Genomic DNA, 60,948 nt, shown 5'->3' with positions numbered 1-60,948 from the left:
GGTTCAGGGTTCAGGTTCTGGAGAAGGGCGCACACAAATGAAAAGAGACTAGAAAAGCATTAATTTTGGAAATGCGGGGCCAGGTGGGAGCCCAAGAGAGGATTACACCCCGCTCTGGCTTTGCTATTCCTTTTATTAAGATTATGGGGTACACCCATATCCTTTAGGCAGGAAATTCCAATAATAGCCAATCAGTAAGAATTTACATAAGACTAACAGGTGGAAGTTGCTTCAACTACCAATGTCTCAAATAAACAATGAGTGATTAGCTCCGAACTTTCAGAGCATTTAAGGTTGACCAGCCTTCCGGATTTCCTGTTCACATCTCTCTATTAATGAGACAATGTTCGGTTTCCAGCATAGAACTTTGTTTTTCTAAGTATTTTTCTGCTTTAATTTATGTTTTATAAGTACTTGGAGTTTCATTAAAAATATATTAACTTTTTTTAAAAAATATATTTTATTGATTTTTACAGGGAGGAAGGGAGAGGGATAGAGAGCTAGAAACGTCGATGAGAGAGAAACATCGACCAGCTGCCTCTTGCACACCCCCCACTGGGGATGTGCCCGCAACCAAGGTATATGCCCTGGACCGGAACCGAACCCGGGACCTTCCAGTCCACAGGCCGACGCTCTATCCACTGAGCCAAACCGGTTTCGGCAAGATATATTAACTTTTTATATTTAGGTAGTAACTCACCTTTTTTTCTGATAAATATTCTTGCCTTTGAATATATCACCAATAGCTTATCTATTTTTATGAATATTTGGTTATTTCTAATGAAGTCAGTATAAGCATTTCTGTATAATTCTTTATGTGGATATAAGTTTTATTTACCTTTGTTAAAAACTGAGTAAATAATATGAGTCGTTGAGTATCGGAATGTTTAAATTTACAAAGATCAGCATATTGTGGTCTAAACAGAATATATCTTCATGGATATTGTGGTTCAGTTGGTTGGGTGTGATCAAGGGTTGCTGGTTGAATTGCTAGGGATGTGTCTGGGTTGTGGGCCAACTTCCTGGAATGGGGAGTGCAGGAAGTGGCTGGTCTATGTCGCACTCTTCCATTGTGTTTCTCTCCCTCACTCTCCTCTCTCCAAAAATTAATAAAATTGCCCGTCTGGCATGGCTCAGTCATTGAGCTTTGACCTATGAACCAGGTGGCCATGGGTCAATTCCAGGTCAGGATACATTCCCGAGTTGCAGGGTACATTCCCAAGTGTGTGCTGTGCAGGAGGCAGCTAGTCAGTGATTCTCTCTCATCATTGGTACTTCTGTCTCTTCCTTCCTGAAGTTAATAAATATATATTTTAAAAATCAAGAAACTATTCCTTCAAAATAAAAGTAAGCTGATGCTTTAGGGTTGGGAAGGGGCCGAGCCTGCAACCAGAGGGGAAAGGGGCCGAGCCTGTGATCGGTGGCGCCGGGGTCCCTCTTCCCAAGCCTAAAGCCTGAGGCGAAGGCTTTAGGCTTGGGAAGGGGCCGAGCCTGGGATCTGAGGGAAGGGGAAAAAATAAATGGAAACATATCCTCAGATGAGGATAAAAAGAAAAATAAAGGAAGAATTGTCATATCCTATGAAAGTCACATCTTGAAAATGCTTAAAGAAAGTTTTCATTTTTTTCATGGTGAAGGGACTAGAGGTCTGTATTGATGAAAATACCTTGGCAGCTGCAGTGACTGACAGTGGCGGCAGCAGCGGGGTGATGGGGCTGGCGCCTTCCCCTGGTCAGCCCGGTTGCCTCCCGCAAAGGGAAGCCAGACTGCAGCTTAGGTCCGCTCCCAACAGGGAGTGGGCCTAAGCCATCAGTAGAACATCCCCTGAGGGACCCCTCTCCAGTGCACGAATTTCATGCACCAGGCCCCTAGTGTGTGTGTGTGTGTGCATGTGTGTATACACACACATATGTATATATATACCAGAGGCCTGGTGCACGAATTCGTGCATGGGTGGGGTCTAGCTGTCTGAACTCGATCAGGGTGGGAGGGGCTGATAGGTGGAGGGGTTGCGGGCAGTTGGCCTGCCAGCCCTGCCATCAATTGGTGTGAGGGGGTCCTTCACGAGGGGTGCCGCACAGGGGCAGGCCAGCCAGGGGGAGTTATTAGTGTCAAAGATCTTCACAGGGTGTATACACGTTTGCTGTTTGCTTTTGGATGAGTTGAAGGTTCAGAGGTGCTTTAGTGTCAGGGACACTTACAGCTTCTGTTTCTAAGCCTCTCCCAAGACAGGTAATGTGGTTTAGTTCCGTGTGGACAAACACTCTAAAGAGAGGCCGTGGTTTGATGTGGCTGCCCTCCTTGGTAGTAAGCAGTGGAGAGAGAACACAGGAAGATGGTGGTTGTGCTGGGCACCTCTCCTGGACACCTGAATCTTACATATGTTACATGGAATAAACATTAATATCTCAAGAAAATTGAGCACTGGTCCTTTGTTGATATGTAGATGCAATTTCCTTTAACAAAAAGACAGTGGAGTGCTAGCTTTAGCAGCTCATACACTAAAATTAGAATGATACAGAGAAGATTAGCATGGCCCCTGTGCAAGGATGACACGCAAAGTCGTAAAGCATTTTATCCATATTTTTATTTTATATTTATTTATTTATTTATTTATTTATTTATTTATTTATTTATTTTAAATATATATTTTATTGATTTTTTACAGAGAGGAAGGGAGAGGGATAGAAAGTTAGAAACTTTGATGAGAGAGAAACAGATCAGCTGCCTCCTGCACACCCCCTGCTGGGGATGTGCCCGCAACCAAGGTACATGCCCTTGACCGGAATCGAACCTAGGACCCTTCAGTCAGCAGGCCGACGCTCTATCCACTGAGCCAAACTGGTTTTGGCTATATGAAAATATTTTGAAAAAGACATTGGAAAAACAAAGATGGATATTGGAATTTTACTCATTTTGTACCTTTTTTGCTTTAGGAAATAAAAGTTTTTTGTATTGAAATAATATGTTTTAATACTTTTTGCTTTTTAATAAATATTTTAGTTGATTTTTAAATCATTCTTATTGATTTCATAGAGCAAGGGAGAGGGAGTTAGAAACATAAATGATGATAGCCCAGCCAGAATCGATCAGTGACATGGACCTATGATCCAGGAGTTCACAGTTCCAATCCCAATCAGGGCACATACCTGCCTCCCAGGGTAGCTCCCCTAATATGGGGAATGCAGGAGGCAGCTGATCAATGATTCTTTCTCACTATTGATGTGTTTTTCTCTCTCTCCCTCTCCTGGTACCCCAGCCTCTGCCTGCAGAGACATTCCCAGGCCAGGCACTTCTCACTCCCCCAATGCCCACAATCACCTTTGTCTTTGGGAGCATTTTAGTGAGAAACGGGACCTATAAGAAGCCACTGACTCTGCTGCAGGAGGCAGGTGCTGTGGGCACTCAGCTCTCATTGTGGTGCCCCACCTGGGAATCTCCAGCGGACTCTAGAGCTCCCTGAGTCTCAGTTGGCTGAATGTGACATGCAGATGATTGATGGCGCTTACTTTGTTGCCAGGATTCCAGGGTTAGATTTTTGAGCATTTTCTAATTCTCACAACAACTGGGCAAGAAGGAGAAAATTACATGGAGGATTATCGGCATTTCCAGGGACACATCAGACCGAAGACAGATTTATAAACACAATTTAGAGCAGACCCAGAACACAGCAAGCTAGAGCTTTCCCATTGCTTTCCGGGAACAGAAGAAAATGCTCAAGGCTTAGGTAACTTGGTTTTTATTGTATGTGTGTGTGAGTGTGTGCTTAATCCTGTCCCCAGGATGTTTTTTCTTTTTATTTTATTGGCCTTCCTCTGACATTCCACACTCCATTCAATGATTCCAAGTCTCTAAATTCATCCCATTTATCAGGGTGTTGTTTTTTTGTTTTGTTAAGATTCCATGTATGAGTGAGATGAAGTGATACTGTCTTTCTCTGACTTATTTCACTTAGCATGATGCTCTCCAAGTCCCTCCACGCTGGGTGAAAGGTAAAATTTTTTTGCTTTTTTATTGCTGCATGGTATTCCATGGTATAAATTTACCATAGTTTTCTATCCACTCATTTATTGATGGGCACCTGGGCAGTTTCCAGATCTTTGCTCTTGTAAATTGTGCTTCTATGAACAAAGGGGTGCATACATTCAATGTGATTTTTTTCAAGTTTCTGCGGATATATTCCAAGAAGTAGAATCAAAGGGTCAATTGTCAGTTCCATATTAAATTTCTTTTATGAAAGTTCATACTGATTTGCACAATGGCTGCACCAGGTTGCATTCCCACCAGCAGTATACTGGGGTTCCCTTTTTCCCACATCCTCCCCAGCACTTGTCCTTTGTTGATTTGCTGATGGCAGCCATTCTGACAGTGGTGGGGTGATACCTAATTGTTGCTTTAATTTGCATCTCTCTGATGATCAGTCACTTTGAGCATTTTTCACATGTGTCTCTTGGCCATCTTGTCCACACTGCAGCCCAGGCAGAGCTGACACTTCCAGTGGCATCAGAAGCAGATACTCTTAAGTATGAGAGTCTGTTTAGTGACATTAACTTTGTACAATGGATTCAGTGGAAGCAGGTTAGATGGAGTTAGAGACTTGAGCAACCTCTGCAAGCTACAGTTGGCCTAAAGGCACCAAGTGCCCAAAGTCCTGAATGAAGAAACAATGCCTGCCATTCAGGAAGAGCAGGTCCTGTAGAAAGATATGCAAAACCAGCAGCTAAAGGAAGCCTGGCAGAGTCACCGGAAACAAACTTGCCCCAGACATCACCTCCCCTGAAGGCGCTAGAGGACCCTGAGTATACTTGGTTTGTTCTTGGGCTGTTTGACCCTGAATCCAGTCCTGGAGTCAACTGAGAAATACAGGACCCTGGCCTTGGAGCGCAGAAACTACATTACCCAGAAGGCGAAGCATGGAATGCCACCAATCTTAGCCAATAGGGGCTCAGAGAAGGCGTTTGCGTTCGGTTATTTCTGAGGGCGGGACCGGTAGCCTCCAGGCGGGATTTCCTGTTCTCAGATTTTTGTCTGAGGCGGTCAGATTGAGTGGTTGTTCCCCGCCTCACAGCCCATGACGGAGCCTCCCGTGGTGCTCACAGCTCACACTGGGGAGTGAAGCTCGGAGTCACCGCCCGGACCCACGCCAGGGCCGGGACAGGCACCGCCATTCCTGCAGCGGCTTCTACTCCCGCCGCTCCCGCCCCGCTCGGCCCACAGAGAGCAATGGCGGCGCCCGCGCTGAGGAGCTTCGCTGAGGTGAGTTCCAGTCCCCCGGGTCTCACTTCCTCCTTCACAGACTCCACAGCCTGAGGGGCATCTGTCCCGTCCTGCAGCTCAGTCCGCGTGGAGGACCGTGAGGAAGGCGGAGGGGAGAGGAGCGTTGTGGCTTCTGAGGCACAGCCAGTGCAGGGCGGAGAGGACAGGGCTGACTGGCATCTGAGGTTCCCTGAGGGTGTGGGCTGTGAGGATTGGCGGACAGATCAGAGGCTGCAGGGAGGACGTCACAGCCTCATCGGGGCTTTCCCGGCTGTGGGGTCCATCAGGGGCCGGGGGTGGTCCTGGACCCGGCTGGGAGACAAGCTTCTCTACATGCCATGTGCCAAGTTCATGGGTGAGTCCAGCGAGATCCAGTGGCATTGGAGCAGGAAGGGGGCAGAGCTGAGGGAGTGAACCTGGGACTGAAGATGGGAAGGGGTTAAAGGTTACGCAGTGGTGTGCACATCTGGAGGAAGTGTGAGCTGATGGTCCCCGGGACCTGGTGTGGGGACTTAAAGGCGAAGCATAAACCCAGGCTTGGCTGTGTCTTGGAGGCATGATCTAGGAGACTGAAGTGGAATTGCTTGGCAGGAAGGCTGGGGCCCTGCAGGCATTGCCCAGACCTTAAATGGCATTGCTCTCTCCCCTCCCCTCCCCCAATCCTTCCCACCCAACCCAGCTGCTCTGCTGAGGGCAATCCCAGTGAGTAATGGGACTGTGATGAGAGCAGCCTGCACTGGCATTAGGGCCTGGTGTCCACACTAACCGGGTGCCCTGGAGGAGGTTGAGGGGGGGAAGGTGTGTAAGGAGTAGGAGTGGGGGTTCTTAGAGAGACAGCTCTGGTTTCAATGGTCTCCATTCTGACAGGTTGGAGTGACCTTTGAGGACATTGCCCTGTACTTCTCCAGGGAGGAATGGAGCCTCCTTGATGAGGGTCAGAGACAGCTGTACCTGAATGTGATGCTGGAGAACTTTGAACTTGTATCCTCACTGGGTAAGACCCTCACTCTCACAGTGACCTGGGCTTGGCTTTGCGATTTCCCAGGCCCCATCCCCCAGGGTGTGCTGTGTCCTCCCATGTAGACTGTGGTTCTGCTTGATTTTCCAGTTTCCTGGGTAGTTGCTGTCCTGGGGAGGGTGGGTCTGTTTTCGCTGCTCCCTTCTATTCCTGAAGTCCCAGTTCTCCCCGCTGTACTACGTTCACAGGGAAGGACTTGTGGTTGGTAGTGTTGTAGGAAGCCTGAGGGATTCCACCTTGATCAGTGAGGAAAGTATTTTTTATATTCCTGTTGGTCATGTGTACATAGTTTTTGAAGAATTGATTCTATATCCTTATCCTGGTTAATAACTGTATTTTTTCTTTTCTTTTTTTTTCTTTTCTTTTTTTTAATATATCATACTAGAAGCCCAGTGCACGAAATTCATGCACTGCTGGGTCCCTAGTAGCTGCTGGCTCCCAGCTGGGTACTCCCTCTCTTCCCCAGCTGCCTGCCCCCCACTGCTGCCTCTGGTCACTGTCTGCAGGGCGCAATCACCCTGCCAATTACCTTACCCACGCCCTGCTCCCAGGTGCTGAGGGAGGAAGGTGGCGGCCTCACCCCCTCTGGTCACCAGTCACCCTGCTATCAGATCAGTGGGACATTAGACCCCTGCCTGGCGACCAGTGGCTCGTACCTGCCTTGGCCTGGCGCCGCCCACTCATTTGCTCCATCATCCCACCCTGGTCCCGCTCTTGTCAGGGCCCATTGGGGCCTGCAGTGCCTCCACTGCCACCCACTGGCTGCCAGCACCACACCGCCAACGCCAGCCATGTTCCATACCACCCCCTGGTGGTCATAGCAAGTGGTTGAACTCCCGGCTGAACTTCCAGTAGAGGGGACAATTTGCATATTAGGTTTTTATTATATAGGATTGATTTTTTACAGAGAGGAAGAGACAGGGGTAGAGAGCTAGAAACATCCATGAGAGAGAAACATTGATCAGCTGCCTCCTGCGCACTCCCTACTGGGGATATGAATAGCAAGAATCCACAACCAAGATTACATGCCCGCAACCAAGGTACATGCCCTTGACCAGAATTGAATCTGGGACCCTTCAGTCCGAAGGCCAACGCTCTATCCACTGAGCCAAACTGGTCAGGGCAATAATTGTATTTTTTGTTTAAACATTCTTTTGACTACCTTGTATATTTTAAATATTAAATGCTTATGACATACAGGAACACATATTGTTGTATGTGCTTAATAGTGCTTTGCAGATATTGCTCCCTCACCCCAGCTCTTCCACAAAGTCCATGTTTTTGACAACGCTGCCTTCAACAGGTCTAGTGCCACCGTGTTTCTAGGAAGCTCAGATGCTTGTTACTAGTGCTTAGAATAATGTATTTGTAATGAAGTTATATCGAGTTTGTTTTTGAGACAGAGTCATTGCATTGTAAATTCAGCCTCTGCCTGGAGCCACCTATCAGGATCTAAAGAGAGATCTGCAGATTCCCCTCTTTGTATCGGGTTTGGAAGTGCCCCGATGAGGCCCAGCTGTGATGCAAGGAAGGCTAGTCCTGGTGCCCGGTCTTGGGGCCTTTTTTTTTTAAAAATATATTTTATTGATTTTTTACAGAGAGGAAGAGAGAGGGATAGAGAGTTAGAAACATCGATGAGAGAGAAACATCGATCAGCTGCCTTTTACACACTGCCCACTGGGGATGTACCCGCAACCAAGGTACATGCCCTTGACCAGAATCGAACCTGGGACCTTTCAGTCCGCAGGCCCACGCTCTATCCACTGAGCCAAACCGGTTTTGGCGGTCTTGGGCCTTTTATTGATAGGTTTGGGGCTCCCTGACCCCACTACAACTTGCTTGACAGGTTTTAGCCTGAGCTAGGACAGGCCATTTGTATACAAAAGCTGCCTCACACAGCTTGGGTGGGGTTGTAGGTAAGGTCTCAGGAAATCACCAGGGCGGAGCAAATCGAAATGGTTGTCATTCAGCGGTGCAACCCAGTATGTCCCAGCATGGGTATTATGACCACTGTGAGCACCTCCATCTGGGAGAAAGCCGCCCCGAGTTCCTGCCCCAATGCCAGTCAGTCCAGTTTCTCCTCATGTATCTTCATCAGCTCTTCCCCTACAGCTTCTCCCCCACGGGCTCTCCAGGCCCAGGAGGTCAGAGGAAGCAGAAGCTTATAACTTCAGTTAGTGGTCCTGGCATTATAAGCGGAGCAGCTGGGTCTCCTGCAGCCTCTGTGTCCCTGAGCCCCAATCCGCACTGGTTTTTACACCTCATAGTTCTTAACCTTTTTTTTTTTTTTTTTTTTTTTACAGAGAGGAAAGGAGAGGGATAAAGAGTTAGAAACATCGATGAGAGAGAAACATGGATCAGCTGCCTCCTGCACCCTCCCTCCTGGGGGATGTGCCCGCAACCAAGGAACATGCCCTTGTCCGGAATTGAACCTGGGACCCTTCAGTCCCCAGCCCGACGCTCTATCCACTGAGTCAAACCAGTTAGAGTAAGCCCGTAGTACTTACTGCCAGTTCTTACTGATAGGCACTTTTCCCACCTCTGGGACTCTAGGCTGGGCGTCTGGTGTGGTACTGGGAACCTTTGCTCCTCTAGGTGACCTCTGTAAAGACGATCTCCCTCCCAATTAGAAAAGTGGCCCAAATGGGGACAGGACCAGCACCTTCTGAGCCTCCTTACCTCCTACCAGTCTCATTGTGCTGTCTTCTTTACTTCTATCGTGGTAAGACTTACATTCAGCCAGCTTTCTAATGTTTCTTGCTGATGGTTGTTGTGTATTTTAGTTGTAATTTTGATGTGGTTGTGGGAGGCAGCGAGTATAAGCCTTTGCCTACACTGCCATCTTGGATCTCCTCTCCCGTAACTTTTTTGAATTCAATTCTTTATTTTTCTTTTCTATTCACCTGAATAGTGAGAATATTTTTTCTATTGATTTTTTTCTTTCTTAGAGAAAGGGACAGGCAGGGAGAGCACAAGAAGAGAGAGAGAGAGAAACATCAATTGGTTGCCTCCCCCATGTGTCCCCACTAAGAGGGGGGATTGGACCTGTATCCCACGTGCCTACCCCTTATTGGGAATTAAAGCCATGACCTTCCAGTGTACAGGCGGGCACTTTCAGGAGTGAGATACGGGCCTGGCCTGTTTATTTATTCTTTAAATCATTTATTTACTTATTTTTAAAAGATATTTTATTGATTTCAGAGAGAGAAGGAGAGCAATTGAAACATGAATAATGAGAGAGAGTCATTGACCAGCTGCTTCCTGCACACACACACACACACACACACACACACACACACCACACACACACACACACACACACACACGCCCCAGAGATTGGGCTGGCAACCGGTGCATGTCTTCTGACAAGAAATAGAATTTTTATCTCCTAGGTAATAGGTCAATACACAGTCACTGAGCTGTACTGGATATCCTTTATTTGTTGATTTTAGAGACAGGTAGGGAGACAGAGAAAGAGAGGGAAACATTGATCTGCTGTTCTGCCCATCTAAGCATTTATTGGCTGTCCCGTACATGATGGAGGATCAAACCCACAACCGTGCTGCCTCGGGACCACCTACTAAATAGCTGACCTACCTGGCCAGGACTTTGAATTTGTTTATTAATTTCAGAAGCTCACATGGGATGTTGACAAATTTCTCTATGGAGGCTCATGTCGTCTCCTAATATCAATATCTGTTATGATGCTTTGTGCTTCATAGTGTCAAGTGGAATGTCTTACCTTTCATTTATTTCATTTATTGTTTTTGTTTTTTGCTTTAGTCTAGCTCAATGTGTGCCAATTTTTGTATGTTTTAGAAAAGTACCGCCCTAGCCGGTTTGGCTCGGTGGATACAGCATCAGCCTGCGGACCGAAGGGACCCAGGTTCGATTCCAGTCAAGGGCACATGCCTGGGTTGCGGACTTAGTCCAACCTGCAGGAGGCAGCCAATCAATGATTCCCTCTCATCATTGATGTTTCTATCTCTCTCCTCCTCTCCCTTCCTCTCTGAAATTAATAAAAATATTTAAAAAAAGAAAAAGAAAAGTACCTGTTAGATATTCTTTTTTTTTAAATTTAATAAATCTTTATTGTTCAGATTATTACAATTGTTCCTCTTTTTTCTCCCCATAGCTCCCCTCTACCCAGTTCCCATCCTACCCTCTGCTCTTACCTCCCCTCCACTGTCCTCATCCATAGTTGTACGCTTTTTCTCCAGCCTCTTCCCGCACCTCCCACCTCCTTTCCCCCCTGAGAATTGTGAATCCACTCCCTTTCTATGCCCCTGATTCTATTATATTCACCAGTTTATTCTGTTCATCAGATTTTTTATTCACTTGATTTTTAGATTCACTTGTTGATAGACATGTATTTGTTGTTCATAATTTTTATCTTTACCTTTTTCTTCTTCCTCTTTTTTTTTTAATAAATCTTTATTGTTCAGATTATTACAGTTGTTCCTCTTTTTTCTCCCCATAGCTCCCCTCCACCTGGTTCCCATCCCACCCTCTTCCCTTACCTCCCCCACACTGTCCTCATCCATGGGTGTACGATTTTTGTCCAGTCTCTTCCTGCAGCCCCCACACCCCTTTCCCCCTGAGAGTTGTCAGACCACTCCCTTTCTATGCCCCTGATTCTATTATATTCACCAGTTTATTCTGTATATCAGATTTTTAATTCACTTGATTTTTAGATTCACTTGTTGATAGATATGTATTTGTTGTTCATAATTTTTATCTTTACCTTTTTCTTCATCTTCCTCTTCTTAGAGAATACCTTTCAGCATTTCATATAATACTGGTTTGGTGTTGATGAACTCCTTTAGTTTTTTTTTATGTGTGAAGCTCTTTAGCTAGCTGGCTGTCAATTCTGAATGTCAGCTTGGCTGTGTAGAGTAATCTTGGTTGTAGGTTCTTGCTCTTCATCACTTTGACTATTTCTTGCTACTCCTGTCTGGCCTGCTTAGTTTCTGTTGAGAAATCAGCTGACAGTCGTATGGGTGCTCCCTTGTAGGTAACTAAGTGTTTTTCTCTTGCTGCTTTTAATATTTTCTCTTTGTCTTTTGCTCTTGGCATTTTAATTATGATGTGTCTTGGTGTGGTCCTCTTTGGATTCCTTTTGTTTGGGGTTCTGTGCGCTTCTGGACTTGTAAGTCTATTTCTTTCACCAGGTGGGGGAAGTTTTCAGTCATTATTTCTTCAAATAGGTTTTTAGTATCTTGCTCTCTCTCTTCTTCTGGCACCCCCATAATTCTCATGTTGGTACGCTGAAGTTGTCCCAGAGGCTTCTTACACTATCTCCTAATTTTTGGATTCTGTTTTCTTTTTGCTTTTCCAGTTGAGTATTTTTTGCTTATTTGTATTTCAAATCTTTGACTTGATTCTTGCATTCCTCTTGTCTGCTGTTGGGTCTCTGTATAATATTTTTTACTTCTGTCAGTGTATGTTTAATTTCTAGTTGGTCCTATTCTGATTTTTAAACACATAAATTTCCTGTATGTTTTGAAGAACAGGCTTCTATGGTCATTGATAGCAGAAGCACAGTGGCTGCAGGAGGTAACTCTGACCCTTCTTTTGACTGTAGGTATCTTTACGTATATTCATTCACCCAGTATTTCCAATCAGCCTTTCTGTGCAGTTCTCCTTTATTTGTGTTTGTAATACTGTTTGTCTTCATAGGACTCATATGCCCATTTCCTATAGAGTCTTTGTTCATGGATAGCTGTCTACTTACACTGGGATGGGGGAGTTGCTCATATCTCTGATCCTGCCATCTTGCTGATGTCACTCACATAGATCTTTTGTCTATGATCTGATTTGCCCTGTGTTGTTCTACCACAGTGTTGACCATCCATCTTTTCTGTTTTTCTTTGAAGATTTGCATCATTTATCCCATGCAATGGCTCAAATGGGATATAAGGGGAAGAAACATTTGTGCATCACAGAAGAAACACGACTTTGTGAATGACACAGTGGACCCACAGGTGGACTTGCCTTGGTGAAGGGTCATTGGGGAAGAATTCACACCTGGCTTTTGTTACTTTCATAGATAGAAACCCCGTGTTTTTTTTTTTTTTTTTTAATATATTTTATTGATTTTTTACAGAGAGGAAGGGAGAGGGATAGAGAGTTAGAAACATCGATCAGCTGCCTCCTGCACACCCCCTACTGGGGATGTGCCCGCAACCAAGGTACATGCCCTTGACCGGAATCGAACCTGGGACCTTTCAGTCTGCAGGCCGACGCTCTATCCACTGAGCCAAACCGGTTAGGGCGAAACCCTGTGTTTTTTTAAGTTACCCAATGCTCACCCAGTTATGTTTGTTTGTGCTTATTGTTGATACTTTGCTAACTACTGAGTTCTAATAGTGATCATTTCTACTGGAATTCCCAGTCCACTGATAACCTTAACCGCTCAGGAGTTTGCACCTCTGCCTCTTTCACAGGTCTCTCTTTACTGCATTCCAATGTTCACCATACCTGAAGCACCTTGGAGAGCACACATGTTATTATATTTATTTTGTATATCCTGTGCTCTAATACAATTAATTTTTATGATTTTGAGCACATTTAAATTATTTCACATAGACTCACATGGTAATCATGTAAAGTCCTAAAGAAATTTGTTTGTGCAAGAACAATGAATAGAGCCATCCTCTCTTCTTTGTATCTTATCCTGTGCTTCTGTCCCTCTCTTGGTGATATTTTCATCATCGACTGACTTTTGGGGCCACGTTATGTATAACAGCAATTTTCTCTGTGTCTAACTCAGTCTTCTTCAAAATCTTTCTATGGAATCATGCCCAGTCCTGACGGTTAATGAATTGTGGTGAAGATAATTTTGTTTTCATAAGGGCAACATGCTCTTCACCTTCCTTTCCTTTTGTTCAGGTTGCTGCTGTGGAGCAGAGAATGTGAAGGAACCAACGGAACAGAAGGTTTCTGTAAGAGTGTCACAGGGAAGGAATCCCAAGTTAGCCTTGTCTTCCCAGAAGAGCCACCCCTGTGAGAGTTGTGGACTCGTCTTGGGAAACATTCTCCATGTGATGGAGCTGCAGGGAACACAGCATGGACAGATACTGTTGAGATGTGGGGCATGTGCAAAACGGTTTTTCTTCACTGTAAAAGTTCACCAACAGCATGTGAGAGACAAGACTTTCATTAGAGGTGTGGGCAGGATCTCACTTGCAAAGAGCTGCAATTTCAATGTGTCCCAGAATTATTTCACGTGCGGGGAGGTTGGGCAAGGTGTCCTTACTAGGTCAGGACATCTCCCCCTAAAGGCTACTCAGACCAGGGACAGTCCTAATGCTATTTCGACACGTGGAATGAAGTTTCAAAGGAGAAAGGATTATTACACTAGAAAAGGATGTAAGAAAGATATTAGTTGCACCCGCATGTTTATTCAGAAAAAGGGTGTCCATGTTGAAAGTCGATGTTTTGTGTGCTCTGAATGTGGGAAATCTTTTACAACTAACAGCAACCTTCGTAGTCATCAAAGAGTTCATACAGGAGAAAAGCCTTATAAATGCAGTGAATGTGGAAAATCTTTTACCAGGAACAGCAACCTTCATAGTCATCAGAGAGTTCACACAGGAGAAAAGCCTTATCAATGCAATGAATGTGAGAAAACTTTTACCAATAACAGCAACCTTCATAGTCATCAGAGAGTTCACACTGGAGAAAGTCCTTATAAATGCAGTGAATGTGGAAAGTCTTTTACATGTAGCACTGGTCTCAAATATCATCAGAGAGTTCACACAGGAGAAAAACCTTATCAGTGCAGTGAATGTGGGAAATATTTTGTCTGTAGTACTAGCCTTCATGCTCATCAGAGAGTTCACACTGCAGAGAAGCCTTATAAATGCAGTCATTGTGGGAAATCATTTAGCTGGAGCACTAACCTTCGTACTCATCAGAGAGTTCACACCGGAGAAAAGCCTTATCAATGCAGTGAATGTGGAAAGTCTTTTCCGAGTAGCAGTCGTCTCAAATGTCATCAAAGAGTTCACATAAGAGAAAAGCCTTATCAATGCAGTGAATGTGGGAAATCTTTTAAATGTAGTACTTACCTTCATTCTCATCAGAGCGTTCACACTGCAGAGAAGCCTTATCAATGCAGTGTATGTGGGAAATGTTTTGCCAGTAGTACTTCCCTTCATACTCACCAGAGAGTTCACACTTCAGAGAAGCGTTATAAATGCAGTGAATGTCATAAATCTTTTAGCGGGAGCGCTCACCTTCATTATCATAAGAGGGTTCACACTGGAGAAAAGCCTTATCAATGCAATGAATGTGGAAAGTCTTTTAAAAGTAGCACTCATCTCAAATATCATCAGAGCGTTCACACAGGAGAAAAACCTTATCAATGTAGTGAATGTGGGAAATCTTTTTCCCGTAGTATTTACCTTCATTTTCATCAGAGCGTTCACACTGCGGAGAAGCCTTATAAATGCAGCGTATGTGGGAAATCTTTTAGCTGGAGCACTAACCTTCGTACTCATCAGAGAGTTCACACTGGTGAAAAGCCTTTTCAATGCAGTGAATGTGGCAAATCTTTTAGAAGTAGAAATGGTCTTAAATATCATCAGGGGTCTCACAGTTGAGAAAGCCGTGATGAGTGCAATTAATGTGTGATATCTTTCAGTCTAATTTGTAAATTAACTATTCACAAAAGTCTTGATGTGCAAAGATTCTTTGATGTGTAGGAAATGTAGTTTGTTAGTTAGGATTTGACAATTTTATAAGATTATAAGTAAATTCTCAATAGTCTGAATTATATCTCCTACATTTAATCACCTACATTATGTAACGCCCCCCAAGTATTGCTGCTGCTCTGTGTGTTTGTTTTTATGTTGGAATTATATGTATCTATGTTGCACTTTCTTTTTATTTTTTTATTTTTATTGATTTTTTTACGGAGAGGAAGAGAGAGGGATAGAGAGTTAGAAACATCGATGAGAGAGAAACATCGATCAGCTGCCTCTTGCACACCCCCTACTGGGGTTGTGCCCGCAACCAAGGTACATGCCCTTAACCGGAATCGAACCTGGGACCCTTGAGTCCGCAGGCCGACGCTCTATCCACTGAGCCAAACCGGTTTCGGCCTATGTTGCACTTTCTAACATACAGAGAAGTCCTGCCAGATCTATGTCACTGCATATTTCTTTTGCTGAAGTTATTTCACCTGAACCACCTATAAGGTCCCTACAGATGGCAACAATCACCATCCTCATGGTCACAGGGAAGCTAACTCCATTGTATAGTTTGTTGAGAAAAATTGGGAATACCTGAGCCCTTAGTTCTTACTTGTTTCCCTGACATGAGTTTTCACATAGTACTGATTACTGTTGGCCCCAGTTAACATAAGGTTTCAGAAGAACTTCCATTTTCAGGGACACACTTTCCCTAGATGCTAATGATGAGGTTATTTATTGAGTGCCTAAGTCATCAATGGGAGAAATACCAGTCTCAGGTCTCTTTTTTTCCAAATAATGAAGGGTTTTCCCTATGACTTCTTTTATCTTGGGTATTCTATTAATTCTATGGGTTTGTTTATAAGAATATCTGGGTAGCCCAAGGATGATGTGAAAAACTTGTATGCAGTCTCAAACATTTTTGTCCTGGGGGAAGACTATGGTACAGAAATTTTCTCAGCCATTTTTGTCAGATTTACATTGCTGCCCATAATTTTGCAGACAACACTGTGGACTCTAGTGAGGACTATGTGACGATAGATGCTTTGAGACACAGAGATCACTCCAAAGAGGGAATTGCTGTGAGAACCTCAAGTATGTCTGGGAGCACCGTGAATTTTTTTCTTGTTTGCAAGGGATGCTAAGACATTTGGAGGGAACCTCCTGCCCCGGTGTTGCAGAGGGTCATGTACCCTGATGCCTTCAATTCCATGGGTAATGGGCACTGGTTGGAGGACCATTGCAGTGAGGGGAAACCCTTTACTGCAGAAACACTGACCTAATTCCAATAGAAGGAATGGTCCTCATCTAAATCTGCACCCAGAAATTTTTTTTGAGGAAAAGACTACCGGAGTGGTGTGTACACAGGTCTGGGGAACTCCCGGCATGTTTATATTCTGTGGAGCAGTCATTGTCATTGATTATAATCAAGAGGTTTGTGGCTTCCTGTAGCTTCTCAGATGTTCTCATCAGAACCATTAGTGCTTTGGCAGCAAAACTAAGAGGATAAAAGGGTGTCTTTAGGCCTGAGATGTGGCTTTTGTGACCCAGTCAGCATTCCAGTGGGTTTGGGTGAAAGTTCTTCATTGTTTGTTACATTTTCTGTCACTGATTTCAGACTTGCCCAGAGGGCATAAGTATGTGAATTGAATATAGCGTTACCAAACCTATTCCAAAATAGGTAAAAGCATATTTCTTTTATCTTGAACCATTCTTTTTACAGCTGTAATGAGTAAATTGCATGTATAAGTGTAGTGTTTCATAAATCGTGACATGTGCATGAAACTGAAACCATCATTGCACTCAATACTGATTATATCTGTGACTGTGCAGTTGCTTCATGACCTTGTTTAATCTGTTTGCTGTTCTTAATAAAGACCTTGGCTTTTTCTATCATTTCTCAGCTTTAATTATTTTGTAAATTGTTGGAGATTTTAAAAAGATATATTAGTATCTCATCTTTTTTTTTTTTTAATATATATTCATTTTGTTAATCCTTACCCGAGGATATTTTTCCATGAGTTTTTTTTGGAGAGTGGAAGAGAGAGGGAAAGACAGGGAGAAATATTGATGTGAAGGAAGCACATCGATTGGTTGCCTCCTGCATCAGCTGTGACCATGGCCCCAGCTGGGAAGGAGTCTTCAACCAAGATATGTGCCTTTGACTGGAATCGATCCCAGGAGTCTTTGGTCTGCAGGCCGATGCTCTATCCAGAGCGAAACCAGCTAGGGCTCTGGTGGATATTCATATCTTTATATATATCACCATCATGTCCATGTCCATTTTAATAAATATTTGGTTATTGTTAATAATGCTGATACAAACATTTCTGTATAATTCTTTTTCATTTTTATTTATTCTTTAAATATATATTTTATTGATTTTTTACAGAGGAAGGGAAAGTTATAGAGAGTTAGAAACATTGATGAGAGAGAAACATCGATCAGCTGCCTCCTGCACATCCACCACTGGGGTCGTGCCCACAACCAAGGTATATGCCCTTGACTGGAATTGAAACTGGGACCACTCAGTCCACAGGCAGACGCTCTATCCACTGACCCAAACCGGTTAGGACTCTGTATAATTCTTTATATGGATATGTGAGTCGGACAAAAAGCTGTGTGATTTCCAACTGCATATATTTCATGCGGTGCAATTCCTCCGGTAGGTAATTGAATTAATTTTTGCATGCTTACACTTAAAATTAAACCCTATGGTCACTTTGGTCCTAAGCCTGCCCTCGGTCCTGCTGAATGAAGAGCAGTCTCTCCATTAGCAACTACTTGATTGTCCCAATTCCTTCTCGCTCAAAGTTTATCTCAAGGAATGGCTTAGATCAGGCTTCCTCAAACTACGGCCCGCGGGCCACATGCGGGTGTTTTTGCCGTTTTGTTTTTTTACTTCAAAATAAGATATGTGCAGTGTGCAAAGGAATTTGTTCATAGTTTTTTTTAAACTATAGTCCGGCCCTCTAACGGTCTGAGGGACAGTGAAATGGCCCCCTGTTTAAAAAGTTTGAGGACCCCTGCCTTAGATGAACGCCCCAGATCCTTTCCTGGGATCTACTTGAAACAAGGATATATTTCTAGAAGTGAATCACTGGATCAAATGCAGTTCCATATTAAAGTTTTTGTGAAAATACCAAACTGATTCCCATAATGGCTGTATTGGTTTGCATTCCCACCAGCAGTGAACTAGGCTTCCCTTTTTCCCACATCCTCCCCAGCACTTATTTTTTCTGGATTTGTCGATGGCAGCCATTCTGACAGTGGTGGGGTGATACCTAATTGTTGCTTTAATTTGCATCTCTCTGGTGATCATGTATGTTGGCCATCTTATCCACACTGCAGCCCAGGCATAGCTGACACTTCGGATGGCATCAGAAGCAGATATTCTTAATTATGAGAGTCTCTTTTGTGACATTAACTTTGTATAATGGATTCAATGGAGGCAGGTGAGATCCAGTTAAAGACTTGAGCATCCTCCCCCAGCTACATTTGGCCTGAAGGAGACACATGCTAAAGTCTGGAATGAAGAAACAATGTCTGCCTTTGAGAAAGAGCAGGTCCTGAAGAAAGATATGCAAAACCAGCCACGCAGGTGCTTGAGAAACAAACGTGTCCCAGACATCACCTCCCCTGAAGGCGCTAGAGGACCCTGAGTACACTTGGTGTGTTCTTGAGCTATAAGTCCCTTAGTCCAGTCCTTTCATCAACCTAGAAATACAGGATTCAGGCCTTGGAGCAGAGAAACTACATTACCCACAAGGCCACGCATGGAATGCCAACAGGCTCAGCCAATGGGCGCTCAGAGAAGGCATTTCCGTTTGGTCGTTTCCATAGGGCTGGACCAGTAGTCCTCTTGGCGGAATTTTGTTTTCTGAGGTGTTATCTCTGGAGTTCCTGGGCTCAGAGTCCGGTGGAGGAGTGAAGAGTGGTGTTTCCCAGCCAAACAGCCAATGGAGCCTCCTGTGGTGCTCACAGCTCACACTGGGGAGTGAAGCTCGGAGTCACCGCCGGAACCCGCGCCAGGGCCGGGACAGGCACCGCCATTGCTGCAGCGGCTTCTACTCCCGCCGCTCCCGCCCGCTCGGCCCACAGAGTGCAATGGCGGCGCCCGCGCTGAGGAGCTTCGCTGAGGTGAGTTCCTGTCCCCCAGGCCTCACTTCCTCCATCACAGACACCACAGCCTGAGGGGCATCTGTCACGTCCTGCAGCTCAGTCCCCGTGGAGGACCGTGAGGAAGGCGGAGGGAGAGAGGAGCGTTGTGGCTTCTGAGGCACAGCCAGTGCAGGGCGGAGAGGACAGGGCTGACTGGCATCTGAGGTTCCCTGAGGGTGTGGGCTGTGAGGATTGGCGGACAGATCAGAGGCTGCAGGGAGGACGGCACAGACTCATTGGGGCTGTCCTGGCTGTGGGGTCCCTCAGGGGCCGGGGGTGGTCGGTCCTGAGTCCCCTGGTAGACAAGCTCTCTTTGGATGCCATGTGCCAAGTTCATGGGTGAGTTCAGAGAGATCCAGTGGCATTGGAGCAGGAAGGGGGCAGAGCTGAGGGAGTGAACCTGGGGACTGAAGATGGAAAGAGGTTGTTAATGTAAAAAAACCATTGAAACCTGTAAATAATTTTTGTGAGTTCATGACATATGCCAGGAAGCAGAACCTCAATGAACTGAGATAAGTCACCCCCGAATGGTGGGTTACATTTTTATTTATACATTGAAATCAAAGGAGGGACATAGGTGGGTTACATAAAATTCATTTTTTAAAAAATATATTTTATTGATTTTTACAGAGAGGAAGAGAGAGGGATAGAGATTTAGAAACATCGATGAGAGAGAAACATCGATCAGCTGCCTCCTGTACACCCCCCACTGGGGATGTGCCCGCCACCAAGGTACATGCCCTTGACCAGAATCGAGCCTGGGACCCTTCAGTCCGCAGGCCGACGCTCCATCCACTGAGCCAAACCGGTTTTGGCATGAAATTCATTTTTGATATATTAAGGAGGTTGGATAAAGCAAAGCAGGGAAAACCCCTGGGATTGGATATAAAGTAAAATGATGGACACATACTTAGGTGGGTGCAGGAACAATTAACATGATAATGAAGGAACTTGTGGTATTTGTCCTGTCACCCACCACATTTGGTTGTGCCTCAGGCCCTCCAGAAAAAGGGAAGTTACAAGTTACCCAGACATTTCATGGGTATGTTATCATAGTTGCAAGAACACAGATAGGCTCAGTGAAGGAAAAGGTTGCCCTTGTCAGTGAAGATACCGCCTAGGAGGAAACTGCCCAGCATCACTGCCTTTAGTTAAAGTTTAATTTCAGACCATTCTTTGGTTCCTTTAGGTCTCTGAGTTTGCAGGACTGCCATGCAGGCCTCCCCTGAGCTTGTCAGGTCAGCATGTGGCCCCTTAGGTCCACAAGGATAAAGGTTACCCAGTGGTGTGCACATCTGGAGGAAGTGTGAGCTGATGGTCCCCGGAACCTGGTGTGGGGACTGAAAGGCGAAGCGTAAACCCAGGCTTGGCTGTGTCTTGGAGGCATGATCTGGGAGACTGAGGTGGAATTGCTTGGCAGGAAGGCTGGGGCCCTGCAGGCATCGCCCAGACCTTCAATGGCATTGCTCTCTCCACTCCCCTCCCCCAATCCTTCCCACCCAACCCAGCTGCTCTGCTGAGGGCAATCCCAGTGAGTAATGGGACTGTGATGAGAGAGCAGCCTGCACTGGCATTAGGGCCTGGTGTCCACACTAACCGGGTGCCCTGGAGGAGGTGGGGGGGCGGGGAGGTGTGTAAGGAGTACAATTACTGGTTTTCAGAGAGAAACTCTGGTGTCAATTGTCTCCATTCTGACAGGTTGGCGTGACCTTTGAGGACATTGCCCTGTACTTCTCCAGGGAGGAATGGAGCCTCCTTGATGAGGGTCAGAGACAGCTGTACCTGAATGTGATGCTGGAGAACTTTGAACTTGTATCCTCGCTGGGTAAGACCCTCACTGTCACAGTGACCTGGACGTGGCTTTGCGATTTGCCAGGCCCAATCTCCCAGGGTGTGCTGTGTCCTCCCATGTAGACTGTGGTTCTGCTTGATTTTCCAGGTTCCTGGGTAGTTGGTGTCCTGGGGAGGGTGGGTCTGTTTTCGCTGCTCCCTTCTATTCCTGAAGTCCCAGTTCTCCCCGCTGTACTACGTTCACAGGGAAGGACTTGTGGTTGGTAGTGTTGCAGGAAGCCTGAGGGATTCCACTTTTTTATGAGAGGAAATAATTTTCAATATTCCTGTTGGTCATTTGTACCTATTTTTTTTGAAGAAGTGTTTCTACATCCTAATCCTGGTTTATACCTATTTTTTGTGTGAAACTTTCTATTGACGACCTAGTATATTTTATATATTAATTGCTTATAACATACAGGAACACATATTGTTGCATGTGCTTAATTGTGCTTTGCAGTTATTGCTCCCCACACCTGCTTTTCTACAAAGTCCATGTTTTTGACAACCCTGCCTTCAGCAGGTCTAGTGCCACCTTGTTTCTAGCAGCTCAGATGCTTGTTACTGGTGCTTAGAATAATGTATTTGTAATGAAGTGATATCGAGTTTGCTTTTAAGACAAAGTCATTGCATTGTTATTAGCCTGCACTATGGTATTAACATACCTTTATTATTCCCTGGGAACTGTAAATATTTGTGTGAATTTCTTTCCATATTGCAGTATTTGCTTTATTGTGCTGATCAGAACTGAATCCACATTCTCTCCAAGCAATTCCTTCGTATGATTTGCAAGTATTTTCTTCTGTTCTTTAGATTTCCTTTTGCTTATTGCTGCTGAGCTGTGACTAAGCTTTATTTCTTTATTTGTTGTAATCTGGACTGTTTGTTGTTGTTTTTTTTGTCTGGTGGTTGGTGTCATATTCAGAAAATCCTGTCCAATACAAACCTCCAAAACTTTTTCTCTAGATTGTCCTGAGGAGTTTTCAGTTTTAGGGCTGACATTCAATTCTGTCATGCAGGTTGAGTTACATTTTATCAGCAATGTCCAGTATTGTTGTGTTTACATGTGAGTAGTGATTTCAACAGCACCATTCATTGAAGAAACTATCTTTCCCTTCTTCTGTGTCTTGCAGCTTTGACAAATATTACTTGAAAGGATGTGCCTGGGTTTATTTCTGTGTTTTCTGTTCTGTTCTGTTGATGTATGTGCCTGTGTTTCTCCAGCAACACACGGTTTGCTTGCTTTCTCTTTGTACTAAAATGAAGTCAGGAAGTGTGATGCCACCAGCTTTGTTCTCACTCACGATTGTTTTTGCTATTCTCATTTTTTAGTTCCATATATTTCAAGATTCTCTTTTCATTTCTTTGTAAAATACCATAGGAATTATCCTCAGGATTGCATTTAAACTGTAGATTGTGTTCTGTACTATGGATATTTTTAACATATTTTTAAAAATTCTTTATTGTTTAAATATTATATATGTATTACATATGTCTCCTCTTTGCCCCATTGGCCACAAATGAGTGAGATCATGTGATATTTGTCGTTCTCTGACTGGCTTATTTCGCTTAGCATAATGCTCTCCAGGTCCATCCATACTGGTGCAAATAGTAAGAATTCCTCTTTACAGCAGCATAATATTCCATTGTGTGGATCTACCATAGTTTTGTGGGGTTTTTTAAATATATTTTTACTGATTTTAGAGTGAAGGGAGAGGGAGAGATAGATAGAAACATCTATTATGAGAGAGAATCATTGATCAGCTGCCTCCTGCACACCCCTTACTGGGGATCTTTCCCGCAACGCAGGCCTGTGCCCTTGGTCGGAATCAAACCTGGGACCCTTCAGTCCGCAGGCTGATGCTCTATCCATTGAGCCAAACCAGCGAGGGCTACCACAGTTTTTTAATCCACTCACCTATTGATGGGCACTTAGGTTATTTCCAAACCTTAGGTATCGTAATTGTGCTGCTGTGAACATAGGGGTGCATATGTCCTTTCTGATTTCTTTTTTTTATTTATTTTTATTTATTTTTTATTTTTAAATTTCTTTATTGATTAAGGTGTCACATATTTGTCCTCATCCCCCCATTCCCATCCCACACCCCTCCCCACGGATGCCCCAACCCCCTGTTGAACTTAACCATTGGTTAGGCTCATATGCATGCACACAAGTCCTTTGGTTGATCTCTCCCCCCTCCCCCCACCCTCCCCTATCCTCCCTCTGAGGCCCGATAGTCCGATCGATGCCTCCTTGTCTCTGGTTCTGTTCTTGTTCATCAGTCTATGTTGTTCATCATTTCCCCTAGATGAGCGAGATCATGTGTCACTAGAGATATACTTATATGTACTGAATGTGAGACGAGCAATAATAGTTATGCTGACAGGCAGATGAATCAGTCTGTAGTGAGTTTCTTTCTGGACCAACAGTTCTTTTGAGACCCAATATCAATGTCCACCAGTTCCTTATGTGTACATGTCAGCACTGACCCCTCAGCTCTGGATGGTGGACAAATGGTGGTGATGCAGGTTCGATTCCCTCTGGTTGGGTCTCGGCCGGACCCAGGGGCACGGCTTCATCCGGACCCAGGGGCGCGTGGCCTCACCCGGACCCAGGGGCGCGTGGCCTCACCCAGACCCAGGGTCGCGTGGCCTCACCCGGATCCAGGGGCGCATGGCCTCACCCGGACCCGGGACCCAGCCTCACCCGGATCCAGGGGCACACGGCCTCACCTGGACCCGGGATCCAGCTTCACCCGGACCCAGGGGCGCGTGGCCTCACTCGGACCCGGGATCCAGCTTCACCCGGACCCAGGGGCGCGTGGCCTCACCCGGGCCCGGGACCCAGTCTCACCCGGATCCAGGGGCACACGGCCTCACCCGGACCCGGGATCTAGCTTTCCCCGGACCCAGGGGCGCGTGGCCTCACCCGGACCCAGGGGCGCGTGGCCTCTCCCATACCCAGGGTCGGTGGCCTCACCCGGATCCAGGGGCCCACGGCCTCACCTGGACCCGGGGCCCAGCCTCACCCAGATCCAGGGGCACACGGTGATTTCTTTTTTTAAAATAATATATTTTGTTATTGATTTCAGAGAGAGGAAGGGAGAGAGAGACAGAAACATCAATGATGGCAGAGAATCATTGATGGGCTGCCTCCTGCAAGCTCCCTACTGGGGATTGAGCCCACAACCCAACACGTGCCCTTGGCCTGCATGGACTTGGGACCCTTCAGTCTGCAGGCCAATGCCCTATCCACTTAGCCAAGCCAGCTAGGGCTGTTTGTCATTTCTTGGGATATATTCCTGGAAGTGGGATTACTGGGTGAAATGGGATTCCATTTTTAATGTTTGCGGAAGCTCTGTAATATATTACACAGTGTCTGCAGCAGTCTGTATTCCCACCAGCCATGCCCAGGAGTTCCTTTTTGTCCCAATCTTTTCCAGCATTTGTCGTTTGTGGATTAGTTGATGATAGCCACCCTGACAGCTGTGAGATGATATTTCATTGTCGTTTTGACTTGCATCTCTCTGATGATTAATGACTTTGAGCATTTTTTCATATGTGTCTCGGGCTTCTGTATGTCCACGTTCGAAAAATGTCTATTTAAGGCCTTTGCCCGTTTTTTTGTGTTCTACCCACTGAGCAAGATCACCTAGGGCATATGTCTGCTATTTTGCTACCTATGGCTTCTTCTAAAATTTTTATGCTTTCCGATCTTACTATAACATTTCTTGAGGAAGTACAGTTTGCATTGAATCCATACAGGTACCTGTGAGAGTGCATGTTCTTGATTGTTTTTTATTTTTTATTTTTATTTATTTATTCTTTTTATATGTTATTGATTTTTTACAGAGAGGAAGAGAGAGGGATAGAGAGTTAGAAACATCAATGAGAGAGAAACATCGATCAGCTGCCTCTTGCACACCCCCTACTGGGGATGTGCCTGCAACCAAGGTACACGCCCCTGACCTGAATCGAATCCGGGACCTTTGAGTCCGCAGACCAACGCTCTATCCACTGAGCCAAACCTGTTTCGGCTGTTCTTGATTGTTAACATTTGTTTTTTCAGATTTCAGAAGTCGGTTTCAGCTTATTTTTATTTATTTTATTTATTTTTTATTTTTTAAAATATATTTTATTGACCTTTCCCAGAGAGGAAGGGAGAGAGTTAGAAACATCCATGAGAAAGAAACATCTCTCATCTGCCTCCTGAACACCTGCCACTGGGGATGTGCCTGCAACCAAGGTACATGCCCTTGACCGGAATCGAACCTGGGACCTTTCAGTCTGCAGGCGGACGCTCTATCCACTGAGCCAACCCTGTTTCAGCTCAGCTTATTTTTAAAAAATAATATTTCTACCCTTGTCTTCTCCATCCCCCACCCCTTTTCTTTCTCTCTCTCTCTCTCTGTCTCGTTCCATGACCAACACCCTTAGTGTTTCCTGGGATTCCCATAATGCAAATTATAGGTTAACTTCATGGTATTACTTAATTTAATTTGCTGTATTCTTTTTTTAAAATATATTTTATTGATTTTTTTTACAGAAAGGAAGAGACAGGGATAGAGAGTTAGAAACATCGATGAGAGAGAAACATTGATAAGCTGCCTCCTGTACACCTCCTACTGCGGATGTGCCTGCAACCAGGGTACATGCCCTTGACCGGAATCGAACCTGGGACCTTTCAGTCCACAGGCTGACGCTTTATCCGCTGAGCCAAACCGGTTAGGGCTTGCTGTATTCTTTAAATTTATTTTTCTTCTTTCCATCTGGATGATTTCTAGTGACTTGTCATGGACAGCACATATTCTTTATGTTTGCTTTTGATACTCTTTATTGCATTTTTCAATTTATTTATTATAAATGTGCAACAGCAACATTTCTGTTTCATTAGTTTTTATGATTTCTGTCTATCCGATATTCTCCTTTTGTTCTGTGTACAGTTCTTCATTATGTTGGTTGTATTTGTGTTCTCTTGTAGCTTCCAAACCTTTTTAAAGATAAATATTTTGGCTTCTTTATCAGGCTGTATGTGCTCTCCATTTATTTGGTATCGATTAGTAGATGGTGTCCCTGTTTTCAGTCCGCTGTTGATGTCTACGCATTTGATGAAGCAGTGACTCCTTTCAGCTCTAGGACCAATTCTAGCTGAAGAAATATATTCATTGGCCTACGGAACCAAGGGTTTTGACCGGGTGGGGTGTTGTTTCAGATTTGAGAAAGTCCCAATAGTGTAGTCTCCTTGAAGCTCTATGAGCTGAGTTTAGAATAACAAAAGTCTATGGGTCCACAGTGGCTTTGGCAGCAAATTATTATTTTGTTTTTAATGACAAGTGATGGTTTTAGAGGCTTTGGTGGCAAATACTTTGAGAACATATAGTTTTTTATTTTATTCCTGGAATAGGTTGTTGCCAAAGGGATTTCTTTTGGGATGCATGCTGATGAATATCATGGATCCGCTCATTAAGTAGACCTTGGAGAGTTCACAGATGTTGCACAGATTTCTGTGGTTTGTAAATACAGAAATGTCCAGACTTTTTCATAGAGCAGGCCAATAGGGTCAACATTAGCACAGGAGCAGTGATTGATGGAGGAAACTCTGACCCTTGTTTTGACTGTGAGAGCACAGGTCCTTCTCTGCCAGGAACTGGACAATTATGGGCGCCGGGTATTCGATGGAGAAGCTATGGGAAGCGGTGGGTAAATAAGCGAGTCCTTATTGAAGTCCACGTAACCAATGCCACCAAGGAGCCACTAGAGAAAACAGTTCTTCAAAGTAAAGTCCTGCACCGTAGTCTATAAAATAGAGAGCTGCATGCTACCTGGTTAACACTGTGTCTTCCCTATGAAGCAGCCCCCAATGTAGGAGCCAGCCTCGGAGCCTTACTAAGTAGCCGCTGCTAACATGGCAGCCATTGCAAACACAGCAATCCAACCAAGCAGGTGCGTACTGCCTGGTCAGTAACATACTTTATACCGACTTAGACCAAAGAGGCCTCTTTTGAAATAGTGACATTAGTCTTTGGGTTGTAGAAGCGCACGCCTGCACAGTGACTAGTATAGCTTGCTGTGTCCTTGCTTTTGTGACTGTGTATAGCAGATTAGCCTTGAACACTCTGATTAGATTCCCAAGCTCAGATTGGCCCTGAACATTCCATGTCCTCTGGACAGGGCACCCACATTGACTCTAGCTAAATACGTTTGGTAACCCACTCTGGTCATCTCTCTGTAATTCAGCCCCCTTTTTTTTTTTTTTTTTTTGGCCCTACTGAATTCTATTTGTTTTAATTGCACTCCTTTTTTTTTAATCCTCACTTGTGTGTGTGTGTGTGTGTGTGTGTGTGTGTGTGTGTGTGTGTGTTACAACGGTGCATTTCAGAGAGAGTGTAAAGGAGGGAGCGGGGAGAGAGTGGGGAACATTGATGTGAGAGAGACACATTGACTGGTTGACTCTCGCACCCACCAGGCGGGGCAGGGAGCCAACCTCAGCCCAGGTGTGTGACCTTGACAAGGAATCAAACCCTCGACCCTTCGGTGTGGAGACCGAAGCTCCAACCATTGAGCAAAGCAGCAAGGGTTTCATTGTACTCTTAACCCCTGTTGTTGTTTTGTTTTGTTTTTTAAATATTTTTATTGATTTTTTACAGAGAGGAAGGGAGAGAGATAGAGAGCTAGAAACATCGATGAGAGAGAAACATCGACCAGCTGCCTCCTGCACGCCCCCACTAGGGATGTGCCCACAACCAACGTACGCGCCCCTGACCGGGAATCGAACCCGGGACCCCTGAGTCCGCAGGCCGACGCTCTATACACTGAGCCAAACGGGTTTTGGCCTGTTGTTGTTTTTGTTCATGGAGAGCTGCCCACTTGTACTGAGAGCGGACAGGCTTATCATCATTCTTACTCTGCCATCTTGCTGATGTCACTCACATAGATGTTTTCCCGCATGATCTCTGTTGTGCTTTGTAGTTCTATAACAGTGCTCACCATACATCTATTTGGTTTTTTCTTTTGGATTTATATCATCTGAATCCCATGTTTGACCCAGTTGCGATTCATGGGGAGGAATCATTTGTGCATCACAGAAGAAACATGACTTTATGAAGGACAAGGTGGACTCAGAGGCCGTCTTGCCTTGGTGAAGGCCTGTTGGGAAGGTTTTGACACCAGGGCTGTGTTAAAGTCATAACTAGGAACCCATTTTGTTCAAAAGTATTTTGTTTCCCTGATCCATTCCTCATCCAGTTTTGCTTCTGCTGTCTTATTGTTGACACTTTGCCTGCTCCTCAGGTGTAATAATGACCATTTCTACTCAGATTCCATGCCCACAGGTAACTTTAACCTCTCTACACCTTGCCCGTCTACCTGTTTCATAGGTCCCCCTTTACTGCAAACCAACCGAGGTCCATGCCTGCAGAGCTTTGGAGTGCGGACATATTATTATATTGACCTTGCACATCCTGTGCTTCAATACAATTGTGTTGTATGGGATTCAGCACATGCAAATTATCCTACACAGACGCAGGTCCCCAGCACGAAAGGTCCTAAAAGAACCCGTTCGTGGAGTAACAATGAGTAAAGCCTTCTTGTCTTCTTTGTTTCCCACCCTAAGCTTTTGTTCCTGTTTTGGTGAGATTTTCACCATTGACTGACCTTTGAGGCCAGCTAATGTATAACAGCTGTTTCCTTAGAGTTCAACTCACTTGTCTTGAAAATCATTCTATGGAATCATGCCTAGTCATGACAGGGAAACCATTTTCCCAAAAATAATCTGATTTCATAAGATCAACATGTACTTCACCAGCGTTTCCTTTTGTTTAGGTTGCTGCTGTGGAGCAGAGAATGCGGAGGTACCGACGGAACAGAACGCTTCTGTAAGAGTGTCACAGGCCAGGAATCACAAGTTAGCCTTGACTTCCCAGAAGAGCCACCCCTGTGAGAGTTGTGGATTAGTGTTGAGAAGGATTTTCCACTTGACTGAGCTGCAGGGAACACAACATGGACAGATACAGCTGAAGTGTGGGGCATGTGCAAAACAATTTTATTTCAGTGCAAAATGTCAACAGCAGCATGTGAGAGAGAACACTTTCATTGGGAGTGTGGAGAGGATGTCACTTGCAAAGATCTGCAATTTCAATGTGTCCCAGAATCATTTCACCTGTGAGGAGGTTGGGCAGGGCACACTCTCCTGGTCAGGGCATCTCCACCTAATGGCTGATCAGACCAGGGAGAGGCCAAATGATATTTCCATGGGTGGTTTGATGTTTCAAAGCAGAAAAGATTTTTACACCAGAGAAGAATGTGAGGAAGATCCTGGAAGCAGTAATCTTCATCCTCATCAAAGAGTTCGGACTGGAGAAAAGCCTTATAAATGCAGTGAATGTGGGAAATCTTTTACCTGGAGCACTTCCCTTCATCGTCATCAGAGAGTTCATACAGGAGAAAAGCCTTATAAATGCAGTGAATGTGGGAAATGTTTTGCAAGGATCTGTTATCTCCAATATCATATGAGAGTGCACACAGGAGAAAAGCCTTGTAAATGCAGTGAGTGTGGGAAATCTTTTAGATGGAGCAGTGTTCTCCAATATCATCAGAGAGTTCACACTGGAGAAAAGCCTTATAAATGTAGTGAATGTGGAAAGTCTTTAACAAGTAGAAGTAATCTCAAATATCATCAGAGTGTGCACTCTGGAGAAAGGCCTTATGAGTGCAATGAATGTGGAAAATCTTTTATCACTCAGCCTCTACTTCATAGTCATCAGAGCCTTCATACAGGAGAAAAGCCTTATAAATGCAGTGAATGTGGGAAATGTTTTGCAAGGATCTGTTATCTCCAATATCATATGAGAGTGCACACAGGAGAAAAGCCTTATAAATGCAGTGAGTGTGGGAAATCTTTTAGATGGAGCAGTGGTCTCCAATATCATCAGAGAGTTCACACTGGAGAAAAGCCTTATAAATGTAGTGAATGTGGAAAGTCTTTAACAAGTAGAAGTAATCTCAAATATCATCAGAGTATGCACTCTGGAGAAAAGCCTTTTAAGTGCAGTGAATATTGGAAATCTTTTACAAGTTGTGCTGGTCTCCAGTATCATCAGAGAGTTCACAATTGAGAAAAGCCTTACAAATGCAGTGAGTGTGGGAAATATTTTAAAAATAGGAATGGTTTCCAATATAATCAGAGTTCACACTAGACAAAGCCATTATGAGTGCAATTAATGTGAGGTATGTCTTAGGCATATTTCTAAATTTGCTCTCCACATAAGAGTCCAAATGTGAGAAATTTCTTAGATGTGCAGGAAATGTAGTTTATTAGATAGGACTTAATAAATAGTACAAGAAAATTTGTGAATCCTCATTTTTTTTGCATTTTATCTCATACATGTACTCACCTATATTATGTAAAGTTTCCATAAGTGTTTTTGCTGTTGTGTGTGTTTGTTTTTATGTTGGAATACTATGTAATTATGTTGCACTTTGTAACATACAGAGAAGTCCTGCCAGATCTATGTCACTGCATATTTCTGTTGTTGAAGGTATTTCACCTGAACCACCTATAAGGTCCCTACAGATGGCATCAGTCGCCATCCTCTTGTGCTCAGGGAAGCTAACTCTGTTGTCTGATTTGTTGAAAAAAAGTAGGCATACCTGAGCCCTTGAGTCTCATTTCCCTGTCGTGAGTTTTCCCATAGGACTGATTACTGTTGTCCCCAGTAAAGATAATGTTGCAGAGGGACTTCCATGTTCAGGCACACAGTTTCCCTAGATGCTAGCGATGAGCTTATTGAGTGTCTAAGTCATCAGTGTGAGAACTGCCAGTCTCAGGTCTCTTTCTTTGCAAAATAATGAAGGCCTTTTCCTAAGACTTCTTTAATCTTGGTGTCCTATTTACTGTGTGGGTTAGTTTATAAGGAGATCTGGGCTCTCCAAGCACGGTGATGTGAAAAATTTGTGGTCTCCAACATTTTTGTTGTTGAGGGAAGACTATGGTGCAGAAATTAGCTCAACAGTTTTAGCCAAATTTACACTGCTGCCCATAATTTTCCAGGAAACACTGTGGACTCTAGTCCTCATGTGAAGATGGATGCTTTGAGACACAGAGATCACTCCAAAGAGGGGGTAGCTGTGACAACCTCAAGTATGTCTGGGAGCAGCATGAATATTTTTCATGTTTTCAGCGGATGCTAAGACATTTGAAGGGAACCTCCTGCCCAGGTGTTGCAGAGGGCCATGTGCCCTGATGCCTTCAATTCCACGGGGGCTGGTCATGGTTGGAGAACCATTGCAGTGAGGGGAACCCCTTTCACTGCAGAAACACTGACCTAATTGTCGGACCAGACTGCAGCATAGTAGATGGAACGGTCTTCATTTAAACCTGCACCCAGAAATTTTTTTGAGGAAAAGACTACAGGAGCGGTGTGCACACAGATCTGAGGGACTCCTGGCATGTTCATATTCTGTGCAGCAGTTATTGTCATTGATTATAATGAAGAGGTTTGTGGCTTCCTGTAGCTTCTCAGGTGTTCCCACCAGAGCCATTGGTGCTCTGGCAGCAAAACTAAGAGGATAAAAGGGTGTCTTTAGGCCTGAGATGTGGCTTTTGTGACCCAGTCAGCATTCCAGTGGGTTTGGGTGAAAGTTCTTCATTGTTTGTTACATTTTCTGTCACTGGTATTAGACTTGCCCAGAGGGCGTAAGTATGTGAATTGAATATAGAGTTGCCAAACCTATTCCAAAATAGGTGAACGGACATTTCTTTTATCTTGATCCATTCTTTTAACAGCTGTAGTGAGTAAATTGCATGTATAAGTGTAGTGTTTCATAAATCTTGACATGTGCATGAAACTGAAACCATCATTGCACTCAATACTGATTATATCTGTGACTGTGCAGTTGCTTCATGACCTTGTTTAATCTGTTTGCTGTTCTTAATAAAGACCTTGGCTTTTCCTATGTGTTTCTCAGCTTTAATTATTTTATAAATTGTTCGAGATTTTTAAAAGATATATTTGTAACTCACCTTTTTTTTTTTTGATAGATATTCTTTTTGTTGTTGTTAATCCTCACTCCGTTGAATTTTTTGGAGAGTGCAAGAGAGAGGGAAAGACAGATACATTGATGTGACGGAAACACATCGATTGGTTGCCTCCTGCATCAGCTGTGACCATGGCCCCAGCTGGGAAGGAGTCTTCAACCAAGATATGTGCCTTTGACTGGAATCGATCCCAGGATCCTTTTGTCTATAGGCCGGTGCTCTATCCAGAGCCAAACCAGCTAGGGCTCTGGTAGATATTCATATCTTTATATATATCACCATCATGTCCATTTTAATAAATATTTGGTTATTGCTAATAAAGCTGGTACAAACATTTCTGTATAATTCTTTTTTATTTTTATTTAATTTTTAAATATGTATTTTATTGATTTTTTACAGAGAGGAAGGGAAAGTTATAGAGAGTTAGAAACATCGATGAGAGAGAAACATCGATCAGCTGCCTCCTGCGCATCCCCCACTGGGGTCGTGCCCACAAACAAAGTACATGCCCTTGACCGGAATCGAACCCAGGACCCCTCAGTCCACAGGCAGACGCTCTATCCATTGAGCCAAACCAGTTAGGACTCTGTATAATTCTTTAAATGGATATAAGTGTTATTTACCTTTGCGAGTCAGACATCCCCCGAGGGCTCCCAGACTGTAAGAGGGCCCAGCCCGGGCTGAGGGATCCCCCTGAGTGCATGAATTTTGTTCACTAAGCCTCTAGTTTATACATGTAAAGTAGGAAGTCACAATTCCATTCAGAATCAGGGAGGATGCTTGTGCCCCGGCTAGATCTGGAGTGTGCAGCATACAGGAGGCAGCTGATAAATGATTCTCTCAGCCTTGATTTGTTTTCTCTCTCTCTATCTCCTTTGAACTCTAGCCTCTCCCTACAGAGACATTCCCAGGCCAGACACTTCTCAGTCCCTGATGCCCCCAAGCACCATTGTCTTTGGGGGCATTTTAATAAGGATACCTATCTAATAAAAGAGAAACATGTAAATAGACCGTATCTCCGCTTACACCCACCAGCCTAACATTGAGTATGCAAATGAACCCAAGTAAGATTGTGGCAGCCAGGGAGCTGGAGCAAGCAGGAGGCTTGGGTTGCCCCCGGTGATGGAGGAAGCAAAGCTTCCCGCCCAGCCTAGCTGGCCCTGGCGTCTGATCTAGGCTACAAAGTTTCAATTATAGAAGATAAATAAATTCCAAATACTTGCTTCCAGCAGGCCCTGGCCTTCGCTCAAGGAGGCGCTGAAAAAAAAAGAAGGAGGGGCTGGGAGATTGGGTTGCAGGGGTGTGATCAGGCCAATTGTGGGTGATCAGGCTGGTGAGGGGCGGGCCGTTGGGGGTAAGTAGACCAGCATGAGAGGCAGTTGGGGGCAAGCAGGGCATCAGTGGGGGTCAGTTGGAGGTGATCAGACAGGCGGGACAGGCAGGTTGGAGTGAGCAGCGGGGGCAGAAAGGGGTAAGCAAGTAGCACTGCAGCAGTTGCGGGTGATCAAGCTGGCGGGGGGGGGGGGGGGGGGGAGGGGCGGTATTTGGGGCAATCAGGAGGGCGGGCATGCAGGCAGGTGAGCTGCTGGAGCCAGCAGTCCCAGATTGCGAGAGGAATGTCCAACTGCCGGCTTAGGCCTGATCCCTGTAAACGGGCAGTAGGACATCCTTTGATGGGTCCCAGATTGGAGAGGGTGCAGAGTGGACTGGTTCTCAGAGACAGCTGTACCTGAATGTGATGCTGGAGAACTTTGAACTTCTCTAGATCCTCCTTTTCCCCAACTGGTGGGCGGAGCATGATGTAACCTGCGTCTGTGCCGGGACATCCCCGAGACACTGAACCACCAATCAGCACTTGCCGAGTGCCCTCGGCCCCACCACTTCCTGTTCCACCCTGGCCCCACTCCTTCCCGTTCCTCCCCTCAAAGAGCGTGTTCACCTCTGCACTCGTTGCTGTTCTCCCCAGTTTGAGAGGCAGCCTGGCTGGGTCCTCCTCTTCCTTCTTCTCTAATCCTGGTGTTTCTACCCTCCTTTATAATGAATCTCGCTCATTAGTGCGGAATAAACGTCCTAGGTTAACTTGCCTGGGTCCCTGACTCCGCTTCCTGCGCCTCGAACCTTATATTTGGTGCCGTTGAACCTGGGAGGTCCAAGCACTCCTTTTGACCGTTCACAGTCCGGGGTGCCCCCGTCTTTTCTCCTCGTGGCTCAGCACTCTCAGACCTCTCCCTGGCTTGGCATTATCAGCGGTAAGTCCCAGCCCGTGCTGATTCCTGACAGTCATTTTTCCGGTGTCTCTGTGGGTAAACCGGGCCCCGCGTCAGAGATTGCCGAAACATCCCCTGCTGTCCCTCGGGTTCCCCGTCCTTAGCCTTGGCTCAATGACTGGGATTCTGATCCATAACCTTGGCTAACTGACCCCAGGTTTTAGTAATGGTAATCTAAAATCTAAACCGGATCCTTTCACACCTCTAGGGTGCCTCCTCACCAATCTGGCTAAGCTCATATGAGTCCAAATGTGAGAAATTTCTTAGGTGTATAGGAAATGTAGTTTCTTAGTTAGGACTTAACAATAGTGTAAGAAATTTTGTGAAGGCCCTTTTGTCTAAATTGTATCTCATACATTTAATCATCCACATTATGTAAACTCCCCATTAGTGTTTTTGCTGTTGTGTTTGTTTTTATGTTGAAACCATATGTATCTACGTTGCACTTTCCAATATACAGAGACTTGTTGCAAAATTTACAAGATCTATATCACTGCCTATTTCTGTTGCTGAAAGTATTTCACCTGAAATAAGGCCCATACAGATGGCATCAATCACCATCCTCATGTGCCCAGGGAAGCTAACTCTGTTGTCTAATTTGTTGAAGAATATTAGGAACACCTGAGCCCTTGGTTCTTAGTGGTTTTCCCTTTCACCAGTTGGCATTTAGGAGTGATTAGTGTTGGCCCAGAAAACATAGTATTGCAGAGGGACTGCCATGCTCAAGGTCACACTTTCCCTACATGCCAGTGATGGATTTGTTGAGTGCAGAAGTCATCAATGCCAGAATTGCCAGTCTCCTGTCTCTTTCCTTTGTAAAATAATGAAGGCTTATTCCTAAGTCTTCTTAATCTTTGGTGTTCTATTTATTCTGTCGGTTAGCTTATAAGGAGATGTGGGCTCTCCAAACATGATGAGGTGAACAACTTTTATGGGGTCTCAAACATTCTTTGCTTTTCAGGGAACAATATGGTGCAGAAATTAGCTCAGCAGTGTTTGCCTAATTGACATTGCTGCCCATCATTTTCCCAGGAAACACTGTGGCCTCTGTAGTCCTCATGTGCAGCTGGGTGCTTTGAGACACAGAGATCACTCCACAGACAGGTCACTCCACTGTGACAACCACAAGTATATCTTCTAGCAGCATGAATTTTTTTTTGTTTTCAAGGGATGCTCATACCTTGAAGGGAACCTCCTGCCCAGGTGTTGCAGAGGGCCATGTGTCCTAATGCCTACAATTCCATGGGTGACGGTCACTGATTGGAGGACCATGGGAGTTAGGGGAAACCCTTTCACTGCAGAAACACTGATCTAACAAATTTTAGAGGGGATTGCAGCCCATTACATGGAATGTTCCTCATCTAAACGTGCATCCAGGAATGTTTCTAGAAAAAGACTACAGGAGCGGTGTGTACACAGATGTGAGGATCTCCAGGCATGTTTATCTTCTGTGGGCACAGTCGTTGTCATTGAATATAATCAAGAGGTTTTGTGGCTTCCTGTATCCTCTCAGATATACACCTCAGAGCCATTGGTGCTCTGGCAGAAAATTAAGGACAAAGGCAAAGGTTGTCTGTGGTTTAGGGATGTGGCTTGTGTGATTCAGCCAGCATTGTTGTTGGTTTGGGTGAAAGTTCTTCATTGCTTGTTACATTTTCTGTCACTGAGGCAAAAGTCTCAACCAGAGGGCATAAGAAAGTGGATTGAATATTGATTGGCCAAAGCTATTTTTCCAATATATTTGAACTTACATATTTTTTAATTTTGAACCATTTTCAAAAGCCATAATGAGTAAAATAGGTGTTTAGTATTTTGTAAATCTTCATATGTACATGAAACTGAAACCATCATTAAAGTCATAATGCTGTCCGTATCTGTCACTGTGTAATTGCTTCATGACCTCTTATAATCTGTCCCTGCTCTTTACAGCTTTCTTAGCAACCGTGGATTTCCGTTCCATTTGAATAATGTACTTTGCTTTTTCTAAGTATTTTACTGCTTTAAGTTATGTTTCATAAATACTCGGAGTTTCATTAAAGATATATTAGTAATCCATCTTTTTCTCTGATAAATATTCTTACCTTTGAACATATCACAAATAGCTTATCCACTTTTATGAATATTAGGGTATTTCTGAAAAAGTTGGAGAAACATTTCTGTATAATTCTTTATATGGATATAAGATTTATTTACCTTTGTCAAAAATTGAGTCCATAATCTGAGTCGTTGAGCATTTGAATGTTTAAATTTACAAAGATTAGAACACTGTGGTCTAAACTGAATATATCATCATGGATGTTGTGGTTCAGTTGGTTGGGTGTGATCCCATGTAAGGAAGGGTTGCCGGTTGAATTGCTTGGTGTGTCCCTGGCTTGTGGGCCAGCCTCCCAGAATGGGGGGTGTAGGAAATGGCTGTCTATGTTGCACTCTTGCATTGTGTTTCTTTCCCTCACCCTTCTTCTCTCTCCAAAAATTAATAAAATTGCCCGTCTGGCATGCCTCAGTCATTGAGCTTTGACCTATGAACCAAGTGGTCATGGGTCGATTCCAGGTAGGGTTCATTCCGGAAATGCCGGCTCAAACCCCACTGTGGGGTGTGCAGGAGGCAGCCAGTCAATAATTCTCTCTCATCATTGTTGCTTCTATCTCTGCCGTCCTTTCTGAAGTCAATAAATATATATATATATTTTTTGAAAATCAATAAACTATTCCTTAAAAATAAAATAATTGTATCTTTTGGCCTTTTTCACAAGTGTGTGAGGTATTCATATGCTCCACATCCTAGGGCAGTGGTCGTCAACTGGTGGTCCGGGAACCACTGGTAGTCCATGAGGTCCGAAAGGTTGGCATCCGTTGTCCTAGAGAATATTTTGTTTGGTCAATCATTCTTTCTTTAAAACTATGGGTCCAGTGCATGAATTCATGCACATTGAAAGCAAATTAATTGGAAGAAATATTTTAATATCTCTCTTCCCCCTCTTTTTATAATAGAAGTGTCAGAGATGAAAGAAAATTAGTAAAGTGTACATGAAAATAATACATAAATTGATTAATAAATAAACAACAACATGATATAACAACAAAGACATGATATGAAAAGAACAAAAACATGATATAAAAACAATATTGACAAAGACAATGACTGATACATTGTTTAAACTTATTCTAACACTGAGGCCAGTGTCAGATGGGGACAAATCAATTCTTGGAATCCGAACAACCTCACCTCTGCAGATCCTATTAATTCTTCTGCTTTGATTATGTTAGGTCACCATCTTTTGATAATAAATCTAGTACCATTTTCTATTTAGATTTCTCAGTAGCATGATGATTGTACCTTTTGGATTTCAATTATAATTTATGACACAGCGTTCCTGAAGGAGTAATGCTTTTTAAGAATTTCAAAGCGAAGATTTTCCTTTGTGGCATCATCCATTGAATCTAATATTATTGTTGATTACACTGTTGTCTCTGAGTCTTAATGCAATATTGGTTCCCTACCCTTTTTCACCATGTGGGAAGAGAATAGAATATGTCATTGCATCTAATGTAGGAAACAGGATACTGATTTGTTTCATGCTAGTTTCATTTGGAGTATTGGGATCTGGTTTACAATGAATGAGCAAGTCCCTTTCAAAAGGAGGTCCTTCATCAGCATTTCTAAATATGGTGGCAACTTCGGTTACCCGGGGATAATTATATCTACCCGGATCACTATTATGGTAGAATTAATCGCCATTGTTACTTCCATGTGCTGCTTTTGCTTTCTTTCAGCTTCAGAATGTCAATAAAAAACAACCAAATTCACAGTGACAGATGGAAACACACTCGTACGATTGGCACCAGCGAGAGCTCCATATGCATTTTGCATGCCAGACTTAGCTTAGCCTTTTATACATATAGAATAAGCTTGCTTAATTAGACCTGCTTTCTGATGTAGCTCAACTTTTCCAGCCCAGTGAAGCACCCCAACTTCTCTTTCAGGTAATTGTCAGCAACAGAGCAGTAAATATCAACACGAAGCACAGTATTATGGTAGATCTCACAGGGAGAACAAAGGGTAAAATATTTAACTGGAGCAGTGTTTCACTATATTCTGCACAGTGGGAAAAGATGAAGTCATTTTCAAGGTCTACGTATTCTTCTTTTCTGTTTGGCCAAGTTTTTAAGCTTTAGAAATCTCCCATTTTCCAGTAAAGAAAAGAAAATAGGATTCAATTGAGTGATCTATCTACCTACTCCAGGACTTCCGTGAGGATCAAAGGAGATGAGGCACAGGAAAAACGCTTCACAGACATTTGGTTACAGTGTAAAGTGTTTCCACCTGAGGCTAGTCTTTGCTAGGGAGAGAATGACAGGTGAGGTGTTACTACTGGACGTCATTAGCCAGAGAGTTGGACACTTAGCATATTAGCATCTTATATAGACAGATGTATAAATAGATATTCTATAATTTTGTCATTCTACCTCAGTATTGTTTGATTGTATTTTTTTCTATGAATTTATAGGAAGCTATCTCTTAGAATTGCATTTGTTGAATCTGTATCTTTGTTAAAACATATGTTCTGCCTAATATGGTATGGGTTTGGCAATTTTCTTTATTTTTTTATGTATATACTAGAGGCCTGGTGCAAAAATTCATAGGTAGGGTCTGGTTGTCTGCTCCCAATTGGGTGGGGGGGGGGGGGCTTCAAGAGGGTGCCGTCCAGGAGCGGGGATGGCCAGGGGGAGTTATTAGCATCAAAGATCTTTGCAGGGTGTATACATGTTTGCTGTTTTCTTTTGGATGAATTGAAGCTTCAAAGGTGCTTCCGAAAAATGGACAGTAATCCCGAATTGTGACGCAACCGAGCTCTTCGGAGAAAAACACCGGCCCCCCTGCACCTGGACCAGCCCAGCCCAGCCCAGCCCAGCCCAGGCGCCAGACCACAGAGGACAACACCATGGGGATTCCTAACTAAGCTTGTACCCGCAGCCACTCAGGATTTGTGTGAATAATAAAAAGCTGCCTGCTTTGCAACTAGATATGTTTCATGTGGTGTAATTCATCCGGTAGTTAATTGAATTAATTTTTGTATGCTTAAACTTAAAATTAAACCCTATGGTCTCTTCGGTCCTAAGCCTCCCCTCGGTCCTGCTGATGAAGAGCAGTCTCTCCATCAGCAACTACTTGACTGTCCCAATTCCTGCGCGGTTAAAGTTTATCTCAAGAGATGCCTTAGATGAACACCCCAGATCCTTTCCTGGGATCTACTTGGGACAAGGATATATTCCTAGAAGTGAAGCACTGGATCAAATGCAGTTCCATATTAATTTTTTTTTGCGAAAACACCAAACTGATTTCCATAATGGCTGTAGCAGTTTGCATTCCCACCAGCAGTGTACAAGGGTTCCCTTTTTCCCACATCCTCCCCAGGACTTGTTCTTGTTGATTTGCTGATGGCAGCCATTCTGACAGTGGTGGGGTGATACCTAATTGTTGCTTTAATTTGCATCTCTCCAATGATCAGTCACTTTGAGCATTTTTCACATGTCTCTGGGCCATCTTGTCCACACTGCAGCCCAGCCAGAGCTGACACTTTGGGTGGCTTCAGAAGCAGATGCTCTTAATTATGAGAGTCTGTTTTGTGACATTAACTTTGTATAATGGATTCAATGGAGGCAAGAGACTTCAGCAACCTCCCCAGCTACATTTGGCCTGAAGGAGACACAGCCAAAAGTCTTGAATGAAGAAACAATGCCTGCCCTTCAGAAAGAGCAGGTCCTGAAGAAAGATATGCAAAAGTAGCCACGCAGGTGCAGGAGAAACAAACTTGCCCCAGACATCACCTCCCCTGAAGGCGTTGGAGGACCCTGAGTATACTTGGTGTGTTCTTGGGCTATAAGCCCCTTAGTCCAGTCCTGGAGTCAACAGAGAAATACAGGATCCTGGCCTTGGAGCGGAGAAACTACATTACCCACAAGGCCACGCATGGAATGCCACAAGCTCAGCCAATGGGAGCTCAGAGAAGGCAATTCCGTTTGGCCTCTTCTTTAGGTCGGGACCTGTAGATCTCTTGGCGGGATTTTGGCTTCTCGTGTTATTGTCTGAGGCGACCAGGTTTCCCTAGTCGCAGCGTCCCGTGGAGAAGGTGGAGAGTGGTGTTCTCCGCCTCACAGCCCATGGACGGAGCCTCCCGTGGTGCTCACAGCTCACACTGGGGATTGAAGCTCGGAGTCCCCGCCCGGACCCACGCCAGGGCCGGGACAGGCACCGCCATTCCTGCCGCGGCTTCTACTCCGGCCGCTCCCGCCCCGCTCGGCCCACAGAGAGCAATGGCGGCGCCCGCGCTGAGGAAACGTGCTGAGGTGAGTTCCTGTCCCCCAGGCCTCACTTCCTCCATCACAGACACCACAGCCTGAGGGGCATCGGTCACGTCCTGCAGCTCAGTCCGCGTGGAGGACCGTGAGGAAGGCGGAGGAGAGAGAGGAGCGTTGTGGCTTCTGAGGCACAGCCAGTGCAGGGCGCAGAGGACAGGGCTGACTGGCATCTGAGGTTCCCTGAGGGTGTGGGCTGTGAGGATTGGCGGACAGATCAGAGGCTGCAGGGAGGACGTCACAGCCTCATTGGGGCTGTCCTGGCTGTGGGGTCCATCAGGGGCCGGGGGTGGTCGGTCCAGGGTCCCCTGGTAGACAAGCTCTCTTTGGATGCCATGTGCCAAGTTCATGGGTGAGTTCAGAGAGATCCAGTGGCATTGGAGCAGGAAGGGGGCAGAGCTGAGGGAGTGAACCTGGTACTGAAGATGGGAAGAGGTTGGTAATGTAAAAACACCATTGAAACCTGTAAATAATTTTTGTGAGTTTACTTGAGCCAAACTGTCCACATATGCCGGGAAGCAGAACCTCAATGACTGAGATAAGGATCCCCAGAATGGCGGGTTACATGTGTATTTATACATTGAAATCAAAGGAGGGACATAGGTGGGTTACAGGAAATTCATTGGTGGTAGATTAAGGAGATGGGATAAAGCAAAGCTATGGGAAAACCCTGAGATTGGATAAAAAGTAAAATGATGGACCACTTAGGTGGGTGCAGGTACAATTAACATGATAATGAAGGAATTTGTGGTATTTGTCCTGTCACCCACCACATTGGGTTGTGCCCCAGGCCCTCCAGAAAAAGGGAAGTTACAAGATACTCAGACATTTCATGGGTATGTAATCATAGTTGCAAAAACACACATAGGCTCAGTGAAGGAAAAGGTTGACCTTGTCAGTGAAGATACCGGCCTAGGAGGTAACTGCCCATCATCACTGCGTTTAGTTAAAGTTTAATTTCAGACCATCCTTTGTGGTTCCTTTAGGTCTGTGAGTTTGCAGGACTGCCAGGCAGGCCTCCCCTGAGCTTGTCAGGTCAGCATGTGGCCCCTTTGATCCACAAGGTTAAAGGTTACCCAGTGGTGTACACATCTGGAGGAAGTGTGAGCTGATGGTCCCCGGGACCTGGTTTGGGGACTTAAAGGTGAAGCATAAACCCAGGCTTGGCTGTGTCTTGGAGGCATGATCTAGGAGACTGCAGTGGGATTGCTTGGCAGGAAGACTGGGGCCATGCAGGCATCTCCCAGACCTTAAATGGCATTGCTCTCTCCCCTCCCCTCCCTCAGTCCTTCCAACCCAACCCAGCTGCTCTGCTGAGGGCAATTCCAGTGAGTAATGGGACTGTGATGAGAGAGCAGCCTGCACTGGCCTTAGAGCCTGGTGTCCACACTAACCAGGGGCCCTGGAGGAGGTTGAGGGGGGGAAGATGTGTAAGGAGTACAATTACTGGTTCTCACAGAGAAACTCTGGTGTCAATTGTCTCCATTCTGACAGGTTGGAGTGACCTTTGAGGACATTGCCCTGTACTTCTCCAGGGAGGAATGGAGCCTCCTTCATGAGGGTCAGAGACAGCTGTACCTGAATGTGATGCTGGAGAACTTTGAACTTGTATCCTCGCTGGGTAAGACCCTCACTCTCACAGTGACCTGGGCTTGGCTTTGTGATTTCCCAGGCCCCATCTCCCAGGGTGTGCTGTGTCCTCCCATGTAGACTGTGGTTCTGCTTGATTTTACAGTTTCCTGGGTAGTTGCTGTCCTGGGGAGGGTGGGTCTGTATCCATTGCTCCCCTCTATTTCTGAAGTCCCAGTTCTCCCCGCTGTACCACGTTCACAGGGAAGGACTTGTGGTTGGTAGTGTTGCAGGAAGCCTGAGGAATTCCACTTTTTGATTTTTTTTTTTGTTTTTTGTTTTTTTTTTAAATATATTTTTTTGATTTTTTACAGAGAGGAAGAGAGAGGGATAGAGAGCTAGAAACATCGATGAGAGAGAAACATCGATCAGCTGCCTCCTGCACACCCCCCACTGGGGATGTGCCCGCAACCAAGGTACATGCCCTTGACCGGAATCGAACCCGGGACCCTTGAGTCCGCAGGCCGACGCTCTATCCACTGAGCCAAACCGGTCTCGGCGGAATTCCACTTTTTTATGAGAGGAAATAATTTTCTATATTCCTGTTGGTCATTTGTACCTATATATATATATGTATATATTTAAATATATTTTATTGATTTTTTACAGAGAGGAAGAGAGAGGGATAGAGAGTTAGAAACATCGATGAGAGAGAAACATCTATCAGCTGCCTCTTGCACACCCCCTACTGGGGATGTGCCCGCAACCAAGGTACATGCCCTTGACCGGAATCGAACCTGGGACCCTAGAGTCCACACTGAGCCAAACCGATTTTGGCTGTACCTATATTTTTGAACAAATGTTTCTACATCCTAATCCTGGTTTATACCTATTTTTTTGTGAAACATTCTATTGACGACATAGTATATTTTATATATTAATTGCTTATAAGATACAGGAACACATACTGTTGCATGTGCTTAATTGTGCTTTGCAGTTATTGCTCTCCCACACCTACTTTTCTACAAAGTCCATGTTTTTGACAACCCTGCCTTCAGCAGGTCTAGTGCCACCTTGTTTCTAGCAGCTCAGATGCTTGTTACTGGTCCTTAGAATAATGTATTTGTAATGAAGTGATATCGAGTTTGCTTTTAAGACAAATTCATTGCATTGTTATTAGCCTGCACTATGGTATTAACATACCCTTATTATTCCCTGGGAACTGTAAATATTTCTGTGAATTTCTTTCCATATTGTAATATTTGCTTTATTGTGCTGATCAGAACTGAATCCACATTCTCTCTAAGTGATTTCTTCATATGATTTGCAAGTATTTTCTTCTGTTCTTTAGATTTCCATTCATTTCATTTTGGTTATTGCTGTTGTGCTGTGAATAAGCTTTATTTCTTTATTTGTTGCAATCTGGACTGTTTGTTTTTTCTATTTTGAGTGGTGGTTGTTGTCACATTCAGAAAATCCTGTCTAATACAAACCTCCAAAACTCTTACTCTAGATTGTCCTGAGGAGGGTTAAGTTTTAGGGCTGACATTCAATTCTGTCATGCAGGTTGAGTTATATTTTATCAGCAATGTCCAGTATTGTTGTGTTTACATGTGAGTAGTGATTTCAACAGCACCGTTCATTGAAGAAACTATCTTTCCCTTCTTCTGTGTCTTGCAGCTTTGTCAGAGATTACTTGAAAATATGTGCCTGGGTTTATTTCTGTGTTTTCTGTTCTGTTCTGTTGATGTATGTGCCTGTGTTTCTCCAGCAACACACGGTTTGCTTGCTTTCTCTTTGTACTAAAATGAAGTCAGGAAGTGTGAGGCCACCAGCTTTGTTCTCATTCACGATTGTTTTTGCTATTCTCATTTTTAGTTCCATATATTTTGAGATTCTCTTTTCATTTCTTTGTAAAATACCATAGGAATTATCCTCAGGATTGCATTTAAACTGTAGATTGTGTTGTGTACTATGGATATTTTTAACATATTTTTAAAAATTCTTTATTGTTTAAATATTATATATGTATTACATATGTCTCCTCTTTGCCCCATTGACCACAAATGAGTGAGATCATGTGATTTTTGTCGTTCTCTGACTGGCTTATTTCACTTAGCATAATGCTCTCCAGGTCCATCCATGCTGTTGCAAAGAGTAAGAATTCCTGCTTTTTTACAGCAGCATAATATTCCATTGTGTGGATCTAACATAGGTTTTTTTTTTTTTTTTTTTTTTACTATTTATTGATTTTAGACAGGAAGGGAGAGGGAGAGATAGATAGAAACATCAATGATGAGAGAGAATCATTGATTGGCTGCCTCCTGCATGCCCCTTACAGGGGATCTTCCCCACAACCCAGGCATGTGCCCTTGGTCAGAATCAAACCTGGGACCCTTCAGTCCGCAGGCCGACGCTCTATCCATTGAGCCAAACCAGCTAGGGCTACCACAGTTTTTTAATCCACTCACCTACTGATGGGCACTTAGGTTATTTCCAAACCTTAGGTATCATAATTGTGCTGTTGTGAACATAGGGGTGCATATGTCCTTTCTGATTTCTTTTTTTTAAATAATATATTTTGTTATTGATTTCAGAGAGAGGAAGGGAGAGAGAGACAGAAACATCAATGATGGCAGAGAATCATTGATGGGCTGCCTCCTGCAAGCTCCCTACTGGGGATCGAGCCCACAACCCAACATGTGCCCTTGGCCTGCATCAACTTGGGACCCTTCAGTCTGCACGCCAATGCTGTATCCACTTAGCCAAGCCAGCTAGGGCTGTTTGTCATTTCTTGGGATATATTCCTGGGAGTGGGATTACTGGGTCAAATGGGAGTTCCATTTTTTTTTTTGCTGTGCAAAAGCTTTTTATTTTGATGTAGTGCCAATAACCTGAGAAGACAAAATCCCTCCAAGAGGACTACTGGTCCCACCCTACAGAACTGGCCAAAGGGAAATGCCTTCTCTGAGCCCCCAGTGGCTCAGCCTGTTGGCATTCCATGCGTTGTCTTGTGAGTAATGTAGTTTCTAAACTCCAAGGCCAGGGTTTTCCCAACACCATTTATTGAAGAGAAGGTCTTGACTTCGTTGTATGCTGTTGCCTCCTTTGTCAAATATTCAGCATAATGGCTTGGGTCCATTTCCGGGTTCTGTGTTCTGCTGCATTGTTCTATGGGTCTGTTTTTGTGCCAGTACCAGGCATTTTTGTAATATAGCTTGGTATCTGGTAATATGATTCCTCCAACTCTGTTCTTCTTGAAAATATAATGTTACATGCAATAAACACCAATTATTCAAGAAAGATGCTCTTACATATCATGATATTACATGCAATAAAAGTTAAAATGTCAAGAAAAAAGGATTTTATATATAATAATATTACCAAAAGTGTACTAACAGCGTATGATATCATAAAAGTTGTAGTAAATATGAAAAACCTGCAAATAATAGAATTACTTCTCTTATGTTCTAAAATACTTTTCTTCCTCTGGCTCTATTTTTGTTCATCAGTTTCTGTTCATTATACTCCACAAATGAGTGAGATCATGTGCTATTTATCTTTCTCCGACTGACTTATTTCGCTTAGCATAATGTTCTCCAGGTCCATCCATGCTGTTGCAAATGGTAAAAGTTTCTTCTTTTTTATAGCAGCACTAGAGGCCCATGGCAAGAAGAGATTCATTCAGTAGACCTTCCTTCCCTTGGCTTCCGGCACCCGGGACCCAGGCCTTTGCTCCGGGCGGAGTCTGCCTTCTTCACCTTTGCTCCAGACCCAGGCTGCAGACTCCGGAGTCTGCAGTGTTGTCTTCACTGTGGCACTCCGCTCCTGTAGATCCCTTTGCCCCCCCACCCTCCCTCTTATAGCAGGCTTCCTGTGCCACCTGGCCACTCTGTGCCTGGAGCGCTGGGCAGATGCCATCTTTGGCCTTTTAATTTGCATACTCACGCTGATTGGCTGTGAGCATAGGTCAATTTACATGTTTGTCTGTTATTAGGTAAGATAATATTCCATTGTGTAGATGTACCATAGTTTTCTAATCCACTCATCTGCTGATGGGCACATAGGCTGTTTCAAAATTTAGCCATTGTAAATTGTGCTGCTATGAACATACGGGTGCATATATCCTCTCTGACTGGTGTTTCTGATTTCTTAGAATATATTCCTGGAAATGGGATTACTGGGTCAAATGGGAGGTCCATTTTTAATTTTTGGAGGAAACCCCATAGTGTTTTCCACAGTGGCTGCACCAACCGGCATTCTCACCAGCAGTGCCATTCTTCTCCACAAACTTGTTGGTGGATTTGTTGATGATAGCCATTCTGACATGTGTGAGATGGTACCACATGGTCATTTTGATTTACATCTCAGATGATTAGTGACTTTGCGTGTGTTTTCATATATCTCTTGGCCCTATTTATGTCCTCTTTTGAAAAGTGTAGGTCCTTTGCCCATTTTTTGACTGGATTGTTTACCTTCCTTTTGATAAGCGTGAGTTCCCTATAAATTTTGGAGATTAAACCCTTATGGGAGATAACATTGGCAAATACATCCTCCCATTCAATGGGCTTTCTCATTGTTTTGTTGATGGTTTCTTTTGCTGTGCAGAAGCTTTTTATTTTGATATAGTCACATTTGTTTATTTTCTCTTTCGTTTCCATTGCACTAGGAGCTAAATCGGTAAAGATATTGGTTCAACATATTCCTGCATTTTTTTAAATATTATTTAAAAAATATAGATTTTTATTTATTTCAGAGAGGAAAGGAGAGAAAAAAAAAAGAAACATCAATGATGAGAATCATTGATCGACTGCCTCCTGCATGTCACCTACTGGGCATCGAGCCTGCAACCTGGGCATGTGGCCTTGACCGGAATTGAACCTGGGACCCTTCAGTCCCAGGCGGGTGTTCTACCCACTGAGCCAGACCAGCTAGGGCATATGTCTGCTGTTTTGCTGCCTATGGATTCTTCTAAGATTTTTATGGTTTCCCATCTTACTATAATATTTCTAGAGACAGTACGGTTTGCATTGAATCCATACAGGGACCTGTGAGAGTGCATGTTCTTGATTGTTAACATTTGTATTTTCAGATTACAGAAGTTGGTTTCAGCTTATTTTAAAATAAAATTTCTACCCTCTTCTTCTCCATACCCCACCCCTTTTCTTTCTCTCTCTCTCTCTCTCTCTCTCTCTCTCTCTCTCTCTCTCTCTCTCTCTCGTTCCATGACCAACACCCTTACTGTTTCCTGGGATTCCCATAATGCAAATTATAGGTTAACTTTATGGTATTACTTAATTTAATTTGCTGTACTCTTTAAATTTATTTTTCTTCTTTCCATCTGGATGATTTCTAGTGACTTGTCGTGGACAGCACATATTCTTTATGTTTGCTTTTGATACTCTTTTAAAAGGTAAATATTTTGGCCCTAGCTGGTTTGGCTCAGTGGATAGAGCGTCGGCCTGCGGACTCAAGGGTCACGGGTTCGATTCCAGTCAAGGGCATGTACCTTGGTTGTGGGCACATCCACAGTAGAGGGTGTGCAGGAGGCAGCTGAATCGATGTTTCTCTCTCATTGATGTTTCTAACTCTCTATCCCTCTTCCTTCCTCTCTGTAAAAAATCAATAAAATATATTAAAAAATAAAATAAAATAAAAAATAAAAGGTAAATATTTTGGCTTCTTTATCAGGCTGTATGTGCTCTCCATTTATTTGGTATCGATTAGTAGATGGTGTCCTTGTTTTTAGTCTGGTGTTGATGTCTACACATTTGATGAAGCAGTGACTCCTTTCAACTCTAGGACCAATTCTAGCTGAAGAAATACATTAATTGGCCTATGGAACCAAGGGTTTTGACCGGGTGGGGTGTTGTTTCAGGTTTGAGGTAGTCCCAATAGCCTAGTATCCTTGAAGCTCCATGAGCTGAGGTTAGAATAACAAAAGTCTATGGATCCACAGTGGCTTTGGCAGTAAATTATTATTTTTTTATTGACAAGTGACGGGTTTAGAGGCTTTGGTGGCAAATATTTTGAGAACATATAGTTTTTTATTTTATTCCTGGGATAGGTTGTTGCCAAAGGGATTTCTTTTGGGATGCATGCTGATGAATATCATGGGGTCCGCTCATTAAGTAGACCTTGGAGAGTTCACAAATGTTGCACAGATTTCTGTGGTTTGTAAATACAGAAATGTCCAGAGTTTTTCACAGAGCAGGCCAATAGGTTCAACATTAGTACAGGAGCAGAGAGGAATGGAGGAAACTCTGACCCTTGTTTTGACTGTGAGAGCACAGGTCCTTCTCTGCCAGGAACTGGACAATTATGGGCGCCGGGTATTCGATGGAGAAGATATGGGAAGTGGTGGGTAAATAAGGGAGTCCTTATTGAAGTCCACGTAACCATTGCCACCAAGGAGCCACTAGAGAAAACAGTTCTTCAAAGTAAAGTCCTGCACCGTAGTCTATAAAATAGAGAGCTGCATGCTGGCTGGTTAACACTGTGTCTTCCCTACGAAGCAGCCCCCAACGTAGGGGCCAGCCTCGGAGCCTTACTAAGTAGCCGCTGCTAACATGGCAGCCATTGCAAACACAGCAATCCAACCAACCAGGTGCGTACTGCCTGGTCAGTAACATACTTTATACCGACTTAGACCAAAGAGGCCTCTTTCGAAATAGTGACATTAGTCTTTGGGTTATAGAAGCGCACGCCTGCACAGTGACTAGTATAGCTTGCTGTGTCCTTGCTTTTGTGACTGTGTATAGCAGATTAGCCTTGAACACTCTGATTAGGATTCCCAAGCTCAGATTGGCCTTTAACTCCATGTCCTCTGGACAGGGCACCCACATTGACCCTAGCTAAATATGTTTGCTAACCCACTCTGGTCATCTCTTTGTAATTCAGCCCCCATTTTTTTTTTTTTTTTTTTTTTTTTGGCCCTACTGAATTCTTTTTGGTTTAATTGCACTCCTTTTTTTTTAATCCTCACTTGTGTGTGTGTGTGTGTGTGTGTGTGTGTGTGTGTGTGTGTGTTTTACAACGGTGCATTTCAGAGAGAGTGTAAAGGAGGGAGCGGGGAGAGAGTGGGGAACATTGATGTGAGAAAGACACATTGACTGGTTGACTCTCCAGGCGGGGCAGGGAGCCAACCTCAGCCCAGGTGTGTAACCTTGACAAGGAATCAAACCCTAGACCCTTCAGTGTAGAGCCTGACTCTCCAACCATTGAGCAAAGCGGCCAGGGTTTCATTGTACTCTTAACCCCTGTTGTTGTTTTTGTTCATGGAGAGCTGCCCACTTGTTCTGAGAGCAGACAGGCTTATCATCTTTCTTACTCTGCCATCTTGCTGTTGTCACTCACATAGATGTTTTCCCGCATGATCTCTGTTGTGCTTTGTAGTTCTATAACAGTGCTCACCATACATCTATTTGGTTTTTCTTTTGGATTTATATCATCTGAATCCCACGTTTGACCCAGTTGGGATTCATGGGGAAGAATCATTTGTGCATCACAGAAGAAACATGACTTTATGAAGGACAAGGTGGACCCAGAGGCGGTCTTGCCTTGGTGAAGGCCTGTTGGGAAGGTTTTGACACCAGGGCTGTGTTAAAGTCATAACTAGGAACCCATTTTGTTCAAAAGTATTTTGTTTCCCTGACCCATTCCTCACCCAATTTTGCTTCTACTGTCTTATTGTTGACACTTTGCCTGCTCGTCAGGTGTAATAATGACCATTGCTACTTAGATTCCATGCCCACAGGTAACTTTAACCTCTCTACACCTTGCCCGTCTACCTCTTTCACAGGTCCCTCTTTACTGCAAACCAACCGAGGTCCATGCCTGCAGAGCTTTGGAGTGCAGACGTATTATTATATTGACCGTGAACATCCTGTGCTTTAATATCATTGTGTTGTATGGCTTTCAGCACATGCAAATTATCCTACACAGACACAGGTCCCCAGCATGAAAGGTCCTAAAAGAAGCCGTTTGTGGAGTAACAATAAGTAAAGCCTTCTTGTCTTCTTTGTTTCCCACCCTAAGCTTTTGTTCCTGTTTTGGTGAGATTTTCACCATTGACTGACCTTTGAGGCCAGCTAATGTATAACAGCTGTTTCCTTAGAGTTCAACTCACTTGTCTCAAAAATCATTCTATGGAATCATGCCTAATCATGATAGGGAAACCAATTTCCCAAAAATAATCTGATTTCATAAGATCAACATGTACTTCAGCAGTTTTTCCTTTTGTTCAGGTTGCTGCTGTGGAGCAGGGAATGCGGAGGTACCGATGGAACAGAACGCTTCTGTAAGAGTGTCACGGGCCAGGAATCGCAAGTTAGCCTTGACTTCCCAGAAGAGCCACCCCTGTGAGAGTTGTGGATTAGTGTTGAGAAGGATTTTCCACTTGACTGAGCTGCAGGAAACACAACATGGACAGATGCAGCTGAGGTGTGGGGCATGTGCAAAACAATTTTATTTCAGTGCAAAATGTCACCAGCAGCATGTGAGAAAGAACACTTTCATTGGGAGTGTGGAGAGGAAGTCACTTGCAAAGATCTGCAATTTCAATGTGTCCCAGAATCATTTCACCTGTGAGGAGGTTGGGCAGGGCACACTCTCCTGGTCAGGGCATCGCCACCTAAAGGCTGATCAGACCAGGGACAGGCCAAATGATATTTCCAAGGGTGGTTTGATGGTTCAAAGCAGAAAAGATTTTTACACCAGAAAAGAATGTGAGGAAGTTCCTGGAAGCAGTAATCTTCGTCCTCATCAAAGAGTTCGGACTGGAGAAAAGCCTTATAAATGTAGTGAGTGTGGGAAATCTTTTACCAATAGCAGAGGCCTCCATCATCATCAAAGATTTCACACTGGAGAGAAGCCTTATAAATGCAGTGAATGTGGGAAATCTTTTACCCGGAGGCCTGTCCTTCGTAAACATCAGAGAATTCATACAGGTGAAAAGCCTTATAAATGCAGTGACTGTGGGAAATCTTTTACCCAGAGCACTTCCCTTCATTGTCATCAGAGAGTTCATACAGGAGAAAAGCCTTATAAATGCAGTGAATGTGGGAAATGTGTTGCAAGGATTTATGATCTCCAGTATCATATGAGAGTGCACACAGGAGAAAAGCCTTATAAATGCAGTGAGTGTGGGAAATGTTTTAGATGGAGCAGTGGTCTCCAATATCATCAGAGAGTTCACACTGGAGAAAAGCCTTATAAATGTAGTGAATGTGGAAAGTCTTTTGCAAGTAGCAGTAATCTCCAAAATCATCAGAGAGTGCACTCTGGAGAAAGGCCTTATGAGTGCAATGAATGTGGAAAATCTTTTATCAATCAGTCTCAACGTCATAATCATCAGAGAGTTCATACAGGAGAAAAGCCTTATGAATGCAGTGAATGTGGGAAATCTTTTACCCAGAGCTCTTACCTTCATTGTCATGAGAAACTTCATACAGGAGAAAAGCCTTACAAATGCAGTGAATGTGGGAAATCTTTTACCGCTAACAACCACCTTCGTAGACATCAGAGACTTCACTTAGGAGAAAAGCCTTATAAATGCAGTGAATGTGGGAAGTCTTTTACACGTAGGCCTGCCCTTCGTAATCATCAGATAGATCATACAGGAGAAAAGCCTTATAAATGCAGTGAATGTGGGAAATCTTTTAAAAGTAAGAATGGTTTCCAATATCATCAGAGAGTTCACACTAGACAAAGCCATTATGAGTGTAATTAATGTGAGGTATAACACAGGCATATTTCTAAATTTGCTCTCCACATAAAAGTCCAAATGTGAGAAATTTCTTAGATGTGCAGGAAATGTAGTTTATTAGATAGGACTTAATAAATAGTTCAAGAAAATTTGTGAATCCTCATTTTTCTGAATTTTATCTCATATATGAACTCACCTATACTATGTAAAGTTTACATAAGTGTTTTTGCTATTGTGTGTGTTTGCTTTTATGTTGGAACACTATGTAATTATGTTGCACTTTGTAACAAACAGAGAAGTTCTGCCAGATCTATGTCACTGCATATTTCTGTTGTTGAAGGTATTTCACCTGAACTATCTATAAGGTCCCTACAGATGGCATCAATCACCATCCTCTTGTGCCCAGGGAAGCTAACTCTGTTGTCTGATTTGTTGAAAAAAAGTAGGCATACCTGAGCCCTTGAGTCTCATTTCCCTGTCATGAGTTTTCCCATAGGACTGATTACTGTTGTCCCCAGTAAAGATAATGTTGCAGAGGGACTTCCATGTTCAGGCACACACTTTCCCTAGATGCTAGCGATGAGCTTATTGAGTGTCTAAGTCATCAGTGTGAGAACTGCCAGTCTCAGGTCTCTTTCTTTGCAAAATAATGAAGGCCTTTTCCTAAGACTTCTTTAATCTTGGTGTCCTATTTACTGTGCGGGTTACTTTATAAGGAGTTCTGGGCTCTCCAAGCATGGTGATGTGAAAAACATTTTTGTGGTTGAGGGAAGACTATGGTGCAGAAATTAGCTGAGCAGTTTTTGCCAACTTTACATTGCTGCCCATAATTTTCCAGGAAACACTGGACTCTAGTCCTCATGTGAAGATGGGTGCTTTGAGACACAGATTACTCCAAAGAGGGTAGCTGTGACAACCTCAAGTATGTCTGGGAGCAGAGTGCATTTTTTTCTTGATTTCAGGGAATGCTATGACATTTGAAGGGAACCTCCTGCCCAGGTGCTGCAGAGGGTCATGTGCCCTAATGCCTTCAATTCCACGGGGGCTGGTCATGGTTGTAGGACCATTGCAGTGAGGAGAACCCCTTTCACTGCAGAAACACTGACCTAATTGTCGGACCAGACTGCAGCATAGTAGATGGAACGGTCTTCATTTAAACCTGCACCCAGAAATTTTTTTGAGGAAAAGACTACAGGAGCGGTGTGCACACAGATCTGAGGGACTCCTGGCATGTTCATATTCTGTGCAGCAGTTATTGTCATTGATTATAATAAAGAGGTTTGTGGCTTCCTGTAGCTTCTCAGGTGTTCCCACCAGAGCCATTGGTGCTCTGGCAGCAAAACTAAGAGGATAAAAGGGTGTCTTTGGGCCAGAGATGTGGCTTTTGTGACCCAGTCAGCATTCCAGTGGGTTTGGGTGAAAGTTCTTCATTGTTTGTTACATTTCCTGTCACTGGTATTAGACTTGCCCAGAGGGCATAAGTATGTGAATTGAATATAGAGTTGCCAAACCTATTCCAAAATAGGTGAACGGACATTTCTTTTATCTTGATCCATTCTTTTAACAGCTGTAGTGAGTAAATTGCATGTATAAGTGTAGTGTTTCATAAATCTTGACATGTGCATGAAACTGAAACCATCATTGCACTCAATACTGATCATATCTGTGACTGTGCAGTTGCTTCATGACCTTGTTTAATCTGTTTGCTGTTCTTAATAAAGACCTTGGCTTTTTCTATCGTTTCTCAGCTTTAATTATTTTGTAAATTGTTGGAGATTTTTAAAAGATATATTTGTAACTCATCTTTTTTTTTGGTGATAGATATTTTTTTTGTCGTTGTTATTAATCCTCACTCGAGGATATTTTTCCGTTAAATTTTTTGGCGAGTGCAAGAGAATGGGAAAGACAGATGGAAATATTGATGTGAGGGAGACACATTGATTGGTTGCCTCTGCATCAGCTGTGACCATGGCCCCGGCTGAGAAGGAGTCTTCAACCAAGATACAGGCCTTTGACTGGAATCAAACCAAGGATCCTTTTGTCTATAGGCCGGTGCTCTATCCAGAGCCAAACCAGCTAGGGCTCTGGTTGGTATTCATATCTTTATATATATCACCATCATGTCCATTTTAATAAATATTTGGTTATTGCTAATAAAGCTGGAACAAACATTTCTGTATAATTCTTTATTTATTTTTTAAATATATATTTTATTGATTTTTTACAGAGAGGAAGGGAAAGTGATAGAGAGTTAGAAACATCGATGAGAGAGTAACATGGATTAGCTACCTCCTGCACATCCCCCACTGGGGTCGTGCCCACAACCAAGGTACATGCCCTTGTCTGAAATTGAACCTTGGATCCCTCAGTCCACAGGTAGATGCTCTATCCACTGAGCCAAACCAGTTAGGACTCTGTATAATTCTTTATATGGATATAAGTGTTATTTAACTTGGTGAGTCGGATATTTCCCAATGGCTCTCGGACTGCAAGAGGGCACAGCCCGGGCTGAGGGATTCCCCTGAGTTCATGAATTTTGTTCACTAAACCTCTATACATATAAACTAGGAAGACACAATTCCATTCACAGTTAGGGAGGATGCCTGTGCCCCGGCTAGATCCGGAGTGTGGAGCACACAGGTGACAGCTGATAAATGATTCTCTCACAGCATTGATTTTTTTCTCTCTCTCCATCTCCTTTGAACTCCAGCCTCTCCCTTCAGAGACATTCCCAGGCCAGACACTTTTCACTCCCCGAAGCCCACAAGCACCTTTGTCATTGGGTGCAGTTTATTTTATTTTATTTATTTATTTATTTATTTTTTTATATATTTTTTTATTGATTTTTTACAGAGAGGAAGGGAGAGGGATAGAGAGTTAGAAACATCGATGAGAGAGAAACATCGACCAGCTGCCTCCTGCACACCCCCCACCGGGGATGTGCCCGCAACCAATGTACATGCCCTTGACCGGAATCGAACCTGGGACCCTTCAGTCTGCAGGCCGATGCTCTATCCACTGAGCCAAACCGGTTTCGGCTCATTGGGTGCAGTTTAATAAGGAAACCTATCTTATAAAATAGAAACATTTAAATTGACTATACCTCCGCTATGCCCACCAGCCAATCAGAGCGAGTATGCAAATTAATCCAACTAAGATGTGGATGGCCAGGGAGCTGGAGCAAGCAAGAGGCTTGGGTTATCTCCGGAGATGGAGGAAGCAAAGCTTTCCGCCCGCCCTGGCCAGCCCTGGCCTGTGATCTAGGCTACAAATTTTCAATTATAGAAGATAAATATATCCCAAATACTTGCTTCCAGCCAGCCTTGGCCTCAGCTCAAGGAGGCGCTGAAAAATGAAAAGAAGGAGGAGTTGGGAGATTGGGTTGCCATGGAGTGATCAGGCCAGGATGGGAGCGCAGTTGTGGGTGATCAGGCTTGTGGGGCCAGGGCCTTTGGGGTTAGCAGACCAGCAGGGAGGCCAGTTGCGGGCAAGCAGGCCGACAGTGGGGGTCAGTTGGAGGTGATCAGTACAGCGGGGGCAGATAGAGGTAAGCAGGTTGCACGGGGGCAGTTGGGGCTGATAAGGCGGGCAGGCATGCAGGCAGGTGGGTGGCTGGAGCCAGCAGTCCCAGATTGCGAGAGGATTGTCCAATTGCCAACTTAGGTCCGATCCCTGTAAACCAGCAGTAGGACATTCTTCGATGGTCCCAGATTGGAGAGGGTGCAGGCCGGACTGTTTCTCAGAGACAGCTCTTGTCTCAAATCTGACAGGTTGGCGTGACCTTTGAGGACATTGCCCTGTACTTCTCCAAGGAGGAAGGGAGCCTCCTTGTGGAGGGTCAGAGACAGCTCTACCTAAATGTGATGCTGGAGAACTTTGAACTTCTATAGATACTCCCTTCCCCCAACTGGTGGGCGGAGTATGACGTAACCTGCGTCTGCGCGGGGACATCCCCAAGACATTAATCCACCAATCTGCTTACATTACGATTCATTAACAGTAGCAAAATTACAGTTATGAAGTAGCAACGAAAATGATTTTATGTTTGGGGGTCACCACAACAAGAGGAACTGTATTAAAGGGTTGTGGCATTAGAAAGGTTGAGAACCACTGCTCTAAAGAGAGGCCCTGGTTTGATGTGGCTGCCCTCCTTGGTAGTAAGCAGTGGAGAGAGAACATAGAAGATGGGGGTTGTGCTAAACACCTCTCCTGGTCACCTGATTGAGGGTCCAGACCCTGCGCAGTTTTCCTCCAGATCACTTGTCATTCAACTTCCTGGTCTATGATGGCTGGAGAGTGTTTACTTAGAGTTATTGAAGGTCACACTTCAGTGATCAGGGTGGGTGGGACTTATTGGGGGTGAGGGCGGCTGCGGGGAGGGGCTGTTGCCAGTTGGCTGCTGCAGTGTGCTTCATAGCCAGCAGTTGTTCTGGTCATTCTGCTATTTGTTTGCTTGACTTTTATATATATAGATTTTTGCTTAATATTTCAAGAAAATCAATCTTACATATGTTACATGCAATAAACATTAATATCTCAAGAAAATTGAGCGCTGGTCCTTTGTTGATTTATAGAGGCAATTTTCTTTTTTATTTTTCTTTTTTTAATTTCTTTATTGATTAAGGTATCGCATATTTATCCTCATCCCCCCATTCCCATCCCAAACTCCTCCCCATACATTCCCCCACTCCCCTGTTGTCCATGACCACTGGTTAGGCTCATATGGATGCACACAAGTCCTTTGGTTAATCTCTCCCCGTTATCCCCACCCTCCCCTACCATCCCTCTGAGGTCCGACAGTCTGATCTATGCTTCCTTGTCTCCGGGTCTGTTCTTGTTCATCAGTCTGTGTTGTTCATCATTTCCCCTAGATGAGTGAGATCATGTGCTACTAGAAATACACTTATGAGAACCGAAAATGAGACAAGCAATACTGGTTATGTTGAAAGGCAAACGAATCAATCTGTAGTGAGTTTATTTGTGGGCCAACAGTTCTTTTGAGTCCCAATTTCAATGACAAACAGTTCCTTATGTGTACATGTCAGCAATGATATTTCAGTTCTGGTTGGTGGTTATGCAGGTCCGACCCTCTCTCGTTTGGTCCTGGGCAACCTGCAGCGACGCACAGCTGCTGACTGCTAGTATGGCAAGGCGTCATCAGCATCTTCCATCTCTGGACTGCTTCTCTTCTGTATTCATGGCTGGAGTAGTCCTGTCAATTCAACTCTGTTGCAGGAATCCACATGGTCTCGGAGTTGTTTTCTGAAAATATACAAAGATATTCTCGACCAAAGGTTAATAAAAGAATCTTTTCTATAAATTTGACTGGTGATCCTTTTTCATTTTTTGCCCAAACGATTTTCCTTTGGCTTGTTTTGACCCAATGTATGTTTTACATGGGTGTCTTGCTGTTAGCATTACAAATGGAAGTTAATTTTCTAAAGGAAAAATTTTCTAGATGTAATTTACTTAAGGGATATTTTTCCTTACATGATATTCTTCTATTATCCCCCCATTTTTTATTTAAATATTAGGAGACTTTTGAAAATTTTATAATGTGTCTTGATAGCTTTTAAATTTTAATTTTTTCACTATAATATGACTGCTTTAGGTTCATTAGATGTTACACAATTTTACCATGAGATGAACTACCAATAAAAATTTTAATTAACAATTTAGGAACAACTTTTTGTCCAGTACCATTAATTTTTCTAGAATATTTGCTTATTTCAATTAGCCAATTTAAATTAGCCTGAAAACTTGACTACTATTTTACTGTCAAATTTAATACTCTAACAGCAATCTAATTTTACCCTGTAAATATTAGTCGAAAGGATTATTTGCCTTCTTGAGTAGGCCCTGAGCATTCCTGGTGGTAGGCTGGATTTAGATATCAAAAACCCACTTCCCCACACCATGGGTTCAAGACAACTCAAACAATTCTTGTTGCAGTGAGAGGGCAGCTGCTGTTGGCCAAGCCTCTGTCTGTTACCTGGGTCCCGATTGAAGCTGAGCATGGGAAGTTAAGCAGCCATGGGGGCAGGAGACCTCCCTCAGAAGCGGTGAGGGTTCAGGCCCCTGCAAAGTTGGGGGGTGAGGGTCTGTGCCCCACCTCTGTTGACCCCCAAGTTCTCTCCTGGTGGCCCCTCTGCGATTGTGCCTGTCTTAGGTTGTTCCTTCCCTGAGGAATCTTATCCGTCTCTGGCTAACCAGCCATCGTCCGGGGCCAAGCAGGGTGATGTGAGGTTCAGTTCTGTCTCTAGGTAGCCTATGCCCCAGTTGTAGAGGCAATTTTCTTTAACAAAAAGATAGTGGAGTGCTTGCTTCAGCAGCACATACACTAAAATGGGAACGATACAGAGAATATTAGCATGGCCCCTGTTCAAGGATGACACACAAATTCATGAAGCATTCCATATTTTTGATATGAAAATATTTTTTTAAAGACATTGGAAAAACAAAGATAGATATTAGAATTTTACTCATTTTGTACCTTTTTTGCTTTAGGAAATAAAAGTTTTTTGTATTGAAATAATATGTTTTAATTTTTTTACTTTTTAATAAATATTTTAGTTTATATTTAAATCATTTTTTTTAAATTTCATAGAGCAAGAGAGAGGGAGAGAGAGTTAGAAACATGAGTGAAGATAGCCCAGCCAGAATGGATCAGTGGTTCCACATGGACCTATGATCCAGGAGTTCACAGTTCCATTGCCAATCAGGGCACATACCTGTGCACCAGGCTAAATCCCCATGGGGAATGCAGGAGGCAGCTGATCAATGATTCTCTCTTATTATTCATGTTTCTCCCTTTCTCTCCCTCTCCTGGTACCTCAGCCCCTGCCTGGGGAGACATTCCCAGGCCAGGCACTTCTCACTCCCCCGATGCCCACAAGCACCTTTGACTTTGGGTGCATTTTAGTGAGAAATGGGTCCTGTAAGAAGCCACTGACTCTGATACAGGGAGGCAGGTGCTGTGGGCACTCAGGGCTCATTGTGGTGGGCCCACCTGGGAATCTCCAGGGGACTCACTTGAGTTCCCTGAGTCTCACTTGGCTGAATGTGACATGCAGATGATTGATGGCACTTACTTTGTTGCCAGGATTCCAGGGTTAGATTTTTGAGCATTTTCTCTTTTTCTAAAAAAATATATTTTACTAATTTTTTTACGGAGAAGAAGGGAGAGGGATAGAGAGTTAGAAAAATCGATCAGCTGCTTCCTGCACACTCACTACTGGGTATGTGCCCACAACCAAGGTACATGCCCTTGACCTGAATTGAACCTGGGACCCTTGAGTCTGCAGGCCAACGCTCTATCCACTGAGCGAAACCGGTTAGGGCCAAGCTGAGTTCTTGTTGCCAGGATTCCCCGGTTAGATATTTAAACATTTTCTCTTTTAATTCTCACAACAACCTAGAAAAGTGGAAACTCATCAAATCTCTGGGGGGAAAAAAATCAGTATCTGAGAAATGAAGTCAGCTCCCCAAGTTTACACCACAGGCAAGTGTAAGGTTCAAGGGGCTGGATTTTAACCATTATTTTCTCCAGCGTCAGACACAGTCTCTACCACTGATGTGCAGCCCTCACTGGAGCAGGTACAGGGTGAGGACCAGGGTGGCTCAGCTGCAGCTCCTGTTTCCATGGTTGCAGTTATGTGTTTCCTCCCATTCCCTTTACATCTCAGAGCTCTTACCTTTGGCCTCCCCGTGTTCAGGGGAACACCACCATTTCTCAGCTGCAGTGGTTTCTCCAGGGGAACCTTCTTTCAGAGTGAGCCGCTGTTTGTCTGCCTCCACTTTAATCCCAGCACAGTTTGACCTTCAGGAGACCTCAGTAATTTGAACTGGATCTCTGTCTCTCCATCAGCAACTACTTGACTTTCCCAATTCCTGCACGGTTAAAGTTTAACTCAAGGGACGCCTTAAATGAACGCCCCAGAACCTTTCCTGGGGTCTACTTGGAACAAGGATATATTCCTAGAAGTGAAGCACTGGATTAAATGCAGTTCCATATTAAAATTTTTGTGAAAATACCAAACTGATTTCCATAATGGCTGTAACAATTTGCATTCCCACCAGCTGTAAACTGGGTTCCTGCTTTCCACATCCTCCCCAGCACTTGTCCTTTGTTGATTTGCTGATGGCAGCCATTCTGACAGTGGTGGGGTGATACGCAATTGTTGCTTTAATTTGCATCTCTCTGATGATCAGTCACTTGGAGCATATTTCACATGTCTCTTGGCCATCTTATCCACACTGCGGCCCAGGCACAGCTGACACTTCCAGTGGCATCAGAAGCAGATGCTCTTAAGTATGAGAGTCTGTTTGTGACATATACTTTGTATAATGGATTCAATGGAGGCAGGTTAGATCAAGTTAGAGACTTGAGCAGCCTCTGCAAGCTACAGTTCAGATGAAGGAGACTCATGCTGAAAGTCTGGAATGAAGAAACAATGCCTGACCTTCAGAAAGAGCAGGTCCTGAAGAAAGATATGGAAAAGCAGCCATGCAGGTGCTTGAGAAACAAACTTGCCCCAGACATCAGCTCCCTTGAAGGCGCTAGAGGACCCTGAGTATCCTTGCTGTGTTCTTGGGCTGTTTGACCCTGAATCCAGGCCTGGAGAAAACTGAGAAACACCTGACCCTGGCCTTAGAGCGGAGAAACAACATTACCCACAAGGCCACGCATGGAATACCACAGGCTCAGCCAATGGGGCTCAGAGAAGGTATTTCGGTTTGACCGCTTCCGTAGGGCGGGATCAGTAGTCCTCTTGGCGGGATTTAGTCTTCTGATATTTTTCTCTCAGGCGGTCAGGAGTTCCTGAGCTCAGAGTCGGGTGGAGGAGTGGAGAGTGGTGTTTCCCGCCTCACAGCCCATGGACGGAGCCTCCCGTGGTGCTCACAGCTCACACTGGGGATTGAAGCTCAGAGTGACTTTCCCTACCCGCGCCAGTGCCGGGACCGGCACCGCCATTCCTGCAGCGGCTTCTGCTCCGGCCGCTCCCGCCCCGCTCGGCCCCCAGAGTGCAATGGCGGCGCCCGCGCTGAGGAGA

At 44.1% G+C, this 60,948-nt stretch overlaps 2 protein-coding genes across 3 annotated transcripts; both read left to right on the top strand.

Annotated features, from left to right (window-relative positions):
- Nucleotides 1-4,572: 4,572 nt before the first annotated feature.
- LOC307116585 (zinc finger protein 552-like) lies at nucleotides 4,573-31,862 on the top strand. 2 transcript variants are annotated; one of them, XM_079800680.1, is made up of 3 exons: nucleotides 4,573-5,256; nucleotides 20,830-20,956; nucleotides 28,783-31,862. In XM_079800680.1, exons 1-3 carry the CDS (start codon nucleotides 5,224-5,226, stop codon nucleotides 30,072-30,074), a joined length of 1,452 nt encoding a protein of 483 aa, XP_079656806.1. In that variant the 5' UTR covers nucleotides 4,573-5,223; the 3' UTR covers nucleotides 30,075-31,862. The 2 variants fall into 2 exon arrangements, with proteins under 2 accessions (XP_079656806.1, XP_079656807.1); XM_079800681.1 differs by lacking the exon at nucleotides 4,573-5,256 and adding an exon at nucleotides 18,857-19,110.
- Nucleotides 5,595-16,843, top strand: LOC307092426 (uncharacterized protein; the record flags this gene model as incomplete). Its single annotated transcript, XM_079759724.1, has 3 exons — nucleotides 5,595-5,611; nucleotides 6,165-6,250; nucleotides 13,166-16,843. The coding sequence occupies 3 exons, from the start codon at nucleotides 5,595-5,597 to the stop codon at nucleotides 14,878-14,880; spliced, it is 1,818 nt and encodes a 605-aa protein (XP_079615850.1). The 3' UTR covers nucleotides 14,881-16,843.
- Nucleotides 31,863-60,948: the final 29,086 nt, after the last annotated feature.

The sequence above is a fragment of the Cnephaeus nilssonii genome (assembly GCF_951640355.1).
Source record: "Cnephaeus nilssonii genome assembly, chromosome: 20".
In the NCBI taxonomy this organism is placed as follows: Eukaryota; Metazoa; Chordata; class Mammalia; order Chiroptera; family Vespertilionidae; genus Cnephaeus; species Cnephaeus nilssonii.
Note: the sequence above shows the minus strand (reverse complement) of the source record. Positions and strands in the feature narration are given on the sequence as shown.

What these genes read in the sequence shown, in the direction of transcription:
- LOC307116585 (XM_079800680.1), top strand. Translation starts at nt 5,224, where the DNA reads ATGGCGGCGCCCGCGCTGAGGAGCTTCGCTGAG. An exon ending in CGCTGAGGAGCTTCGCTGAG is followed by an intron (nt 5,257 to 20,829) that starts GTGAGTTCCAGT and finishes CCATTCTGACAG; the next exon opens with GTTGGCGTGACCTTTGAGGA. An exon ending in TGAACTTGTATCCTCGCTGG is followed by an intron (nt 20,957 to 28,782) that starts GTAAGACCCTCA and finishes CCTTTTGTTTAG; the next exon opens with GTTGCTGCTGTGGAGCAGAG.